The sequence below is a fragment of the Bufo gargarizans genome, chromosome 4, assembly GCF_014858855.1.
Source record: "Bufo gargarizans isolate SCDJY-AF-19 chromosome 4, ASM1485885v1, whole genome shotgun sequence".
Taxonomy (NCBI): domain Eukaryota; kingdom Metazoa; phylum Chordata; class Amphibia; order Anura; family Bufonidae; genus Bufo; species Bufo gargarizans.
The window spans coordinates 522506308-522578396 of NC_058083.1; the positions used below are offsets into that span (position 1 = coordinate 522506308).

The 72089-nt window shown below is 43.7% G+C and overlaps 1 protein-coding gene across 2 annotated transcripts; it reads left to right on the plus strand.

The window, feature by feature from the left end:
• Positions 1 to 5595: 5595 nt before the first annotated feature.
• On the plus strand, positions 5596 to 42768 carry CAPN14 (calpain 14). Of its 2 annotated transcripts, XM_044291781.1 has the most exons (23): positions 5596 to 5753; positions 9898 to 10259; positions 11219 to 11285; positions 11769 to 11887; positions 14226 to 14362; positions 16327 to 16501; positions 16825 to 16890; positions 16988 to 17073; positions 17397 to 17471; positions 20395 to 20555; positions 20654 to 20817; positions 21364 to 21375; positions 22265 to 22470; positions 22604 to 22643; positions 25798 to 25854; positions 26785 to 26842; positions 28655 to 28719; positions 29833 to 29901; positions 30879 to 30957; positions 32829 to 32945; positions 34519 to 34574; positions 36147 to 36414; positions 42396 to 42768. In XM_044291781.1, exons 2-22 carry the CDS (start codon positions 9978 to 9980, stop codon positions 36171 to 36173), a joined length of 2118 nt encoding a protein of 705 aa, XP_044147716.1. In that variant the 5' UTR covers positions 5596 to 5753; positions 9898 to 9977; the 3' UTR covers positions 36174 to 36414; positions 42396 to 42768. The 2 variants fall into 2 exon arrangements, with proteins under 2 accessions (XP_044147716.1, XP_044147717.1); XM_044291782.1 differs by lacking the exon at positions 32829 to 32945.
• Positions 42769 to 72089: the final 29321 nt, after the last annotated feature.

Consider the following 72089-nt stretch of genomic DNA (forward strand, 5'->3'; position numbering starts at 1 on the left):
GCCCAAGGTAGTGAACGGGCCGGAGGGATCGCTAGTCCACACCACTGACACTAAAGGAAAACACCAAGGGGAGGACAGACAATACAGACAAACATATAAACCCAGGTGGGCGACCACAGCAGACCACAAAGGCCCAACAGGGATCCGGAGGGAAACGTTCTGGACCAACAACCAGAGAACGCAGCAACACAGCTCCAGTGGGTCAGTATAGAAGTCCAGGCAGGAAGCTCTATATCTGGCAACCAGAGAAGTGTGAGAGGGGAATATAAGGAGGTTGGGAGTGCTGGACAAGGAACAGCTGAGAGAAGGAGCTACGGATCCCTGAGTGAGCCAAAAAGGGTTGCAAAGCAAACCCAGAAAGCTACCATACGGAAACAGCCCTATCTTACATAGAGCGCGCAGCCGTGGTTCTTGACACCCTCGTGACAGGTGAGACGCTTCAGTGAAGTGGATGTAGTCCAAAAAAACAATTAGTAAGATAAGTACCACTGCACACTCAAGGTTTTCATGGAAATAAAAATTATTTTATTATGAGTGAAATATCCTCCATACAATATGTAGGCAGAACAAGGAAAGAAATGCCTGGTATTAAATGTGACTATAAATCTTGATGTTTCGGTCAAATCCAGACCACAAAAGTCACACAGAGGAGAGATGATAGTTTGAGAAGGATGCCCGTGGCACAACGTGTGGGCGCTGTGGGCGAGGCTGGGCACATGCCTCTAGCCTCCCCCGCAGCGCCCACACGCTGTGCCACGGGCATCCTTCTCAAACTATCATCTCTCCTCTGTGTGAAAACCTTGAGTGTGCAGTGGTGCTTCTCTCACTAATCGAACAGTACTATTCCAATCCTGGTTACATTTAGAGACAGAAATTGTTCTGACCTAGTCTTCTTCACACAGCTGAGGCTTTGTTACAATGTATACAATTTACAGTCCAGCAGTAAAGGACTCTTACCAATGATACAGTAGCTCTTATCATCCCTGATACCTTATAAGAAATCAGTGGCACAGGTTACACATATATGTCCACCCCCGGTAAGTGGTGCGCACACTACATCCCCCACAATGTACTATCTATCTATCTATCTATCTATCTATCTATCTATCTATCTATCTATCTCCTATCTACCTATCTATCTATCTATCTATCTATCTATCTATCTATCTATTATCTATCTATCTATGTATCTATCTATTATCTATCTATCTATCTATCTATCTATCTATCTATCTATCATTGATCTATCTATCTATCTATCTATCTATCTATCTATCTATCTATCTATCTATCTCATATCTATCTCCTATCTATCTATCTATCTATCTATCTATCTCATATCTATCTCTATTATTTATCTATAAATCTTCTTCATAAACAAATATTTTATTCTATGAAATTCACTTTGCCCCCCCCCCCCCCCCCCCCTATGGTTTTTATGAATGTCTGTACAATTGGATAAATTCTGTAGGAACATTGGTGCTTCTGACGATCAGTGCTGGTGCTGCTCGAGTCACCATTAGTGTTCATGCATACAAACATATTTTCTTTCCGTGTCCGTTCCGTTTTTTTTTTTATGCAGACCGTATACGGAACCATTCATTTCAATGGGTCCGCAAAAAAAACAGAATGTGTGCATTCCGTTTCCATATGTCCGTATTTTCGTTCCGCAAAAAAAAATAGAACATGTCCTATTATTGTCCGCATTATGGACCAGGATAGGAATGTTCTATTCCGTTCCGCAAAATACGGAATGCACACGGACGTCATCCGTATTTTTTGCGGACCGCAAAATACATACGGTCGTGTGCATGAGCCCTTAGAACCAGTTTGGTTCAGATCATTTGTCTGCATTGCCCCCTCGGTGGTTCTGTATGACCCATTCTACTACTATTGCCGGCATTTGAAGATCTCAGGGCTGTGTGAAAAATTTGTGGTGAATAAAAAGGGCAACTTGACTGATTAGAAGGGGGTGTGCATACTTTTGGCCATGGGTGGTTTGATTTAACTCTCAGTAATTGGAACTTCCATAAAACCTAGGTTTAGGAAAGACAATTGTCATGAACATAGTGAATAATGTTGCCCTCTAGTGGTGATCTGTTGTAATAGCGAACCAGAAGAATCTGCTTTTCCTTTGATGTAGGTTAGAAAAACATGTCTGTCATTATTCCATATGAATAATAACTTGAAGTGACTATCAACAAATTATGATAATCATAGCCTATAAAAATGATTAGCATAGTGTAAGAGGAGCTGAAAAAGATTTAGCAACCCTGCTTGCTTTTTGTAAATGGTTGTGTAATTCTTAGGAAAAAAGGGTCTGGATATTTAGCAGAAACAGCGACACTCTTGTCCTTAGGTCATGTATGGTATTGCAGCTCATCGCCATTCAACTGGCCACAAGATATAGGCCATGGACAAGTGACGCTGTTTCTAGAAAGAAAAGATCATTCCTCTAATCTTAGGCTGTCTCTTTAAGGAATCCATGCCTCTACAGCTGGTACTGACACATAGGATGTAACTATGGACATGCACATGGAAGAGCCAAAAGTAGACAGCTCCTTTAAGCTTTAAGTGAATGTTCACTCTTGAACCTAATTGTATTTCTTACATCTAAACCAATCAAAAATGAAGTGCTGATGCACAGCTCCAAATCCTCTGCATACGCACAGAGATAAATTAAAAAAAATCTGTCTACCTGCAGCCACCACTAGAGGGAGTGCAGGAGCTTACTGTGTACAGTATGCTGAAAGCACCTGTTCTCCCTCTAGTGGTGGCTGTAGGTAGACAGAATTATAAGTGAGCTCCCTCTAGTGGTGGCTGCAGGTAGACAGAATTATAATTGAGCTCCCTCTAGTGGTGGCTGCAGGTAGACAGAATTATGAGTGAGCGCCCTCTAGTGGTGGCTGCAGGTAGTCAGAATTATGAGTGAGCGCCCTCTAGTGGTGGCTGCAGGTAGACAGAATTATAATTGAGCTCCCTCTAGTGGTGGCTGCAGGTAGAATTATAAGAAGTAGGCTCCTTCTAGTGGTGGCTGCAAGTAGACAGAATTATAAGTGAGCACCCTCTAGTGGTGGCTGCAGGGAGACAGAATTATAAGTGAGCTCCTTCTAGTGGTGGCTGCAAGCAGACAGAATTATAAGTGAGCTCCCTCTAGTGGTGGCTGCAGGTAGACAGAATTATAAGTGAGCTCCCTCTAGTGGTGGCTGCAGGTAGACAGAATTATAAGTGAGCTTCCTCTAGTGGTGGCTGCAGGTAGACAGAATTATAAGTGAGCTCCTTCTAGTGGTGGCTGCAAGTAGACAGAATTATAAGTGAGCTCCCTCTAGTGGTGACTGCAGGTAGACAGAATTATAAGTGAGTTTTCTCTAGTGGTGGCTGCAGGTAGACAGAATTATGAGTGAGCTCCCTCTAGTGGTGGCTGCAGGTAGACAGAATTATGAATGAGCTCCCTCTAGTGGTGGCTGCAGGTAGACAGAATTATAAGTGAGCTCCCTCTAGTGGTGGCTGCAGGTAGACAGAATTATGAGTGAGCTCCCTCTAGTGGTGGGTGCAGGTAGACAGAATTATGAGTGAGCTCCCTCTAGTGGTGGCTGCAGGTAGACAGAATTATAAGTGAGCTCTCTCTAGTGGTGGCTGCAGGTAGACAGAATTATAAGTGAGCTCTCTCTAGTGGTGGCTGCAGGTAGACAGAATTATAAGTGAGTTTTCTCTAGTGGTGGCTGCAGGTAGACATAATTATGAGTGAGCTCCCTCTAGTGGTGGCTTCAGGTAGACAGCATTATGAGTGAGCTCCCTCTAGTGGTGGGTGCAGGTAGACAGACTTATGAGTGAGCTCCCTCTAGTGGTGGCTGCAGGTAGACAGAATTATAAGTGAGTTTTCTCTAGTGGTGGCTGCAGGTAGATAGAATTATAAGTGAGCTCCTTCTAGTGGTGGCTGCAAGTAGACAGAATTATAAGTGAGCTCCTTCTAGTCGTGGCTGCAAGTAGACAGAATTATAAGTGAGCTCCCTCTAGTGGTGGCTGCAGGTAGACAGAATTATAAGTGAGTTTTCTCTAGTGGTGGCTGCAGGTAGACAGAATTATGAGTGAGCTCCCTCTAGTGGTGGCTGCAGGTAGACAGAATTATGAGTGAGCTCCCTCTAGTGATGGCTGCAGGTAGACAGAATTATAAGTGAGCTCCCTCTAGTGGTGGCTGCAGGTAGACAGAATTATGAGTGAGCTCCCTCTAGTGGTGGGTGCAGGTAGACAGAATTATGAGTGAGCTCTCTCTAGTGGTGGCTGCAGGTAGACAGAATTATAAGTGAGCTCTCTCTAGTGGTGGCTGCAGGTAGATAGAATTATAAGTGAGCTCCCTCTAGTGGTGGCTGCAGGTAGACAGAATTATAAGTGAGCTCTCTCTAGTGGTGGCTGCAGGTAGACAGAATTATGAGTGAGCTCCCTCTAGTGGTGGCTGCAGGTAGATAGAATTATAAGTGAGCTCCCTCTAGTGGTGGCTGCAGGTAGATAGAATTATAAGTGATCTCTCTCTAGTGGTGGCTGCAGGTAGACAGAATTATAGTGAGCTCCCTCTGGTGGTGGCTGCAGGTAGACAGAATTATAAGTGAGCTCCCTCTAGTGGTGGCTGCAGGTAGACAGAATTATACGTGAGCTCCCACTAGTGGTGGCTGCAGGTAGATAGAATTATAAGTGAGCTCCCTCTGGTAGTGGCTGCAGGTAATAGAATTATAGTGAGCTCCCTCTAGTGGTGGCTGCAGGTAGACAGAATTATAAGTGAGCTCCCTCTAGTGGTGGCTGCAGGTAGACAGAATTATACGTGAGCTCCCACTAGTGGTGGCTGCAGGTAGATAGAATTATAAGTGAGCTCCCTCTGGTAGTGGCTGCAGGTAGATAGAATTATAGTGAGCTCCCTCTAGTGGTGGCTGCAGGTAGACAGAATTATAAGTGAGCTCCCTCTGGTGGTGGCTGCAGGTAGACAGAATTATAGTGAGCTCCCTCTGGTGGTGGCTGCAGGTAGACAGAATTATAGTGAGCTCCCTCTGGTGGTGGCTGCAGGTAGACAGAATTATAGTGAGCTCCCTCTGGTGGTGGCTGCAGGTAGACAGAATTATAGTGAGCTCCCTCTGGTGGTGGCTGCAGGTAGACAGAATTATAGTGAGCTCCCTCTAGTGGTGCCTGCAGGTAGACCTTGGTAGATTTTCTTATTTGTTTTTGTGTTATCTGTATGCAGGGGATTTGGAGCTGTGTATCAGAAAAAATGGAGCTCTGACCGCTATAAAGGTACATTAATATGAATCAGCACAGTGTTGGACACTTAAGTCTAGAACCAGTGGGATGTTGTACAAGTTCATGCCCATAGACCTGGATCATGGCCACCCTTATGATTTGGTTGTCACCCAGCTTTCCTGCATTTCTAAATGGCAGAATTGTCTAGTCAGGTATGTGTGACTGTATAACACATATACTGTCACCCAGCTTCTCCAGCAGCTACAAGGCAAGGTATGCTCAGTGATCTTGTGAGTACTTTGTGTCCCGCAGGTTGCAACATGCAGAGGACAGGGCGGCCTGTGAGCACCAGGGGGCAGGTGTTATACCGGTGCCTGCATTCTAAGCCGCTGACAGCAGAGGTGGAGCCGCCACACGTCACCGGCCGGGCACCTTATAAGCTGGGATTCAGAAATTGGGAGTCATTTACTGCAAGAGACACAAGGAAATAGTCGGTGTGAGAGGACGAAAGCTGCTACAGAAAACAGGTCTGTCGCCTGCTCTGCTATACGAGAAGTGGCCGATAGCATTATAAGGATAGATTATTGTTATTTTGCCTTTTATAGGGTAATATTATTTTATATTATCTACATAATTTATTATATTAGTTTTATATTTTATTTTATAATTTTATTTATTTATAATCTACTTATAAATCATTTTGATTTATTAATACGTTTTATTTGTTTAGCTTTCTGAAAAATAATTTTATTTTTTTGTATTTTTTAAAATCTTTATTCGCTATTTAATTTCTTAAAATGTTGTTTTCTTCTTCTTGTATAAATTGGTTTTAATAATTTTTTAGTTATTATATTGTCTTCTATAGGGTAATGTTATTTGATCTGTATCTAGGCTGGTACATTATTTACTAGATTATTTTTCTATTATTTTTGGATAATTGTTGTGTAATTGGAAGCAGAGTTGTAACTATAGGGGGTGCAGAAGTGGCAGCCGTACCTAGGCCCGTGTCCCCGAAGAGGCCATTCTGTACGGAGGATGGTGGGGAGGGGGGCTGTTACTGATTCTGCATTGGGGCCAAGGTGCTTGAAGTTACTCCTTTGGCATTAAAATTGATTCTTGGTTACTATCGGTCTTCACTAATGATCGGCGAAGGGTCTCACATACAAACGTTGCTTTACTGCTTGTCTTCAGCCTGCAATGTATTAAAAAAAAATCTATTGCTATTTGGAAACCATCATCAAGTAGGCCAATTGCTGCTGGCAGATTTTGCTATGACTTCATTCTATTATTGGCTTGTGTGAATCCCACCGTCTAAAATGTGCATTTAGTATTGGAGATTTAGACCTCGAGGTAACACCATACATTAGGAGTTCTAAAAAGGGACACATTATGCAAGCAGATCCATCAACAGCAACTTGCTGACGGTTTCCCTATAGAAATAGAAGCTATGTCAGATTAAAACTGGCAGTGAAAACAGCAAGAATACTCCTCTAGAGCATTGCTTCTCAACCTGTGGCTGCAAAACTACAACTTCCAGCAAGCCCTGACAACCTGCAGCCGACAGAGCATGCTGGGAGGTGTAGTTTGGCAATTACTAGAGAGCCAGAGGTTGGAAACCAGTACCGTACAGTAAATGAAGACTGGCGGATATGAAATGGTTTACTGGTGTGAATACATGTTACAATGTATCATGATCTGGAGCCAAAGCCAAAATGATCAACTATGTTCTAATCGTACAAAAAAAATAAAAATCCACAGCCATCTGCTGGCTGAAATGTGGTACTGCATGTGTTCTGTGATATAAGGTGTAGAACTACAAGTCTCAGCATTGCACCAATGAGACCTGGCAATGCATTATGGGAATATTTACCCAGTTTTTGCTGTGATACACTTATTAACCTTTCATTATGAGTCGCTCCAATTATCGGAGACTTTTATAATTGAGCCTCACCTGCTCTCTTGAAATCCTGCCAGAGGGCAGCAGTCCAAGTAGTTCATACACAGTCAGTGTCATTCGGGTGTCATTTAGGAGTTTTATGGGTAATATAGATTTTTTTTTGCATTACTTTGTGATAAATTAGGTGTTTCGCGGCAGAGAGTAGATTAATTTTATACATTTTGGTATTTAGTGCTTACAAAAGACCCTCTGCTTATGTGACCCCCCACTCCATGTACTGACACCCCACGGGGGGCAGCTATTTTTGCGGACTGGCACTATATATTAGTTTCCTATGAAGTAAACAACATGAGATGTGGCCACCTTCTGTGAAAGGGAAAGAAAGTACAGCAACCGGCACGCGATGTTCAGTAAGACTAGAAAAATGCCAGAGTTATGACATCTGCAGATATTTCCAGGTGGAACGTACTGTATTCAGCTTTATGTAAATGCGGATTACTAATACTTCAAAACGGAGACAAGATGAGAGGCAGCGAGGGAGCGGTCACATGGGGACGCTGCATCACCCCAAACATAGCAGTGTGAACGGTGACATACCGCAAAGAGGGTGAAAGCAGGAAGAGACAACAAAGGAGGGAGGGGAAATGAAGACCAGGGAGGAAGCTGTGAGATGGGGGTTTCTTCATAATCGTTTCCATAGGAGCAGTATTATAGTAGTTATATTCTTGTACATAGGAGCAGTATTATAGTAGTTATATTCTTGTACATAGGAGGCAGTATTATAGTAGTTATATTCTTGTACATAGGAACAGTATTATAGTAGTTATACTCTTGTACATAGGAGCAGTATTATAGTAGTTATAGTCTTGTACATAGGAGGCAGTATTATAGTAGTTATATTCTTGTACATAGGGCAGTATTATAGTAGTTATATTCTTGTACATAGGGCAGTATTAGTAGTTATATTCTTGTACATAGGAGCAGTATAGTAGTTATAGTCTTGTACATAGGAGCTATTATAGTAGTTATATTCTTGTACATAGGAACAGTATTATAGTAGTTATATTCTTGTACATAGGAGCAATATTATAGTAGTTATATTCTTGTACATAGGAGGCAGTATTATAGTAGTTATATCCTTGTACATAGGAACAGTATTATAGTAGTTATACTCTTGTACATAGGAGCAGTATTATAGTAGTTATATTCTTGTACATAGGAGGCAGTATTATAGTAGTTATATTCTTGTACATAGGAGCAGTATTATAGTAGTTATATTCTTGCACATAGGGGCAGTATTATAGTAGTTATATTATTGTACATAGGAGCAGTATATAGTAGTTATTCTTGTACATAGGAGCAGTATTATAGTAGTTATATTCTTGTACATAGGGGGCAGTATTATAGTAGTTATATTCTTGTACATAGGAGGCAGTATTATAGTAGTTATATTCTTGTACATAGGAGGCAGTATTATAGTAGGTATATTCTTGTACATAGGAGGCAGTATTATAGTAGTTATATTCTTGTACATAGGAGCAGTATTATAGTAATTATATTCTTGTACATAGGAGGCAGTATTATAGTAGTTATATCCTTGTACATAGGAACAGTATTATAGTAGTTATATTCTTGTACATAGGAGCAGTATTATAGTAGTTATATTCTTGTACATAGGAGCAGTATTATAGTAGTTATATTATTATTCACAGGGAGTAGATTATATTTTCGGACACCTGAAACCATTACTGTATGCTGACAGTTGTAGTTTTGCAGCAGATCGGGACCTACTTTGTCTGTAGGACACGTGAATGCTAATTCAGAAACAGAACATATGATAATTACTTTCAGAACAGATGTATTGTACAATCCTTTCATTACTGTATCCAATATGATGACATACATACGTGTCCCCTCTGACCTGGGTCGGCACATTAATCTGTCATTCTTTGTTATTCTTACTTTCTGCTGGATTAGATGGGTTTGGTATTATGGCTCAGAAGGTTGTGCCACCTCATGTGACTGCGCTGGCACTGTTGTTGTTGCCTGCTACACGTGAGGGAACTCTCTATCTTGTGTAGACCAGTGACTAACCAGGTTACAATCCGCAGCCTGCGCCCGGGGTTCCTGACTCATCCACATGGCACCTGTCTTCAGCAGTCATGCCTGATCTCTAGTGAAACTCATTTTAGGAGGTTCAATGACTCTACACATTTTGATACCTGTGGCAAAAAAAGTTTTATTAAAGTTTTTGGATAATAGCTCCTACTGGAAATGAAGATGGTGCCACCATAGGGGGACCATGTACACATCATTTAAAGGGAAGTTCCATGTGATGTGCACCAATGATTGGTTTATCCCCTTTTAACTAGCAAGATTTAACATTTAGGGATCTCGATAAAGCTGCGTGATAACAGTTCAAATATTTAATTCCACTGCTCCATAATAATTTCCCCTTTCAGTAAAGCTGAGTGACAACCAATAAGATCCGCCATAACATTTCCCTACTGGGTGCCACACAGCTTTTCCAGTAATTTATCCTAGTGACACAGTTATGGATCCTCTCCTGCCCATGCTTCAGATACACTTTTTCATGCCTGGTGTGGGGCCCAAGAGGGCGGAGCATGACAAAAGGATTCAAAGAACACCAAAGACAGAATCCCTGTGTCATGCTCCGCCCCCTCAGACCCTACCCTTGGCATAACTCATCATCCCTTTAATTGCATCCGTTTTGGATCTCATATTTACATATTGCATGTGTTTGTATTTTTCAGTACACGCCTGGGAATCACCATAATCCTTTTGAGTATTGTCTTGGACGACTAATTGGAAGGATCTCCATCGATAGACCTTTATGCCAATCAGGTCAGGGAGGCGCAGAACCTCGACCAAACTCTTCAAGATGCCTCGTCTCTCCTTCATCACTGGGGGGAAGAAGGCAAAGCGGATGGTACGAACAGGGACCTTCAGGAAGCCTCGGAAGCTGCAGAGTCAGGACTACCAGACCTTACTGGAGAACTGTCTGAGGAGGAAGCAGCTGTTTGTGGATGAGACCTTCCCGGCCGAGATCAGCTCCATCGGCAGCGGAGACCTGTTACGAAAAGTGCCGCCGTCCGTGGAATGGAGGAGGCCACACGTGGGTGAAATTTTCTATTACGGTGACACGACTTGAGATTTGGTACAATTGTATCCATTCTAGACAATGGTCTGTAAGATAAACAAACTGAACTCCAGACCGATACATTGTAACAAACTGTCAGGACAAGAGATTCTGATAGAGGATTGTCTAGACTGGATACAATTGTAACAAACCCTCAGCTGCAAGCAGTCTTAGGTCTGTACAATTTTCATTGAATCTCCTCCATATATTCATTGCCATATACGTCCCTAATATCACAAATCACAATCTGTACCTGAATGGAACGTTAAAAATGAAAATAATACATCTTTAATATGTATGTTTATTAAAACAAAGAAGCGAGAAGCTCACCTATGTTACCTAAGGCTAGCAGGTATGACCTAAATCTCCCCCCCTCCCCCATGAGGTCATACCTGCTAGCCTTAGGTAACATAGGTGAGCTCCTTGCTCAGGTCTGATAACATGAGGAATTGCTGTTTAAGCAATTCCTTTTAAAATAATACAAGTGCTGCAAATCTGTGCGGAGCATTTCATCCAACATTGTGCGATGTTATCAATAATAAAGCAATTTACAATATATGAATGGATCTGGGGAGCAATTGCTATCTCAGGAGGATTCAGGGATTGCTAGTCCAGCGATTGTCTTGTTTTTTTTTACATTTTACAGCTCCAGCAACTTTTTTCTCCCGTATGTAATTCAATATTCTGTAAAAATGCTTCAGCTCCACAGGGAATACGCCGGCAGCGACGGCGGCGCATTGTGTAATATTTACGGCTTTCATTTTTTTTTTGCGCTTCGTGCACCTCTGTACTTAATTAAGAGACGGGACTGCCTGTAATTATTGCCGCACGGACGGGACTCACATTATTTATGTCAGACTGTAAAAGTGCGCGGAATATGCAAAAAGATAATGAGAAAAATGAAACACTGAGCTGTAATGTCCTCATCTTCACAGGAGCTGGTGAAGAATCCGCAGTTCCTTGAAAACGCCAGCCGCTTCGATTTGCACCAGGGAATCACAGGTAATGGGACTGTCAGCCTGTAAGGTGTGTCCAGATCGGTGGAGAATGAAGAGCCATCAATTATTATTTGATGGGTTCTACTCCAGTCACATCCAAATCTGCGTTTACAATCCTGCTGAATGCAACATGCTCATTGAGGTCACTGAGGCCAAGAGTGAACAAAAAGGCAGAATTACAAATGCAGCTTTGAATGCGACTGGAGTACAAGGTATAAAGTAAATAAAACAACATTTTGACAATATTACTGTTCCGCGAGGGCAGGGCTGTGCCATAATCTACAAGTGTGTAGTTATCTTACCCTTATTTGCCAGATCTTAATAAACTTGGGATATTGGGAGTATGGCTTTACCTTTGCCCATAGACCTTAGCCCAAATTTGGCCCTTCTCGGGGATAGAATATATTTGGGGTGTGATAATAGCAGATCTGGTGTATCAAGGATTCCTAGAGGGCTGGGTCATCTTTTTACTTTCACTCTCTTGTAGAAAATTGCTGGTTTTTGGCCGCCCTCGCCTCCGTCACTTTCCACAAAAATTTACTCAGCAACGTGGTCCCTCGCAACCAGAGCTTTGACAAGAATTATGCGGGAATCTTCCACTTCCGAGTGAGTATATAGCTGTGCCGATGAATTCTTCGTGTTATGCTTAGTGTAGTTCCTCGGGGGTGGTGCTTACTATAGAATTTAACCATAGGATATATGTGTGTCTCCGGAGGCCCCACATGACACAATGTATCAGTTTTGCCTGGAACGTTACTTTCATAGTTAGCTGTGATCTGAAACAAGCCTGTGCATCGTTGATGAGGCAGTCTAATGTGCAGCAAATACTAAAATAAAAAATGAATTATTTTAAGTTTTCCCTTAGCTGGTTTTTTTCTTTTTATTCTACATCATTTCTCAGGCTTCATAATGGCTCAGTATGGAGAGGCAGTACCCTGTACAGGAGACTCTAAATCTAAAGTAGACTTATAACTTACCATCTTTCTTCTGTCTGTTTGCCCCTCTGATGTCAGCCTTTCAGTTACATGCCTCTGTTGGCTGTGTAGGAAAGTTCTAGAACAGGTCTGTGCAGTGTGAAGAGGCAGTATACTGTACAGAAGATAGTACAGCTAATGAAAGATTATAAGTATTCCAATCTTTCTTGTGTCTGGATGCTCCCTTCATCAAGCCTCTCAGTTACATGTTTCTGTTGGCTGAGTAGGAAAGTTCTAGAACAGGTCTGTGCAGCGTGAAGAGGCAGTATACTGTACAGAAGATAGTACATCTAATGAAAGATTATAAGCATTCCAATCTTTCTTGTGTCTGGATGCTCCCTTCGTCAGGCCTCTCAGTTACATGTTTCTGTTGGCTGAGTAGGAAAGTTCTACAACAGGTCTGTGCAGCGTGAAGAGGCAGTATACTGTACAGAAGATAGTACATCTAATGAAAGATTATAAGCATTCCAATCTTTCTTGTGTCTGGATGCTCCCTTCGTCAGGCCTCTCAGTTACATGTTTCTGTTGGCTGAGTAGGAAAGTTCTAGAACAGGTCTGTGCAGCGTGAAGAGGCAGTATACTGTACAGAAGATAGTACATCTAATGAAAGATTATAAGCATTCCAATTTTTCTTGTGTCTGGATGCTCCCTTCGTCAGACCTCTCAGTTACATGTTTCTGTTGGCTGAGTAAGAAAGTTCTAGAACAGGTCTGTGCAGAGTGAAGAGGCAGTATACTGTACAGAAGATAGTACATCTAATGAAAGATTATAAGCATTCCAATCTTTCTTGTGTCTGGATGCTCCCTTCGTCAGGCCTCTCAGTTACATGTTTCTGTTGGCTGAGTAGGAAAGTTCTAGAACAGGTCTGTGCGGCGTGAAGAGGCAGTATACTGTACAGAAGATAGTACATCTAATGAAAGATTATAAGCATTCCAATCTTTCTTATGTCTGAATGCTCCCTTCGTCAGGCCCCTCGTTTACACGTTTCTGTTGATTGACAAGGAGAGATCTAGAACAAGTCTGTGCAGCATGGAGTGGGAGTACATGGCAAGGCTATAACCTGCAAGCATGTCTTCTGTCTTTATGTTTCTTCTCTTATCTTGCTTGTAATTCTTTAACTCTCTAGTCTGCATGTTTTCTGTTGCTCGAGTAGGAAGGATCTAGATTATAGAACAACCATATGAGGCACGAAGAGGCAGTCTGTTGTATAGCAAATATTAGAACTAAAGCAGTAGCAGAATCATTTGCCCTCTTTCTCTGTATACTTTGCAATCTTTTCATACTTTTTTTTTTTTGGGGGTGTGTGGGGGAGTATAAAACAAGCCTGTGTAAAATGAAGAGGCAGTCTGCCGTAGAACAGACATCTGGTTGTTTGCTAGGTGTTTGTCTCCTGTTTTGCTGCTATTGTTTACTGTGTATTTTATTAAGGCTCCGCATCCCTGCCGATTCTACCAGTGACCGTGCAGAGAGATCATTATAATCTCCTTGTAAAGCTCTGCTTTATGGTCCCGTCAGCTCGCTCTCCTCTCTGCGCAATCGCTTGGCACGCAGTAATGTTAATATTTATTTACTGCTCATCATTACTCTGCGTGTTACTCAGCACGAGCCGCTACCTGTTAACCAGGCGGACTGTAAACTGTAATAAGCGTCCATTATCAGGGCTCTGCTCTGCGGAGGCGCGAGGCTCCGCTCCACTGACCCCCAGCTCTAGTCTTACAAGGTGTCATCCGAATAAATAACGCAAATTGATGAAGGACGCTGATCCCGGCAGATTCCTCCACTGATGGAGTAGCATTTGTTGTCCAGGGGCGCAGATATAAGTGTATAATGATACAAATGCACTTGTCTTTAGCAGACCGAGGTTGATTGAATGAGGCGCTGGATGCCTCAGAGGTGGAATTTATTATATAGGACAATGTCATTATAACAATATAATGGTTGTAATAATGACGTACGGTTATTCTTTCCAGTTCTGGCGCTTCGGGGAGTGGGTGGATGTGGTCGTGGACGATCGCCTGCCCGTGGACAAAGATGGAAAGCTCCTGTTTGTCTCATCCACAAGGAAGAATCTGTTTTGGGGGGCTCTTTTGGAGAAAGCCTATGCCAAGTAAGTATTAAGATATCATTAAGATGTAGCAGAGCCGAGTTTGTCATTGCAGTTCTTTTTTCAGGCTACTCCACCAGCGGGTCACATTACTTTATTCCTTTGTGGACATAATTTAGTGTAGAGCAGAGAAGCAGGTGGACGGTACTCATAATGCACCCCCCCCCCCCCCCAGCGCTTTGAAGGAAGATGGCTGCCGGCGGAACATGTATCCTACGGACAGGGTGTTAGTTTGAAGTTTTTAAAGGTGACATTTGGGTAGCGTAGCGAGTGAAGGGAGAGACTGGAAGGAGAGACATCTCCTCCTAACCAGAGGGAGCCTTTAAGTGACAGATTCAGCTCTGCTACATCTGTACGCCTGCATTAGGCTCATTATAGATTTTCCATTAAATTCCCATTACTATATGGACTGGAGACGCAGTCAGGCTAAGTGAGATTTGATGACCCGTCTACCGTCATTAGTAATAACACGTAGGTGTACATGAATTCCTGTCGTGCCTTTGAGGCTTCATAAACCCGAGAACAAGTTCTACAAGATTTGATGAAGCATTGCAAGAAGATGCCAAAAGATCCTGATGTAGCAGAGCTCTGGATGGGGAACGAGGACACACGTTCATTTTATTTCTGTGCCCTTTGACAATCTCATTCAATGCAGTCGGTCATTGTGTTCATCCAGAGCCTCCTCCTGGTTCATGAATAAAATTCCAAAATGACAGTACAGACTGACACGCAGGCAGAGCCATGAGAATAGGGGGTTGGGAGATTGCAACTTAACAATGTACATGCCTGCTGCGTGCATTTCATTGTCTGTAGACAGCTGGGTGACAACCCTTAGTGGGTATTGATTATAGGCATTTATAATCTTTTAATCTATAACTGGGCACAGACATTAGTCCATGGCAGGCGTCAGCAGCCTCTCCTACCCCAGCTGCTCCATTCACTTCTATAAGAGTTCCAAGAACAGCCGAGCAAGTGTGCCTGTTGGGAGTTGTAGTTTTCCAGCAGCTGGATATGAAATGAAGTGCAAGCAAGACTTTCAGTCAATTTAAGGAGACAGAGACGTTATTAAATGAGAATTACATGAGAACTAGAGACCGAACGCGTAATACCAAACTAGCTGCAGTTCCTCCACTTGTCCACCAGAGGGCAGTGGTGCAATACCGTTCCCCACCTCTACCGCTTTCTTATACTCAAGTCAAAAGTTAGCTGTTTCTGAAGGGTTAAAGTTTTTTGTTTTTTTTTTAGCAACACTTGATGCTGCCACTTAAAGAGGACCTTTCACTACTCTACAAACGAAAAACTAACTATACCTGTGGGCAGAGCGGCGCCCAGGGGTCCCCCTGCACTTACTAGTAAGTCTGGGCGCCGCTCCGTTCGCCCGGTATAGGCTCCGGTGTCTGCGCTCCCTCTGACTGTTTTCTTGTAGGAGGCGTGTCCCTTGCTGCACTGCTGGCCAATCGCAGCGCACAGCTCATAGCCTGGCTATGAGCTGTGCGCTGCGATTGGCCAGCAGTGCAGCAAGGGACACGCCTCCTACAAGAAAACAGTCAGAGGGAGCGCAGGCACCGGAGCCTATACCGGGCGAACGGAGCGGCGCCCAGACTTACTAGTAAGTGCAGGGGGACCCCTGGGCGCCGCTCTGCCCACAGGTATAGTTAGTTTTTCATTTGTAGAGTAGTGAAAGGTCCTCTTTAAGGCTAGTTCTACACTACGACATTTTGTCGCACCAATGTCGCGTGACAATTTTTATAATGGTATTCTATGGTGTCGCACTGCAAAATGCGACATGCTGCGACTGTGACACGACTTTTGCAAAAAATCCATTCGAGATGGATTTTTCTGCGACTGTCGCATCGCATTTTTTTTCCATATTTTGTGTTGTGTTCTGGGCAGTCCAGTCTTCATTGAACCTTGCACTCTGATGACCCCTAGTGGCCAGATTTACTTATGACATTCTTCTCCTGTAGGCTCTGTGGTTCTTATGAAGATTTACGGATCGGACAAGTGTCTGAAGCTCTGGTAGATTTCACCGGCGGAGTCAACTTAACCATCAAATTAGAGCAGGCCCCCGCGGACCTATGGCAGATCATGATGAGAGCAGCGTACAGCGGCTGTCTGATGGGATGCCAGACCCGCTCAGGGGTAAGTTCGGACTGGTCTGCTCTACAAGACATATGTACTTTATCATCTAAATCATCAAATATTATACAGTATAACGGAGCCTGACTAATATTCATGACGGCTGACCGATACACACGATATACAGGAGACATGACTGAGACCGGACCCAGGTCCGCAATGACCGCTTCACAGTCACAGCGCCTGTTCAGTTCTGGAAATACATTTTATTTTGGTTTCAGAACTATTTTTTGAGTCTTTTTTCCCCCCTTTTTACATATTATATAATTGTATCACTGACTGGAGGATGGCGGTTATAATAATCTCTGTCCTATCTTATATTTTAGCCTGAAAGGGTCCTGGAGAACGGGTTAGTTGCCGGACACGCGTACACTGTGACCGCCATCAGATCGGTAAGATCCGCTATTATAAATGCCGCCCTCTCTCCACCGTAAAGTAACGTTCTCTTTGTGGCATAAATGAGTAAATTCTTCCATCACTTCTCTCCAGGTGACCTGCAAATCCGGAACAGAAAACCTAGTCAGGCTGAGAAACCCATGGGGAAAGATTGAATGGAAAGGGAATTGGAGTGACAGGTAAGTGGAGAAAGCGATCTATATTACAAGTCCTGACTGCCCTCTAGTGGACAGATGTGACACTACAGGGTGACAAAAGTACAAATTGAAGTGATTGAGTTTTTATTTTTTTATACATTTATATTGAGATTGAATAATGCCAGATGGCCCAGATTTCAGACATTACCTTCTAGAGCTGAAATCCTAAAATCATTTTCTGTGCTGTGTGTTTTTTTTTATGCAAGGGCTGCATTTTTAATGCTTATCCCTGCTGTAATCTGTGTGATAGATCTAGGTGTTTGACGGTTATTTCTGTGCATTTATTTGATTTTCTTTTTAACCAGTTCCTCAAAATGGGACCAACTCAGCCTCAAGGAAAGACTACTGCTGCGGAAGACCAGAGAGGATGGAGAATTCTGGTATGAAAAGAGAATGACTTAAAGGCAATGTTCAGTTAGCACTGTTCTGATACTGAGCTTTAAATCCATAGTTCAGACATAGTTACAAGAGGAAATTCTGACTTCCTGTAGACACCACTAGAGGGAGTTATTTGAAAATTAAAGGGGCAGTAACATTTTAAAATATTCAAGTTTTAATGGTACAACTAAAAAAACACATGAAACCCCTTACAAACAGACAGACACGCGTGGGACCCCACTAACACGTGAGCCGCCGAATAGGCGGATTGCGGCAGATGAGGCCCCTCGGGCTGACCCTTATTAACGTAAAGTGAGCCCCAAGGGTCAAGGGGAATCACACTTGGTGGTGAGAATAAACAAATTGTCCTGAGTTCCGGGATAGGGACACCAGGACAATGCCTAATAATGGTAAGAAAACAGTGGGTGGATCTTACCGGAACCAAGTTGATAGGCGCGTTTATTCGGCAAGTTCAGGAGGTCACCGGAAATGATGGTCCTTTCTCAGCGCCTTAAGTGGTGTCCTTTGGGATAGGGTTGTCTTGGACAGGGTCATGTGTTTGTGGAGTACTGCAGGGAGTAGATCTATCCCTGTTGCACCCTACTTGGCCTAATATGACCCTGATAACCTAACACGGGATCCGTGCCCCGCAAGGGGTGGTCCCGTCCGGAACCTCGCCCTGGTCTAAGGTCCCTATAAGACCCTGCCGGGGTGATGAAGAGGACACCTAGTGAAGTGAAAAATGAGAAACGTGGGTACCAAGAGTAAGGTATGTTCACCTGTCCCTACGCGTTTCTTCGGTGGAACATACTGTAAGGTAATTATAATAAACCCCTCGAATCATCAGGGGACGGGGGTTTAGTACAAGTGGTAGTTGTCCCTGGTAGCACGGTGGCAAGGTTATTGCTGGGCGTGATAGAAAGGGCAAACTGAGTTAAACCACTGGTGGTACATGGTGTATTAACACTAGGGTTAGTCTCAACTGCATCTAGTATGAGGATAATGATAGGCAGTTGCGATGAAAAAAGCGCAGACTTGCTCTAACCACTAGTTGATGTGCGGTGAGGTAACTATATACCCAAAATGCGTGTGGCAAAAAGGGGTCCAGGTATACATGCAGCCTGGGGTGCGTATGGCAAACATCCGGCTGGGCCCGCATCAAACAGTTAGTGTGAGGTCGGGTCTGTGGCGTCTGGCCACTAGAGGGAGCTCAGGAGCTTAATACATACAGATACATGCAGCCACCACTAGAGGGAGCTCAGGAGATTACTGCATACAGATATATACAGCTATAACTAGAGGGAGCTCAGGAGATTACTACATACAGATGTATACAGCCATCACTAGAGGGAGCTCAGGAGATTACTACATACAGATATATACATTCCCCACTAGAGGGAGCACAGGAGCTTACTGCATACAGATATATACAACCACCACTAGAGGGAGCTCAGGATATTATTGCATACAGATATATACAGCCACCACTAGAGGGAGCTCAGGAGATTACTGCATACAGATATATACAGCCACCACTAGAGGGAGCTCAGGAGATTACTGCATACAGATATATGCAGCCACCACTAGTGGGAGCTCAGGAGATTACTGCATACAGATATATACAGCCACCACTAGAGAGAGCTCAGGAGATTACTACATACAGATATATGCAGCCACCACTAGAGGGAGCTCAGGAGATTACTGAATACAGATATATGCAGCCACCACTAGAGGGAGCTCAGGAGATTACTGCATACAGATATATACAGCCACCACTAGACGGAGCTCAGGAGAATACTGCATACAGATATATACAGCCACCACTAGAGGGAGCTCAAGAGATTACTGCATACAGATATATACAGCCACCACTAGAAGAGCTCAGGAGGTTACTGCATACATATATACAGCCACAACTAGAGGGAGCTCAGGAGATTACTGAATACAGATATATGCAGCCACCACTAGAGGGAGCTCAGGAGATTACTGCATACAGATATATACAGCCACCACTAGAGGAGCTCAGGAGGTTACTGCATACATATATACAGCCACCACTAGAGGGAGCTCAGGAGCTTACTGCATACAGATATACACAGTCAACTCTAGAGGGAGCTCCGAAGCTTACTGCTTGCAGATATATACAGCCACCACTAGAGGGAGCTCAGGAGATTACAGCATACAGAAATATACAGCCACCACTAGAAGGAGCTCAGGCGCTTACTGCATACAGATATATACAGCCACCACTAGAGGGAGCTCAGGAGATTACTGCATACAGATATATACAGCCACCACTAGAGGGAACTCAGGAGATTACTGAATACAGATATATACAGCCACCACTAGAGGGAGCTCAGGAGATTACTGAATACAGATATATACAGCCACCACTAGAGGGAGCTCAGGAGACTACTGCATACAGATAAATACAGACACCACTAGAGGGAGCTCAGGAGAATACTGAATATAGATATATACAGCCACCATTAGAGGGAGCTCAGGAGATAACTGCTTACAGATATATACAGCCACCACTAGAGGGAGCTCAGGAGATTGCTGCATACAGATATATACAGCCACCACTATAGGAAGCTGAGAAGATTACTGCATACAGATATATACAGCCACCACTAGAGGGAGCTCAGGAGCTGATTACATACAGATATATACAGCCACCACTAGAGGGAGCTCAGGAGATTACTGCATACAGATATATACAGCCACCACTAGAGGGAGCTCAGCAGATTACTGCATACAGATATATACAACCACCACTAGAGGGAGCTCAGGTGCTTACTGCATACTGTCTTATTATTGAGTTCAGTGGATACACTGTATACTGTAACATTTCAATGTTGTCATATTGGACTATTATGCCCCTAAAACGATTCACATTGACCCTCTTTTTGGCTTTTGGCACAGGATGTCTATTGAAGATTTTGAGGCTCATTTCGTAGAGTTGGTCATCTGCAAGCTGACCCCTGACCTGATGAGTCACGAGAACGGCAAAGAGTGGACATTATCAATGCAAATAGGGAAATGGGTGGAGGGCCGGACGGCGGGCGGCAGAATGACCTATACAGGTATTGTCCGGCTTCACCCCGACTGCCCCCGAGGCAGCACTGGCCTCTGACCTGTCACCAGTTACTGATACATTGTATCCTTATATATTTATATGCAGAATCCTACTGGAAAAACCCCCAGTACCGGCTGAAGATCCTCTTAGGAGATGAGATGGAGAAATACACAAATGCCTGCAATGTTCTGGTGTCCCTTCTTCAAAAGCAGAACCACAAACACAGAAACCAGTCCCCCCCGCTCTACATCGGGATCTCCATCTTCAAGGTGAGGGCACCATGGGCTTTTCATCCTTTTGCATATTTTCACTTTTGTGTCTTATGCTCCAGTCACACCCAGAGCTGCTTTCAAAATGCTCCTGACTGCCCATCAGCTCCGAGCTCATAGAACCAGCTTCTATCTGCTCTCATAATTGATTCTGTTGCATTTTGGGAGATGTAGTTTTCGGTATCAGATCACTGATCATTGCCTGGTGCAAATGTCACAGCTCTGGTACCGAACCTAAGCAGAACATGCTCCGCTGGGTGGGAAGATGGTAAAAGGGCAGCTGCAGAATTATGAATGCAGCTTTGGATCTGACTGGAGTAAGACAGTGTAATTTGCAAAAATGATTTGGGGTATGAGGCATAGACTTTATATAAAACATGACCCCAGTTTTTAGAAGATGCAATGAGCTGCTATACAGTCTGACAGCCAGCGGGGGCAGTGCTGGGGTGCATATCCCTCCACACAGTCCTGATTTCACTGTGAGCATTGCATTCTGGAAGATGTAACTTTTCTATATCTGAATGCATTCTTCTTTCTCTCTTCCAGGTGCCACTTGAGGTGAGTTGCAACAATGTTTCCACTGGAACTGTTCGTTGATACAATGTAGCACAAGGAATCCATTCCCGACAATGGACTGTAAATTCTGCCTCCGTTATTACGCCGCCCCTGCAAGACTGACGTCAGAATCGTAAATTTAAATTGGCAAAACAATTGATGGTCTTGACCTGCGATTATTAACTAAGTGTCGCGCCGGTCGGAACGCTTCGTCATAATTCAACAATAATAATTTTAATCTGTAATTGCGGGTTTGGCTAAAAGTAGAAGGAAGAGCAAGGAGGGAGGGGGGGCGGGGGGGGGGGGGACGGGGGGGGGGGGGGGGGGACAATGAATGGAACAATAGAAATCACTAGAAGCCGGGAGGTCAAATGCAGGTTTTATTGAACGGGGAGATTAATGCTGCAGGTTGTAGAAGCCGCCATCGCTTCCAGGGATCTGAAGGATAATAAATCCTGATATTGACTGGAACCTGCGGACATGTATTTATTTATCGGACAAATCGCGGTCAGGGAGATTGTGGGGAAAAGAGAATATAAAGCTGAAAGTGTGAAATTATATTATTATTAGATATGAGATAGAGATAGATAAGAGATAGATAGATAGATAGATAGGAGATAGATAGATAGATAGATATGAGATAGATAGATAGATAGATAGATAGGAGATAGATAGATATTAGATAGATAGATATGAGATAGATAGATAGATAGATAGATAGATAATAGATAGATAGATAGATATGAGATAGATAATAGATAGATAGATAGATAGGAGATAGATAGATAGATAGGAGATAGATAGATAGATATGAGATAAATATGAGATGAGACATTGATGATTTGCACAGATGTATGACCGTGTACACACTGTATATCTCTCCTCTGCTCAGTATCAGGGTATAAGGACTCGGCTTCCACAAGAATTCTTTCTACTCAACCGTCCAGTCAACAACAAGTGCGTGTTCATCAATGAGCGGGAGGTGACCCAAGACTTCCACCTGCCCCCCGGCTCCTACGTCATTGTCCCCTCCACGGCGGAGCCCGGACAAGAGTGCGAGTTCATCCTTCGTGTTTTCTCCAGAAATCATCTACTAGAGTACGTGACCATGGAACCTTAACTTTTTCTTTTTCACTACAACTCCCAACATTTCTTTTCCTGATAAGTCTCAGATTAATGACAGATCAGTCACCCACAATGTATTTATCTTATTTATATCTACTTATTTCAGGGTTCAAGGAGAAAGTTCAAATACAGTTCTGTGCTGCAAGGTAAGGAAACTATGACTATACTGGGACATATTAGAGTATAGTACCACTTATATTATACTACATAGGGGGCAGTATTATAGTAGTTATATTCTTGTACACAGGAGGCAGTATTATAGCAGTTATATTCTTGTACATAGGAGCAGTATTATAGTAGTTATATTCTTGTACATAGGAGGCAGTATTATAGTAGTTATATTCTTGTACATAGGAGCAGTATTATAGTAGTTATATTCTTGTACATAGGAGCAGTATTATAGTAGTTATATTCTTGTACATAGGAGCAGTATTATAGTAGTTATATTCTTGTACATAGGAGGCAGTATTATAGTAGTTATATTCTTGTACATAGGAGCAGTATTATAGTAGTTATATTCTTGCACATAGGAGCAGTATTATAGTAGTTATATTCTTGTACATAGGGGGCAGTATTATAGTAGTTATATTCTTGCACATAGGAGCAGTATTATAGTAGTTATATTCTTGTACATAGGAGCAGTATTATAGTAGTTATATTCTTGTACATAGGAGCAGTATTATAGTAGTTATATTCCTGTACATAGGGGGCAGTATTATAGTAGTTATATTCTTGTACATAGGAGCAGTATTATAGTAGTTATATTCTTGCACATAGGAGCAGTATTATAGTAGTTATATTCTTGTACATAGGAGCAGTATTATAGTAGTTATATTCTTGTACATAGGAGCAGTATTATAGTAGTTATATAACTGTACATAGGAGCAGTATTATAGTAGTTATATTCTTGTACATAGGAGCAGTATTATAGTAGTTATATTCCTGTACATAGGGGGCAGTATTATAGTAGTTATATTCTTGTACATAGGAGCAGTATTATAGTAGTTATATTCTTGCACATAGGAGCAGTATTATAGTAGTTATATTCTTGTACATAGGAGCAGTATTATAGTAGTTATATTCTTGTACATAGGGGGCAGTATTATAGTAGTTATATTCTTATATATAGGAGCAGTATTATAGCAGTTATATTCTTGTACATAGGAGCAGTATTATAGTAGTTATATTATTGTACATAGGAGGCAGTATTATAGCAGTTATATTCTTGTACATAGGAGCAGTATTATAGTAGTTATATTATTGTACATAGGAGCAGTATTATAGTAGTTATATTCTTGTACATAGGAGCAGTATTATAGTAGTTATATTCTTGTACATAGGAGCAGTATTATAGTAGTTATATTCTTGTACATAGGAGCAGTATTATAGTAGTTATATTATTGTACATAGGAGCAGTATTATAGTAGTTATATTCTTGTACATAGGGGGCAGTATTATAGTAGTTATATTCTTGTATATAGGAGCAGTATTATAGTAGTTATATTCTTGTAGATAGGAGACAGTATTATAGTAGTTATATTCTTGTACATAGGAGCAGTATTATAGTAGATATATTCTTGTAGATAGGAGACAGTATTATAGTAGTTATATTCTTATATATAGGAGCAGTATTATAGTAGTTATATTCTTATACATAGGAGCAGTATTATAGTAGTTATATTCTTGTACATAGGAGCAGTATTATAGTAGTTATATTCTTGTATATAGGAGCAGTATTATAGTAGTTATATTCTTGTACATAGGAGCAGTATTATAGTAGTTATATTCTTGTACATAGGAGCAGTATTATAGTAGTTATATTCTTGTACATAGGAGGCAGTATTATAGTAGTTATATTCTTCTACATAGGAGCAGTATTATAGTAGTTATATTCTTGTACATAGGAGCAGTATTATAGTAGTTATATTCTTGTATATAGGAGGCAGTATTATAGTAGTTCTATTCTTGTACATAGGAGCAGTAATATAGTAGTTATATTCTTGTACATAGCGGCAGTATTATAGTAGTTATATTCTTGTACATAGGAGCAGTATTATAGTAGTTATATTCTTGTACATAGGAACAGTATTATAGTAGTTATATTCTTGTACATAGGAGGAAGTATTATAGTAGTTATATTCTTGTACATAGAAGCAGTATTATAGTAGTTATATTCTTGTACATAGGGGCAGCATTATAGTAGTTATATTCTTGTACATAGGAGCAGTATTATAGTAGTTATATTCTTGTACATAGGAGCAGTATTATAGTAGTTATATTCTTGTACATAGGAGGCAGTATTATAGTAGTTATATTCTTGTACATAGGAGGCAGTATTATAGTAGTTATATTGTTGTACATCGGAGCAGTATTATAGTAGTTATATTCTTGTACATAGGAGCAGTATTATAGTAGTTATATTCTTGTACATAGGAGCAGTATTATAGTAGTTATATTCTTGTACATAGGAGCAGTATTATAGTAATTATATTCTTGTACATAGGAGCAGTATTATAGTAGTTATATTCTTGTACATAGGAGGCAGTATTATAGTAGTTATATTCTTGTACATAGGAGCAGTATTATAGTAGTTATATTCTTGTACATAGGAGGCAGTATTATAGTAGTTATATTCTTGTACATAGAAGCAGTATTATAGTAGTTATATTCTTGTACATAGGGGGCAGTATTATAGTAGTTATATTCTTGTACATAGGAGCAGTATTATAGTAGTTATATTCTTGTACATAGGAGCAGTATTATAGTAGTTATATTCTTGTACATAGGAGGCAGTATTATAGTAGTTATATTCTTGTACATAGGAGCAGTATTATAGTAGTTATATTCTTGTACATAGGAGGCAGTATTATAGTAGTTATATTCTTGTACATAGAAGCAGTATTATAGTAGTTATATTCTTGTACATAGGAGCAGTATTATAGTAGTTATATTCCTCTACATAGGAGCAGTATTATAGTAGTTATATTCTTGTACATAGGAGCAGTATTATAGTAGATATATTCTTGTACATAGGAGCAGTATTATAGTAGTTATATTCTTGTACATAGGAGGCAGTATTATAGTAGTTATATTCTTGTACATAGAAGCAGTATTATAGTAGTTATATTCTTGTACATAGGAGCAGTATTATAGTAGTTATATTCTTGTACATAGAAGCAGTATTATAGTAGTTATATTCTTGTACATAGGAGCAGTATTATAGTACTTATATTCTTGTACATAGGAGGCAGTGTTACAGTGTGTTTTGTAATATAACAATTATTATATTTTTTCCATCAGAAAATTGCTGATAAACAGGATGATCTAGACAATTTCATCATCAAATATTTTGAAAAGGTAACCACTTTATTAATAGCAACTGCATTATGTTGTAAAGACAATGTCCTGCAGATTTCATTTCTGTTCACATAAAGATTTAAATGAATATTTTCTTTTTTAATTAAGTGATTCCAGAATTCAATACCAATTTTTGTAACCTACATAGGTCCAAACGTTCTACTCCGTTATTACACAGTTTATCTAGGCTTATTTTTTCTTAGATACCGCTGTCTGACGATATCACTAGAGGGCTATAAAGAGCTTACTGTTTTATATTTGGATTTAATATATAAATGTATGCAGTAAACTCCCTCTTGTGGTGGCTACAGGCACCACGTCTGTGCAGGGGATTTGGAGCTTTGTATCAGAAAAGCAGAACTTATATTATAAAATTAAATTCTGCATAAATGGAGACACATAGTAATGATGGCAACACGAATAACAACAGACCCAGCAACAGCAGCTTGCTGATAGTTTCCATGTACAAAGCATATTTTTGCGCTCTAGAAACTTGTGAAATACACAATGAAAATACATAAGAGCGCGGCTGGATCCTTAAACTACGGCCCCCCAGCTGTTGTAGAACTACAACTCCCTCAATGCCCTGCTGTAGACTGATATCTGTAGGCTGTTCAGGCATGCTGGGCGTTGTAGTTTTGGAACAGTTTGAGATTGCCTGCCTTAGGATATTGACTTTTCATCAGTGCATCTCCAACACAGAGGCATAGGAGGGGCCCCTGGAGTGAAGGGCCGTCTCCAGATGTGTTATATCCCAATTTCAGTGGGTGATGAGGACCTGCATAGGGATGTACTGAGTGCAATAAAAGGGGATGGTGTCAAGTAGCTCCTCAAAGGGTCTAATTTTTAACTTTGCTTTTCCCCCCATCTTTTATGAACCCCAGTGCTTATAGAGCAGTACACTTATCAATTCTATCTATTATGTTGCAGTATCCGGAAATCCAAGTCTCCCAGCTGCAGATGTTGCTGAATAAAGCATCGTGGTCAAGTAAGTCCCAAGTCCTGACAATGCCCATAGACACAATCAGGGGGCTTAAAGGGGGTTCTAACTTCTACATAAATTATGCTTAAAGGGGTTTTCCTGTGAACACCATTTATTCCTTATCCCACAGGATAGTGATTGGCGAGGGTCTGACTGCTGGGGACCCCACCAATCACGAGAATGAGAATGCGCTTGAGTGGTCACACATGTCCTGATATTTTGCCACAATGTATCAGTGCAGGTTAGGCTTCCTTCACATCTGCTCTGTGCAAAAAAAAACCTATAAAAAACAAAACAAAAACGGATCTGTCACAGGATGGGGGGACACATTGTGTCCATAATTTTTTTAGACAAAGCAGCTGCTGCACAACATCTGCGATGTGAACAAAGCCTAAAACGATCAGTCTGGAGTTTGGAATGTTTGTCTAGACTGATACAATTGTAGCAATACTTCATTAGGGTAAGCATCTGTTTCTAGCCTTAAAGGGGTTATCCTTTGAATAATGTAAAACATGAAAATCACATAGTACATGACGACCTCTTTCTAACAAAGCTAGAACCAGCCCTGTACCTCACATGGATCCAGAGATCTCCCCTTCATTTCTCCAATTGTTCTGCTAGATTTATTTCCAGCTGTCAGCTTAGGGGGTGTGTCTGTTCTCAGAGGCGTGTCTTTTCTCAGAGGTGTGTCTTTTCTCAGAGTCGTGTCTTTTCTCAGGGATGTATCTTTCCTCAGGGGCAGGTCCTTTCTCAGAGGTGTGTCTTTTCTCAGGGGCGTGTCTTTTCTCAGGGGTGTGTCTTTTCTCAGGGCGTGTCTTTTCTCAGAGGTGTGTTCATTATCAGGCGTGTCTTTTCTCAGAGGCATGTCTTTTCTCAGGGGTGTGTCTTTTCTCAAGGGTGTGTCTTTTCTCAGAGGTGTGTCTTTTCTCAGGGCGTGTCTTTTCTCAGACGCGTGTCTTTTCTCAGAGGCGTGTCTTTTTTCAGAGGCGTGTCTTTTTTCAGAGGCGTGTCTTTTCTCAGGGCGTGTCTTTTCTCAGGGCGTGTCTTTTCTCAGAGGTGTGTTCTTTATCAGAGGCGTGTCTTTTCTCAGAGGCATGTCTTTTCTCAGAGGTGTGTCTTTTCTCAGGGCGTGTCTTTTCTCAGAGGTGTGTTCTTTATCAGAGGCGTGTCTTTTCTCAGAGGCATGTCTTTTCTCAGGGGTGTGTCTTTTCTCAGAGGTGTGTCTTTCCTCGGGGCGTGTCTTTTCTCAGAGGTGTGTTCTTTATCAGAGGCGTGTCTTTTCTCATAGGCATGTCTTTTCTCAGGGGCGTGTCTTTTCTCAGAGGCAGGTCCTTTCTCAGAGGCAGGTCCTTTCTCCTCCAGCTGGCAGCAGTTAAAGAACGGAACTGAGCATGTGCGGCCACCTCTGTGAACAGGAACCCAGAAATTAGTAAAAGAGCAAACAGGAGGTGGCGCTATACAGATAGATTTCAGTGAATAGCTCAGTAGCTATAATAATTCTTTCATTACATCTAATTACAAAAGTATTCAGACCAAGGCGCTGGTTTGAAAAATGTAGCATATTTTTTGTGGAACAACCCCAAAATTGGATGCATTTTACAGTGAGTCGTTGCGTTTTTGCGAAGTCAAAAGCATTTGTTTCACCGGCAGGAGGCGCCATGCATGGCAAAACCGCAGCTATTTCTGGTAAAAAGTACACGGCGCTAATTGGCCATTTGGCATTTTAATCAGCAGGCTGCATTAACCCTTGAGGTGACAGAAGTTTCCGACAGTGTGCGGTCTGTATGATAACGCCGCTTGTTTCCCTCTCTCTCGCAGGTCTCCGGCACGCTCCAGTCAAGTTCAGCTTAGACGCCTGTAAAGTCATTATGGCTCAGTTGGACGTATCCTTCCCGCACTGCAAAAAATATGTTGATTTGTGAACTTCTTCCAATGCCCGGGGGCCCTCTCAGCCATTACACTGAATCACAGGCGCTTTTACTTCCAGCAAATTGCGCACAGCTTTTCATTACGGCCACGGTATCGTCTCCACAGTAGAGACCCATAAAACCTTCTCTGTTTTAACCCATAAGTGGCTGCAGTGGTATTAGCTATTGATTATGCACAATTGTTCAGAGAACGCAGGCACAGCGCGCCACAGAGATTACCACTAATCTACCAGTGGGGATCTAGTGACCCCTACAGGATGCATGTAGTATGACAGCTTAATCACGTACTGATTCCCCACTCGTTGCTTGCTGTCATTGAACAGTACTATTCCTGGCTTCATATAGAGGCAGGAATTGTTCTGACTTTGCCTTTCTCACACAGCTGAGGGTTTGTTACAATGTATACAATGTACAAAGCAGCAGTACAGATCTCTCTTCTATGATAGCGCTTAACCTGCCTTGTAAAAATAAACGGTGTCCCCGGTAAGTGGTACACACGCTGCACCCCCCACAATCTGCTAAGACAAAAAAAACATACAATGCAACAGCATTCTGCAAACCAAATAAAGTACAATAATGCCAAAGTAATAGGAAGTATTCCGGTGCTAATGCTACGCCATTTTGGCACCATAATAGGCATAATATAATGTGGGCTCGGCATGCATGTGGAACCTGCATTCCCTGAGGAGGCCGGTATGGCACCAGTTAATGTGGGATTTAGTTTTAGGTTCCCGTCTTACAGAGATCGCCTTGACATGCGGCAGATGGGCCCAAATAATTTTGTACAAAATGATTTGCCAAGCATCTCTAACCTCTAAGCGCAGCATCTGCTCCAGAATACTTCCTATTACTGTGGCGGTATTGTACTTTCTCTGGTTTGCGGAGCTCTGCGCTGCTGCATTGTGTATTTTTTTGCATCCCCCACAATGTTCCACACTGCAGTATGCTGCGGAGCGACACGAATCAGAGGGTCCGCTGTAGAAGAATATTGAATGCTGCTCTGGATGTGATATGACGTGAATTTACTCTTTTTATATATATTGTTATACGCCTTAACTCACAGCGCAGGTAAGTGCCTCCGGGACTCTGAACATGATCGAGTTCTACAATCTATGGCAGCGACTTATCTCTTACCAGGTAAGAAGATCTATTATCTATCTCATATCTATCTATCTCATATCTATCTATCTCATATCTATCTATCTATCTATCTATCTATCTCATATCTATCTATCTATCTCCTATCTATCTATCTATCTCCTATCTATCTATCTATCTATCTATCTCCTATCTATCTATCTATCTATCTATCTATCTATCTATCTCATATCTATCTATCTATTATCTATCTATCTCATATCTATCTATCTATCTATCTATCTCCTATCTATCTATCTATCTATCTATCTATCTATCTATCTATCTATCTATCTATCTCATATCTATCTATCTATTATCTATCTATCTCATATCTATCTATCTATCTATCTATCTATTATCTATCTATTATCTATCTATCTCCTATCTATCTATCTATCTATCTATCTATCTATCTATCTATCTATCTCATATCTATCTATCTATCTATCTATCTATTATCTATCTATTATCTATCTATCTCCTATCTATCTATCTATCTATCTATCTATCTATCTATCTATCTATCTCATATCTATCTATCTATCTATCTATCTATCTATCTATCTCATATCTATCTATCTATCTATCTATCTATCTATCTATCTATCTATCTATCTCCTATCTATCTATCTATCTCCTATCTATCTATCTATCTCCTATCTATCTATCTATCTATCTATCTATCTATCTATCTAGTCACTGGACTGATAGAATGCTATTACATAACACTGACACATTAGGAGAGACGAGCGGCGCCCCCTGTCATCTATGTGTAATTACTGCGCCCTCCACATTCAGGATTTGCCCTTGTATTACACACAACCATTGAAAGGTCAATTCCCGCTAATCTGCCCGGGCGCATTGTATAATGTTCTGTTTGCTCGGACTGAAATTGAGATTTATGCGAGCGGCGCGCAGACTGCAACGTTTCTCCTCTAAGGAAGCCTAACCTTGTAATCTCATTGCTTCCACAGGAGATTTTCCAGAGGAGAGACATTGATAAATCGGGATATCTGGAACTGAATGACCTGCGGGCCGCCGTGCAAGAGAAAGGTAAAGCATGGAAAATCTCACCTTCACCAGCTGGAAAGTCAGGCAAGAGCTAGAACTGCCTCCTATCTGCTATTTTTGTGATGACGTAGCAGAGCTGAGTTTGACATTTAGAAACCTATTGGCATTGTGATCATGTAAAAGTTAACCTGCAGCCCTATGTAAACGGGAAGAGTTAGGGAACTGCTTGTATAGGTGCTCTGGAAAGAAGTGTCTCATCTCTACTGCATCTTTTATGATGTAGTTGAGTTGGGTTTGTCATTTGAAGACGTGAATGGGTACAGTGGTAACGTAAACGTTTACATGAAGAGGAAGAGTTCGGGGGCACTGGAAAGGAATATGTAATCTTACCTGTACTACATCTATAATGATGGAGTTTGATATTTAGCGCTTTAGAACTGTAAGTTTTCTCCCTTACAATAATGCAGAGTGTTTACCTGTAGTCCCATGTAAAAGGAGTTATGAAACAGCTTGTAAAGGGGCTCTGGAAGGAAAACTTACTCATTTCTGCTACATATGTTATGTAGAGGAGGTGGGTTTGCCATTTAAAACCCTGAATCCCATGTGTATTTTAATACTGTAAAGCATTACCATCAGTCCTATGTAAAAAGGGAAGATTTACAGAAATAATTCTGCTTCTAAAAAGCAGAACTATCTTATAGGTGCTGTATCTTTAATGATGTAGCAGAGCCAAATTGTTATTCAACCCTTTGGAACAGCAGTCTTTGTGTATTGTGATACTGTAGAATGTCACCTGCAGTCCTATGTAACACACTCAGCTTTGCTGCATCTGTATCTGCAGCCTGTGGGTTGAGGGCACTGAAAGGTGGTGCCATCTCCTGGCAGAACCCATACAGCATTAATCAGGCCCAGTCCAGATAAGAGAAGCGCAGGGAGATAGAGACAGGTGTGACGCTCTCTAATATGTTTACTCACCGTGTGCTCTCTGTCTCTCTCTCTTGTATCCATCTGCCCTTGACCCTTTCTCTTTCTTGCACTCTCCCTTTCTTCCTATGTCTCAATCTCTCCTCTGATATCTTTTCCCTTTCTTGCACTCTCCTCCTTCTCTTAAATGCCCCTCTCTCTTTTCTCCATTCTCCTGCTCTCTCCTCGACTCTCTCTCATCTCCTCTCTATCACATGCTTTCCTCTCGACGCTCTTACCTTCAATCTGCCTTCTCTCACTCTCGCCCACCCTTAATTCTCTGCTGTCTCTCCTATCTCTTCCCTTGACTCGCTCTCCTCTTCACTCTTCTCTCTCTTAACTGTCTCCCTTTCGGACTCTCTCTTCTTGACACCTTTCTATTTATTCTCTCGACTCTTCCTTTTTTGACTCTCTTCTTAACTCTTCTCTCTCTACCTTTGAATCTCTTCTTTCTTGACTCTTTCTCTTGACTTATAATCTCCGTTCCTCTGGATTCATACTTCTCTTGACACCTCTCTCTTCCTTGTTGACTCTCTCTCTTCTTGACTGTTTACCTTTTTGACTGTCTCTTCTCTCTTCCCTTCCCTTCCCTTCGCTATCTCACCTCTTGACTCTCTCTCCTCTTAACTCTTACCTTGATTCTCTCTCATGTTCACTCTTCTCTTCCTTACTTTACTCTCTACATTATTGACTCTCTCCCCTTGACTCCTCTCTTTTCCCCTAATTCTTATTTTCTCTCTTTTACTTGACTCCTGTACTGACTCCCTCCCATTGACTGTCTTCCTTTTGACTCTCTCCCCCCTTTACCACTCTCCATCTGATTCCCCTTCCCCTGGCTCACCCTTCCCTTTTACTCTTAATCCTCGTTACCCTCTTTCTTCTTGACTCTCCCTTTGACTGTCTCCCTTTGACTGTCCCTCTTTCTGACGCTCTCTATTGAATGGCTGTAGGAATCACATTAAGTCGTCAGATCTACAACCTCATGGCGCTGCGATACGGCAACTCATCTCTGAAAATCGATTTTGAGAATTTCGTGTGCCTCATGCTGAGGATGGAGATCAATGGAGGTACGTCACAGCGCCGAATGTGGATGATTGTGTGTGGCGGCCGCTGTATATATACATGTCCCATTCATCTCCTACAGCGGTTATCACCCAGCTTTCCTAGGCTCCTGCATGGCCAATCCACCCGGGTTTGTGGTGCTACATCCTTTGCTGCAAAGGTTAGGATTTCAGGACCCTAAAAAGCTGTGTGACCAGTAATGGTGGACATTTTGGTTGTCACCATTGAATTGAAACATTTATAATAATTTGTATTTTTTTAATTTTTACTCATTAACCCTTTCTGGTTATTGTTTAGGAAGAGGCTCCGTTCATGCGGACCCTCTAAACCTTTGTATTTTTTCTCTTAAAGAGACAGTTGCCTAATCCAATCTCTTCCCAGTGTTCAGTTCTAGGTACAGGAGGTCTCATAGAGGGTGGAAAGGAGTCAATTGGGAGTCAGAGTACTTCCACTAATGCCTACTGTGCTCCTCCTCCCTCTAGCAGCGCCTCCTCGGCTCCGCCGTACAATGTCCCTGCCACCGGCTCCACCAACCTCATCTGGTCCTGGTTCAACCCGTCCCTTCCCCATATTATACCATCGTCACCGCCAGTCAGCGGTACAGGTAGGACGTGGGGAAGGGACGTCATTATACAGTTGGTGCATGGTACATATGGACACTAGGGGGCAGGCATTCCCAAGAGAGGCGTGAACAGCAATAATTGGTCATTGACTGCACACCGATGTAGCAGAGCTGAATGTGTGGTTTAACACATGATAATGATTTCCGCTAAATGACTAACTCAGCTCTGCTACATCTGACATCTGTTATACTAGAATCTTAGAAGTAGCGTTCGCTAAAGCCTAAGAAGAAATTGCTCCCCTTTGGTCATGCCAGCCCTCTTCTGCTCATAGTGAATATATATAGATAGATATAGATATGTCTATATATACACTTGCATACATGTATATATATGTATACATACATACATGTGCATATTCCCCGATGACACATCATTTAAAGGGCACTTAACCAAAATAATACAAGATGTCATATATAAAATAAACGAGCTTCCAACATTCACAAATATAGAAGAAAAGGTTTGATCACGAGTACGACACAACCGTCGAGCGTGGCTGATAACATAGAACAGCAGCTTTTATGTAGGGCTGGAAGCTTTTACAACTATATCTGTGAATGGCAGCCGTCGCTTTCTTGTACTTTGATTCCGTGCCCCTTTAAGTGCCAGCATACTGTAACACACGGGATTTTGATGCACATCCTCTATTGCAGTATTTCCCAACCAGTGTGCCTCCAGCTGTTGCAAAACTACACCTCCCAGCATGCCCGCACAGCCAAAGGCTGTCCGGGCATGCTGGGAGTTGTAGTTTTGCAACAGCTGGAGGCACACTGGTTGGGAAACACTGCTCTATTGCTACTGTTCAGACGCTGCGGCTGCTCATTAATCTGCATGCTTCGGATAATGAGGACGATACATTGTAATAACGTGTTCTGTGTTTACTATAACAAATGCTACATTGAAAGGTCTTGTATCATTTGTATTAATCTCTGAGCCCTTCTTTCTCTCCTACTTCCAGAGGTCTTTCAGAACTTGAGCAAAGATGGAAAAGGAATCTATTTAAATGAAGCAGAGGTAAGATCACAATCACACACTTTCATGTCTTAGAAGGAAGGATAATTTTAAGGGCAACTGATCTGAACAATACTGCCCCTATGTACAAGAATATAACTACTATAATACTACCCCCTATGTGCAAGAATATAACTACTATAATACTGCACCTATGTACAAGAATATAACTACTATAATACTGCTCCTATGTACAAGAATATAACTACTATAATACTGCTCCTATGTACAGGAATATAACTACTATAATACTGCTCCTATGTACAAGAATATAACTACTATAATACTGCTCCTATGTACAAGACTATAACTACTATAATACTGCCTCCTATGTACAAGAATATAACTACTATAATACTGCCTCCTATGTACAAGAATATAACTACTATAATACTGCTCCTATGTACAAGACTATAACTACTATAATACTGCTCCTATGTACAAGAATATAACTACTATAATACTGCTCCTATGTACAGGAATATAACTACTATAATACTGCTCCTATGTACAGGAATATAACTACTATAATACTGCCTCCTATGTACAAGAATATAACTACTATAATACTGCTCCTATGTACAGGAATATAACTACTATAATACTGCTCCTATGTACAAGAATATAACTACTATAATACTGCTCCTATATACAAGAATATAACTACTATAATACTGCTCCTATGTACAAGAATATAACTACTATAATACTGCTCCTATGTACAGGAATATAACTACTATAATACTGCTCCTATATACAAGAATATAACTACTATAATACTGCTTCTATGTACAAGAATATTACTACTATAATACTGCTCCTATGTACAAGAATATAACTACTATAATACTGCTCCTATGTACAAGAATATAACTACTATAATACTGCCTCCTATGTATAAGAATATAACTACTATAATACTGCCTCCTATATACAAGAATATAACTACTATAATACTGCTCCTATGTACAGGAATATAACTACTATAATACTGCTCCTATGTACAATAATATAATTACAGTTGTGACAGTCTGTAGATTGCTCTGGATACATTCTTGTATTTGAGCACAGGTTTGTTGGTAAATTTACACAATTCTGGGCGTTGTCACTGACTCCTCATTCGGGCAGCAAACCCTTAATTAGGTCTCATTCTGACTAATCACCACGTAACATAATTGCACATTTTAGATAAATTCCGTCCTTTGGACCCGGGGAATGCCTGTAATTTGTGCCTCCACCGGTGACAGCCTCTTTGCTCTGGTTTTAATGTACAGTTCCAAAGAGCAGCAGATTATGATGATTAGTTTATAATTAAGTTCAGTATGAAAAGTTGTCGGATCACACCGCCATCATCGCTTCATGTGTCTCCAGCTTTATCCTCATCAGTTCAGTATAAAATGCAGGGTTCTGTGGAAGTGCAGGAAATACATGGTAATTACACTTTACAAAATGAACGCAGCGTAAAGTGTAATTACCATGCATTTCCTGCAGGTGTCACTATTCTTGATTTGATTAGTAGTCAGTGACAATTCCTTATAATTGCCAGATGCCTAATACTGCCCTTGTCATCTGCAGTGGATGATGCTGACTCTCTACGCCTGATGTCGAAAAAAAAAACAACCCAGGATCTTTTTAAGGATATTTGCACTGAAATTATATAATCAATTTTAAATAGATTTTTACTATTTATTTTTATTCAACAATCAAGATCGATTTATACTGAAGTCCGAAGACATTTCTAAAGCACAAGTTCGATTTTTTTTTTGCTTATCATTTTTTTTAAATACATATATATATATATATTTTATTCATCTGTGACCGAGCACTCCCAGTAAATATTAAGGTAAGGATGCTACAATATGTGAACAGTATTTTGAGATTTTATTTGTAGTCATTTTTTTCTGTTTATTTTAACCAGCAGGGGTCATTGTTGCTAATACTTTGTATGCTTTTAGAAAATAGAACAGTGACATCTAAAGGGTGGAAAGGGAACTGCATGATAAAAAAATATAACAACCCTCCAACCCATATGATGAATATTTACCAAAGTGGGTTAGTTTTACAGGAGTGTTCAGAAATTCAATTGAATTGATTAGAAGGTGCCATCCAAAACTCCAGAGCATTATTCCTGTACTGTGATATCACTGTGCACATTATCCTGTTCTGTGACATCACTGTGCGCATTATCCCTGTTCTGTGACATCACTGTGCGCATTATCCCTGTTCTGTGACATCACTGTGCACATTATCCGTGTTCTGTGACATCACTGTGCACATTATCCTTGTGATATCACTGTGCACATTATACTGTTCTGTGATATCACTGTGCGCATTATCCTGTTCTGTGATATCACTGTGTGCATTATCCTGTTCTGTGATATCACTGTGTGCATTATCCTGTTCTGTGATATCACTGTGTGCATTATCCTGTTCTGTGATATCACTGTGTGCATTATCCTGTTCTGTGACGTCACTGTGCACATTATCCTGTTCTGTGACATCACTGTGTTTATTATCCCTGTACTGTGACATCACTGTGCGCATTATCCCTGTACTGTGACATCACTGCATGATAAAAAAATATAACAACCCTCCAACCCATATGATGAATATTTACCAAAGTGGGTTAGTTTTACAGGAGTGTTCAGAAATTCAATTGAATTGATTAGAAGGTGCCATCCAAAACTCCAGAGCATTATTCCTGTACTGTGATATCACTGTGCGCATTATCCTTGTTCTGTGACATCACTGTGCACATTATCCGTGTTCTGTGACATCACTGTGCGCATTATCCTTGTTCTGTGACATCACTGTGCGCATTATCCTTGTTCTGTGACATCACTGTGCACATTATCCGTGTTCTGTGACATCACTGTGCGCATTATCCTTGTTCTGTGATATCACTGTGCACATTATCCGTGTTCTGTGACATCACTGTGCACATTATCCGTGTTCTGTGACATCACTGTGCACATTATCCCTGTACTGTGATATCACTGTGCACATTATCCCTGTACTGTGATATCACTGTGCACATTATCCTGTTCTGTGATATCACTGTGCGCATTATCCCTGTTCTGTGACATCACTGTGCGCATTATCCCTGTTCTGTGACATCACTGTGCACATTATCCCTGTACTGTGATATCACTGTGCACATTATCCTGTTCTGTGACATCACTGTGCACATTATCCCTGTACTGTGATATCACTGTGCACATTATCCTGTTCTGTGACATCACTGTGCACATTATCCCTGTACTGTGATATCACTGTGCACATTATCCTGTTCTGTGATATCACTGTGTTTATTATCCCTGTACTGTGATATCACTGTGCACATTATCCTGTTCTGTGACATCACTGTGTGCATTATCCCTGTTCTGTGACATCACTGTGTGCATTATCCCTGTTCTGTGACATCACTGTGTGCATTATCCCTGTTCTGTGACATCACTGTGTTTATTATCCCTGTACTGTGATATCACTGTGCACATCATCCTGTTCTGTGACATCACTGTGCGCATTATCCCTGTTCTGTGACATCACTGTGCACATTATCCCTGTACTGTGATATCACTGTGCACATTATCCCTGTACTGTGATATCACTGTGCACATTATCCTGTTCTGTGACATCACTGTGCGCATTATCCCTGTTCTGTGACATCACTGTGTTTATTATCCCTGTACTGTGACATCACTGTGCGCATTATCCCTGTACTGTGACATCACTGTGTTTATTATCTCTGTACTGTGACATCACTGTGTTTATTATCCCTGTACTGTGACATCACTGTGCGCATTATCCCTGTTCTGTGACATCACTGTGCACATTATCCCTGTACTGTGATATCACTGTGCACATTATCCCTGTACTGTGATATCACTGTGCACATTATCCTGTTCTGTGACATCACTGTGCGCATTATCCCTGTTCTGTGACATCACTGTGTTTATTATCCCTGTACTGTGACATCACTGTGCGCATTATCCCTGTACTGTGACATCACTGTGTTTATTATCCCTGTACTGTGACATCACTGTGCGCATTATCCCTGTACTGTGACATCACTGTGCCCATTATCCCTGTTCTGTGACATCACTGTGCCCATTATCCCTGTTCTGTGACATCACTGTGTGCATCGTCTCTGTGCATTAGGGAAACCAAAATAATCATCAATTTTTCCATATTCTGAGCTTGCAGCTTGAGGTTCCATTCACACGTCCGTATGAATGGGTCTTCATCCGTTTCGCAACATTGCGCACACCATGTTCTGTCCGCATCTGTAGTTCCTTTACGAGGCCCCACAAAAAAAAGATAGAACATGTCCTATTCTTGTCCGCAGTCACAGACAAAAATAGGCATTTTCTATCACAGGGCCGGTCATGTGCCGTCCGCACAATGTGGAACGCACATGGCCGGTGTTCGTGTTTTGTGGACTTGTGAATGGAGCCTAACTTGGTTATGGTGGAGTGGGGCCCCATTACAAGTTTTGCTATGGGCCTCGTGGTTACCTCTTAGCCCCTGCCGCTATGTTCCCCCATAATTTCTTAGGGGAGAAAATGCTGACTGTTCCCCTTTAAGATGATGTTAAGTCTTCATTTAAACAGGAAATGCCCGGATACAACCTGGTATTATATCGGCCGCTCTTTAGTAGTCAGCCCCGAAAAGCTATCGAGCCATAATAGACTGCGGAGCCCTCAGTGCGCTGAACGTGCGTGGGCAGACTGCTGCCGTTTAGCGAGCCGCGCACCGCACTTTCCATTATATCCTACAATTAGCCTGACAACGGTTCCGCTAATAACATCTGACTTGTTTACTGTTAATCAGCGCGGCGACGGCGTCGTGTTTTCTATCAACAGTTCTTTCAGCCTCTACCTGGGTGGGATCAGCGCATTAGCCGTGGACCCGGCTGATAACATCTCGGTTATTACAGGGGACGAACGTGGCTCATCAGTCTGTAAATGTCAGGGCTCTGCGCCGTGGACGGGGAATCAGGGGACGCGCGTCCATTTACATCAAAGCTTTATTAACTTGTGTCTCTGTAATGAGCATTGTGCCGGGAGAGCAGTCCCCGCGCCGAGGAGGTTACAGATGCCAGGCTGCCACCATTTTAGGGGTCTTACTATCTTTCCATTGTTGTATATTTGGGTAGTTATATTGTGATGCTTACAACTAGGGGGCGCTAACCTCAGATATACCGCACATAGCGATCCATAGACGTTATTGTTACATAAGTACATACTCATATGAGAACAGAGCTGCACTGCAAGAACCTAATCTCCCAACTAAACCACAGATATGCAATTTACACTCCTGACACTTGGGGTACAGGATAGTGACACTGACACTTGGGGTACAGGATAGTGACACTGACACTTGGGGTACAGGATAGTGACACTGACACTTGGGGTACAGGATAGTGACACTGACACTTGGGGTACAGGATAGTGACACTGACACTTGGGGTGCAGGATAGTGACACTGACACTTGGGGTACAGGATAGTGACACTGACACTTGGGGTACAGGATAGTGACACTGACACTTGGGGTACAGGATAGTGACACTGACACTTGGGGTACAGGATAGTGACACTGACACTTGGGGTACGGGATAATGACACTGACACTTGGGTACAGGATGATGACACTGACACTTGGGGTACAGGATAGTGACACTGACACTTGGGGTACAGGATGATGACACTGACACTTGGGGTACAGGATGATGACACTGACACTCGGGGTACAGGATAGTGACACTGACACTCGGGGTACAGGATAGTGACACTGACATCTGGGGTACAGGATAATGACACTGACACCTGGGGTACAGGATAATGACACTGACACTTGGGGTACAGGATGATGACACTGACACTTGGGGTACAGGATAATGACAGTGACACTTGGGGTACAGGATGATGACACTGACACTTGGGGTACAGGATAATGACACTGACACTTGGGGTACAGGATAGTGACACTGACACTTGGGGTACAGGATAATGACAGTGACACTTGGGGTACAGGATAGTGACACTGACACTTGGGGTACAGGATGATGACACTGACACTTGGGGTACAGGATAATGACAGTGACACTCGGGGTACAGGATAATGACAGTGACACTCGGGGTACAGGATACTGACACTGACACTTGGGGTACAGGATGATGACACTGGCACATGGGGTACAGGATAATGACGCTGACACTTGGGGTACAGGATAGTGACACTGACACTCGGGGTACAGGATAATGACACTGAAACCTGGGGTACAGGATAATGACACTGACACTTGGGGTACAGGATAGTGACACTCACACTTGGGGTACAGGATAGTGACACTGACACTTGGGGTACAGGATAGTGACACTGACACTCGGGGTACAGGATAGTGACACTGACACTTGGGGTACAGGATAATGACACTGACACTTGGGGTACAGGATAATGACGCTGACACTTGGGGTACAGGATAGTGACACTGACACTCGGGGTACAGGATAATGACACGCTAACACTTGGGGTACAGGATAATGACACTGACACTTGGGGTACAGGATAATGACGCTGACACTTGGGGTACAGGATAGTGACACTGACATCTGGGGTACAGGATAATGACACTGACACCTGGGGTACAGGATAGTGACACTGACACTTGGGGTACAGGATGATGACACTGACACTTGGGGTACAGGATGATGACACTGACACTTGGGGTACAGGATAGTGACACTGACATCTGGGGTACAGGATAATGACACTGACACCTGGGGTACAGGATAGTTACACTGACACTTGGGGTACAGGATGATGACACTGACACTTGGGGTACAGGATAATGACAGTGACACTCGGGGTACAGGATAATGACAGTGACACTCGGGGTACAGGATACTGACACTGACACTTGGGGTACAGGATGATGACACTGGCACATGGGGTACAGGATAGTGACGCTGACACTTGGGGTACAGGATAATGACACTGACACTTGGGGTACAGGATAGTGACACTGACACTCGGGGTACAGGATAATGACACTGACACTCGGGGTACAGGATAGTGACACTGACACTTGGGGTACAGGATAGTGACACTGACACTTGGGGTACAGGATAGTGACACTGACACTTGGGGTACAGGATAATGACGCTGACACTTGGGGTACAGGATAGTGACACTGACACTCGGGGTACAGGATAATGACACTGACACTTGGGGTACAGGATAATGACACTGACACTTGGGGTACAGGATAGTGACACTGACACTCGGGGTACAGGATAATGACACGCTAACACTTGGGGTACAGGATGATGACACTGACACTTGGGGTACAGGATGATGATACTGACACTAGGGGTACAGGATAGTGACGCTGACACTTGGGGTACAGGATAGTGACGCTGACACTTGGGGTACAGGATAGTGACACTGACACTAGGGGTACAGGATAGTGACACTGACACTTGGGGTACAGGATAGTGACACTGACACTTGGGGTACAGGATAGTGACACTGACACTAGGGGTACAGGATAGTGACACTGACACTTGGGGTACAGGATAAAGACACTGACACTCGGGGTACAGGACATAACACATTGACAGCTGGGGAGGGGTGAATAAAAATAAAAAACATCCCATGAAACAAAAAAACTCTAGGAAACTGTTTGTCGGGCATTTTATAACCTCCTGTTGGGCAGCATGTAACATCTGGAAAGGTGTTTATGTCTAAAAAAAGAAAAAAAAGGAAAAGTGTGGAACTACCTGTAAATTTTACATCTGTGATTTGTTTTTCGTGTACAGGGGGATTGGAAGCGATACTCTCTGATACTCGGGAGATGCTCTGCTGATGCCTACAGCTGCTACGAATCATGATGATATTCATATTATCCGGTTATACATGAAGATTCCTCTATAATCTGCCTTCCAATACTCCGGCCATTCCCATAATCTGGCACCACACTGCCCGATGGAATTACATATAGCGGTGGATTATTACACTGACTACAGATGAGCCTATAAGAACTGTGAATGTAGATGAAGATGCTGCTGGTTAGTGTCTGCGCCTCCATGTAGCCATTTTTATGCCTATTTATTTTTTATTGTTACATTGTATTAGATCCTGTTATTTATTTATTTATTTAAAAGATTCATTATTTATTCCTTAAATTTTCTATGTATTTTATATTCAGTGCTTTTTTTTACTTTATTGTATAAATGATGATTATTGAGTGATTTATGATTTTTTAAATAAATATTTACAAAAAAAACCTGAGTTTTGTCGAAGTCTCATCACTACATACTCTGCTGTTCTGCCTTATTTGCCCATTTATACTACTGACCTCCATTCCATTAGCTTCTTCATACTATGCAAGGACAGATCAAGGGCCCCCACAGGATCAGCACACTCCTCTCCTGAAATACTCTGTGCTGCTAGGGATCGTGCTACTCCTACTATGTAACTCTCAGCCTGTGACCTCCCAGTTGTCTCCATTCCCTTCCTCACATCATGACCCTACTCTGTGCTGCTGTGGTTTTGCTCCTTCCTCTCTGTGACTCTGGCAAGATCAGCACATTCCCTTCCTGAAATGCTCTGTGCTGCTTTCACTGTTCTCAGTCTATGATCTCCCCCTGTTTCCTTCCTCCCCTGGTTACCCTGCCCCTGTCACATAGACCTGTCTTTACTAGCCTCATTATATGAAAGGACAAGTCACTGCTCACACAAAATTAGCACACTCCTCTCCTGAAATACTCTGTGCTGCTGAGGATTCTGCTCCTATCACTATGTAACTCTCAGTCTGTGACCTCCCACTTGTCTCCTCACATCATAGTACTGCCCCAGTCCCATCCTGCTCTGTCCTCAGTAAAATCACATTTGTGGACATGCCTTGCCTCCCACTCCTCTCCTGAAATACTCTGTGATGCTGAGGAATCTGCTGCTACCACTATATAACTCTCAGTCTGTGACTCACCTCCTGTCTCCTCGAATCCTGACACTGCCCCTGTCACATGCAGCACTGTCCACACTAGCACCAGCACACGAATGGACAGTTTTGCTCTCCCACTCCTGTCCTGAAATACTCTGCGCTGCAGAAAACCCTGAGCCTCCCACTATGTAAGTCTCTATGACCTCTCACTTTTCCCTTTTTGCCCTCCTCACATCATCACCCTGTCCTCATTAACACCATCACATGAATGGACAGGTCACTACCTCCCACAAGGTCAGCACACTCCTCTCCCGCTGCCGTCATTAAATTCTGTTTGGCTAAAAAGCGTTCTAACCCCCGTTAACCCCTTAGTGACCAACAATACACATTTTTTTATAGCAGTCACTAAGCGCCCCTAGACTGGGTGGCCCTATCTAGGTGCTGCACAGGTCTCCCATGAAGCGGAGTGCGTGGGCTCAGCTCTCACATGAAAGCCGGGCTCCTGCTGTAATGTCCCAAACAGGCAAAAGCACTGATGCTGACAATTTAACCCCTTAGATGCTGCAGTCAACTGCAATCACGGCATCTTAGTGGTTAAAGAAGGAGAAAATCCCTCATGTCTCCCATCGGCAGCCCGCAAAATGAAATAGTGGAGTGCCAATGTCTGTGCACAGCAGCCTAGGGCCTAATGAAGATGTCAGTATAGCACTGACAGAAAAAATACATGTATTGCGTAAGTCTAGCGGACCAGACCGCAGGGGCAGTATGTGAGTGCTCGGTGGGCTGATGGGGGTAATCACGGTTTTGCAGCTCCCTGGGTCGTGTACAGTGATGAGGAAGACAGCACTAAATCCTCCGGGGCACTCTCTATTGCAGGGAACACCATTCAGATGGAAGTTGAGGTGCCCTTGATGGTAATGGGTACTCTTAGGGTGCTTTGGTGGCTGGGTCCCTGTGTTCGTGATGCCAGCATCGTAAGGTGCAATTAGGAGATGATGTGGAATAAGGAGACCAAGTTTCTTAACAAACTCCCAGCATTTTACTGAAGCTGATCCAATGGTCATCAATGTATGCAAAAGTCATTTACAGCAAGGCAGCTTTTACAGTGATTCAGATCAGTTCCCAGAAGTTGCATAAGTGGCAGTTTTCTATGACAATCAATCTTTCTCCCTTGTTTCTCCAGGCTGGAGGGATGGACGATCTCTGCTGTACTGTATAATCATATACCTCTGTATCCTCTCTAGGAATGCTATATTCTGACAGAGGGCCTTTCTGTCCTTGGTTATGGTGGGCAGCTTGTAGCTTAGAATCTCTCCACCTAATGCAAAGGAGACTGGAGCCTGATAAACGACAGTTACCTTCCTTTGCCAATATTCTCACTCCCTCTCTGAGTTGCCTGGTTCTTCTGTAATCTTTCCCTTCTATGGCTGGTACATGGAACTAACTCTGCAGTTTGTGTAACTCTCCAAGATGGCTGCTGAGGTGCAGTTTTTCCTCAGACATCACACACTCTGACCTCCTTCTCCTCTATACTGTGTGCAGGACGGAGTCAGCCCTGGGAGGCTTGTTAGAACCTCCCTATGCAACTTTATTGGAACTCATATACAAGCACAATTTGCATGAAACTCAATCACAGTATTAGGGCTCATGCTCACGAACGTATTTTCTTTCCATTTCCGTTCCATTTTTTTGCGGACCGTATACAGAACCATTCACTTCAATGAGGCTGTAGAAAATACAGAAGTTACTCCGGGTGCATTCCGTTTCTGTTTGTCCGCATGGCCGTTCCACAAAAAAGTAGTGCATGTCCTATTATTGTCCGCAAATTACGGTCCGAGGCCCCATTCAAGCCAATGGGTCCGCAAAAAACACAGGAACGCACACAGAACACATCCGCATGTCATCTGTATTTTGCGGATCCATACTGTACAAAATGCTATGCCCAGCCCATATTGCTCATGTCTTTGGTGATTAATAAATTACTGTTTCCATTTCCAATCCGCAAAAAACGGATCAATTACGGAAACCATACGGATATATTTTGTGCAATAACGGAACGGAAGAGGACTTAGATCAGAGGAAAAAAAACTCAGATACAGAACGGATCCGTGAAAAACGGACCGCAAAACAACAAGGGTCGTGTGCATGAGCCCTTAAGCACTGCGTTTCAGGACACTGCATAAGCAATTGCAATGCATTATAGAAGCGATAAAAAGACTACGTATTAAGCAGGAACTGTCCCCACAAACTGCAGTGCAATCTGAAAGCACCATGTCATAGAGCAGAACAAACTGATATAGAGTTTTGTGGGAAAAGCTTTAATAAGGCTCCATTTACACGTCCGTAGTGCATTGCAGATCCACAATACACCCGGCCGGCACCCCCATAGAACTGCCTATTCTTGTCCACAATTGCGGAGAATAGGACATACAGGGTTGTGCTGACTGAACCCCCCAAATTGTTTTCTTTGTAGTATATATTGGAGGCGTGGCGATCTCCATGCAGTCATGCACACCTGACCAGTTAGTCTGCCCTGGAGGCTGGTTTTAAAGTCAGTGTAAAACTGAGTCTGCTTTTATAGCGCCTACCAGTAGCCATTTGGCTCCAGGAGAAGTATATAGTGGGCCCAGCATGCATGTTGGTACTTGCATCCCTGGATTTGATGGAAGCTGTTATGGCACCGGACGGGGTTAAAAGCAGAGTGTGCTTGGCGTGCATGCTGTACCTACACTCCCTGGACTTTGTGTGGCTGTCATGGCCCATAACAGGTAGGAACTAGTGTTAGGGACCACTCATGAAGGCGACCTTGACGTGGTGAGTGGCTTATTACACTTTGGCCAAAATGTACACCAATGCCTTATTCAACATCCGGCATAAAGGCAGGGCAGAGTGCGATTGCATTTGTGTTTTTGCAAGAATAGGACATGTTTTATTTTTTTCCGGAGCCGCGGACCAGAAGATCGGGGGCACGCTCCGAAAGTACGGATGCAGACAGCACACTGTGTGCTGTCCACATCCATTCCTGCCCCATAGAGAATGAATGGGTCCGCACCCGTTCCGCAGAATTGCGGAACAGGTGCGGACACATTCACGGACGCACTGTGACATCACTGTTTAATATCCCTGTACTATGACATCACTGTGTTTATTATCCCTGTACTGTGACATCACTGTGTTTATTATCCCTGTACTGTGACATCACTGTGTTTATTATCCCTGTACTGTGACATCACTGTGTTTATTATCTCTGTGCTGTGACATCACTGTGTTTATTATCCCTGTACTGTGACATCACTGTGTTATTATCTCTGTACTGTGACATCACTGTGTTTATTATCCCTGTGCTGTGACATCACTGTGTTTATTATCCCTGTACTGTGACATCACTGTGTTTATTATCCCTGTACTGTGACATCATTGTGTTTATTATCCCTGTACTGTGACATCACTGTGTTTATTATCCTGTACTGTGACATCACTGTGTTTATTATCCCTGTACTGTAACATCACTGTATTTATTATCCCTGTACTGTGACATCACTGTGTTTATTATCTCTGTACTGTGACATCACTGTGTTTATTATCTCTGTGCTGTGACATCACTGTGTTTATTATCCCTGTACTGTGACATCACAGTATTTATTATCCCTGCACTGTGACATCGCTGTGTATATGATCTCTGTACTTTGACATCACTGTGTGTATTATCTCTGTACTGTGACATCACTGTGTGCATTATCCCTGTACTGTGACATCACTGTGTGTATTATTTTTGTACTGTGACATCTTTGTGTTTATTATCTCTGTACTGTGACATTACTGTGTTTATTATCCCTGTACTGTGACATCACTGTGTGTATTATCTTTGTACTGTGACATCACTGTGTTTATTATCCCTGTACTGTGACATCACTGTGTTTATTATCCCTGTACTGTGACATCACTGTGTTTATTATCCCTGTACTGTGACATCACTGTGTTTATTATCTCTGTACTGTGACATCACTGTGTTTATTATCCTGTGCTGTGACATCACTGTGTTTATTATCTCTGTAGCTGTGACATCACTGTGTTTATTATCCCTGTGCTGTGACATCACTGTGTTATTATCCCTGTACTGTGACATCACTGTGTTTATTATCCCTGTACTGTGACATCACTGTGTTTATTATCCCTGTACTGTGACATCACTGTGTTTATTATCCCTGTACTGTGACATCACTGTGTTTATTATCCCTATACTGTGACATCACTGTATTTATTATCCCTGCACTGTGACATCACTGTGTTTATTATCTCTGTACTGTGACATCACTGTGTTTATTATCTCTGTACTGTGACATCACTGTGTTATTATCTCTGTACTGTGACATCACTGTGTTTATTATCTCTGTACTGTGACATCACTGTGTTTATTATCTCTGTACTGTGACATCACTGTGTTTATTATCTCTGTACTGTGACATCACTGTGTTTATTATCTCTGTACTGTGACATCGCTGTGTTTATTATCTCTGTACTGTGACATCACTGTGTCTATTATCTCTGTACTGTGACATCACTGTGTTTATTATCTCTATACTGTGACATCACTGTGTTTATTATCTCTGTACTGTGACATCACTGTGTGTATTATCCCTGTACTGTGACATCACTGTGTTTATATCTCTGTACTGTGACATCACTGTGTTTATTATCCCTGTACTGTGACATCACTGTGTTTATTATCTCTGTACTGTGACATCGCTGTGTGTATTATCCCTGTACTGTGACATCACTGTGTGCATTATCCCTGTACTGTGACATCACTGTGTTTATTATCTCTGTACTGTGACATCACTGTGTTTATTATCCCTGTACTGTGACATCACTGTGTTTATTATCTCTATACTGTGACATCACTGTGTTTATTATCCCTGTACTGTGACATCACTGTGTTTATTATCTCTATACTGTGACATCACTGTGTTTATTATCCTGTAGTGTGACATCGCTATGAGCATAAAAAAGCCATAATTGAGCTTTTTGACTTATTTGCCACAAAATGAAAGAAATAAAAAGCAATCAGAAAGTGGTACGCACCCCAAAATGCAATACCAATGAAAAGTCCTAGTCATCCCACAGAAATCAAGCCCTCACACAGCTCTGTAGAACCAAAAAAGTAAAAAGTTATAGCTATTGGAAGGCGACAATATAAAAATTAAAAAAAATATATATATCACTTGGTCACTAAGGCCCAAAACAGGCTTGTGACTAAGGGGTTAAATATAGACGAACAGATACAAAACAAATCAATCTACTTGAAGGCCTGGGACCTTTAATTCTAGCTCTGAATTGCCTCGATTCGGTTGTGACGGCTTTCTCTATTCCGAGAGCAGGGTGATGGCGGCACAGAGTTAATGCAAGCTCTGTGTGAGCGGTAATGAGGCCTGAAGGAGCCCGTGGAGCCTGTGAGAGCCTCGTGGGCTGAAGTGCTCATGGTTCCCATTGTGCGGTGGTGAATGAGCAGCGTCTGAGGATCTTCTGGTCGTGCAGGATAACACTCTGACGATTCACCGGCTGAATATTACAAACTGCTCATATTGCAGGGTGACGCGTCTCGCTCGCCATTTTTCCAGATGGCTTTATGGCGCCACTTCCTATCTCCTCCTTTGTGGACTGTGCAGCGGATGCGGCAGTTTGTAAATGGAAAGATAGAAGTCTATTGTGATGGGGATCGGGCGTCATCTTAACGGGGGTGTCCGAATCTTTAAAACCGATGACCTGTCCTCAGGAAAGATGATTTGAGGAGACCACGGAGCTCTGGTGAACGCTGCGCAGCGACGTCACGTTCATCAGTCACGTGGCCTAAATGCTGCTCAATCTCATTCAAATGAATGGGGCCGATCTGCAATACCAAGCACAGCCACTATCCAATGAACGGCGCTGTGCTTGGTAAGCTATATGAGGGCTGTGGGGCTCACCGGCGGGCAGCGGCCTCTTCAAACAGCTGACCGGCGGGGGTGGCTGTGTCACGTGTTGCAGCTCAGCTCCTTTCAAGCCCCTGAACATTATATGAAAGTTGGGAAAAACTTCCTTTCTGACCATATTACAGAATTTTTAAGCCCAAGTCACCCTATGACGACACTTCTGGTAGTCAGGCCACCAAGAATGTGGACCGTGACGTGGATGGAGATTTGGACTTGCAGAAGATCCCTATGAGAGCTCTAGCTGCCATAGCAAGAGATATAAAGAGACAGATCCTAATGCTAGAAATCTCTGAGCAGGGACAGAAAAGCAGAATAGCCCCCATTGTCACCAGCGCCATCTCTGCAGTCCCCTTAGGACCTGGCTTCTTTTCTGAAGGACTTCCATAAGAAATAATGACGGCCTTGTGCTGCCTGACATACAACTCCATTATCTTCTGTGGGAACATCAGTCTCTGTGACAGGGAGATATCAACATAAACTACATGTGGAGGTGACTCTGACCTCACCAGCCGTCCGCGACGCCCCCCAAGGGAATAACGGAAATGTCTCATATATGGACTTATATCTAATTCCAGAGCAAAACATAGTCAACCTCTGATAGATAGATAGATAGATAGATAATAGATAGGAGATAGAGAGATATTTTTTTGACAGATAGATAGAGTTAAAGGGGCGGGGAACTGTGGAAGTCAAAGTTAAGCAGGTGGGGTGCTGTGGCGTTGTGGAGGTCAATATTAAGGGGCGAGATGCTATGGATGTCACATTTTAAGAGGGCAGGGTGCTGTGAAAGTCTTATATCAAGGGAACAGGGCCCTGTGGAGGTCACTGTTTAGGGTGCGGAATGCTGTGGAGGTCACTGTTTAGGGTGCGGAATGCTGTGGAGGTCACTGTTTAGGGTGCGGAATGCTGTGGAGGTCACTGTTAAGGGGGCAGGCCGCTATGGGAGGTGGGTCACTGTTAAGGGGGCAGGCTGCTGTGTAGGTCAAAGTTAAGGGGTGGGGCACTGTGACGGTCACTGTTAACGGGTAGATGGCTGTGGAGGTCAGTGTTAAGGGGCGGGATACTGTGGAAGTCAATGTTAAGTGGGTGGGGTGCTGAACAAGTCACTGTTAAGGGGACGGGCGCTGTGGAGGTCGCAGTTAAGGTGGCGGGGTACTGTGGAGGTCAATGTTAAGGGGACGGGCATTGTAAATTACTTAAGGGGGCGGGCCACTGTGGAGGTCAGTGTTAAGGGAAGGGGCACTGTGGAGGTTAAAGTCAAGGGGGTGGGGTGCTGACGAGGTCACTGTTAAGGGGACGGGTGCTTTCGAGGTCACAGTTAAGGTGGCGGGGGACTGTAGAGGTCAATGTTAAGGGGGTGGGCTGCTGTGGAGGTCACTATTAAAGGTTGGGCCACTGTGCAGGTCGCTGTTAAGGGGGCAGGGTGATGTAGAGGTTACTTTTAAGGGGGCAGGGCATTATGAGGTGACTTAAGGGAGCGGGCCACTGCGGAGGTCAACTTTAGGGGGCGAGCCATTGTGTACGTCAGTGTAAAGGGGGCAGGGCACTATGGAGGTCACAGGTAAAGGGGCAGCATACTTTGGAGGTCACTGTTAAGGGGGAGAGCCTCTGTGGAAATCACTGTTAAGGGGGTGGGCTGCTGTGAAGGTCAAAGCTAAGGGGGTGGGCTGCTGTGGAGGTCAAAGCTAAGGGGGTGGGCTGCTGTGAAGGTCAAAGCTAAGGGGGAGGGCTGCTGTGAAGGTCAAAGCTAAGGGGGAGGGCTGCTGTGGAGGTCAAAGCTAAGGGGGAGGGCTGCTGTGGAGGTCAAAGCTAAGGGGGAGGGCTGCTGTGGAGGTCAAAGCTAAAGGGGTGGGCTGCTGTGGAGGTCAAAGCTAAAGGGGTGGGCTGCTGTGGAGGTCAAAGCTAAGGGGGAGGGCTGCTGTGGAGGTCAAAGCTAAAGGGGTGGGCTGCTGTGGAGGTCAAAGCTAAGGGGGTGGGCTGCTGTGGAGGTCAAAACTAAGGGGGTGGGCTGCTGTGAAGGTCAAAGCTAAGGGGGTGGGCTGCTGTGAAGGTCAAATCTAAGGGGGAGGGCTGCTGTGAAGGTCAAAGCAAAGGGGGAGGGCTGCTGTGGAGGTCAAAGCTAAGGTGGTGGGCTGCTGTGAAGGTCAAAGCTAAGGGGATGGGCTGCTGTGAAGGTCAAAGCTAAGGGGGAGGGCTGCTGTGGAGGTCAAAGCTAAAGGGGTGGGCTGCTGTGGAGGTCAAAGCTAAGGGGTTGGGCTACTGTGGAGGTCAAAGCTAAGGGGGTGGGCTGCTGTGAAGGTCAAAGCTAAGGGGGTGGGCTGCTGTGAAGGTCAAAGCTAAGGGGGTGGGCTGCTGTGAAGGTCAAAGCTAAGAAGGAGGGCTGCTGTGAAGGTCAAAGCTAAGGGGGAGGGCTGCTGTGGAGGTCAAAGCTAAGGGGGTGGGCTGCTGTGGAGGTCAAAGCTAAGGGGGTGGGCTGCTGTGGAGGTCAAAGCTAAGGAGGTGGGCTGCTGTGGAGGTCAAAGCTAAGGGGGTGGGCTGCTGTGAAGGTCAAAGCTAAAGGGGTGGGCTGCTGTGGAGGTCAAAGCTAAGGGGGAGGGCTGCTGTGGAGGTCAAAGCTAAGGGGGTGGGCTGCTGTGGAGGTCAAAGCTAAGGGGGTGGGCTGCTGTGAAGGTCAAAGCTAAGGGGGAGGGCTGCTGTGGAGGTCAAAGCTAAAGGGGTGGGCTGCTGTAGAGGTCAAAGCTAAGGGGGTGGGCTGCTGTGGAGGTCAAAGCTAAGGGGGTGGGCTGCTGTGGAGGTCAAAGCTAAGGGGGTGGGCTGCTGTGAAGATCAAAGCTAAGGGGGTGGGCTGCTGTGAAGGTCAAAGCTAAGGGCGAGGGCTGCTGTGAAGGTCAAAGCTAAGGGGGAGGGCTGCTGTGGAGGTCAAAGCTAAGGGGGTGGGCTGCTGTGAAGGTCAAAGCTAAGGGGATGGGCTGCTGTGGAGGTCAAAGCTAAGGGCGAGGGCTGCTGTGAAGGTCAAAGCTAAGGGGGTGGGCTGCTGTGGAGGTCAAAGCTAAGTGGGTGGGCTGCTGTGAAGGTCAAAGCTAAGGGGGTGGGCTGCTGTGAAGGTCAAAGCTAAGGGGGTGGGCTGCTGTGAAGGTCAAAGCTAAGGGGGTGGGCTGCTGTGAAGGTCAAAGCTAAGAAGGAGGGCTGCTGTGAAGGTCAAAGCTAAGGGGGAGGGCTGCTGTGGAGGTCAAAGCTAAGGGGGTGGGCTGCTGTGAAGGTCAAAGCTAAGGGGGTGGGCTGCTGTGAAGGTCAATGTTAAGTTGCAGGGCGCTGTGGAGGTTCAGGCAAAGGTGGAGGGCTGTGAAGGTCACAGTTGACAAGATGGGACACTGTGGAGGTCACTGTTAAAGGGGTGGGCTTCTGGGGGAGGTCACTATTAAGGGGGAGGGCTGCTGTAGAGGTCACTGTTATGGGGAACACTGTGGATAACTTTTAACTTCACACCCAAACATGAAATGAAATACTCTATATATACCCGTGCGAAGCCGCGTCGTCCTGCTAGTACAGTATATACGGCCCCCATCAATGTCGCTGTAGTTAATGCTCTGGACGTTGAGTTGATGTTTTACAATGAAATTCTGTCAGAAATGCATTGTGTCAGCGCCATCAATTTTTATACCTGGCTGAGCCCCCTCCGTGCCCGGGTTACCATGGTAACCATCCCCTCACCTTTAACTTGTAAATATTACACAATGCACTGGCAGAATAGGCAACAGCTGTGGTCAGGAGAAGCGACCCATTGTCTGCGGCGATGACTCACATCAGGATTTCTACTTCCAATTTAATTCAGCTAAAAGCTTCAAATTATCAAACAGGTTTATAATAGTTTGATAAATTATCAGACACATCGGATGCCGCCTGCCGCAAGCAGCTTGAATGGGAATGAACCGCTGTGAGCTGCAGTACCAGGCACAGCCACAACCAAATATATGGCGCTGTACCTGGTAGGCAATGCAGGGAGCACTTCATACAGCTGAATGGTGGCGTGTCGGGAGCTGTGCCCGCTGCATCAACTATGAGTGCCAGCGATGTTACGCAATCGGTACCTGATAATGCCAATAATTTAACCCCTTAGATGCTGCAGTCATTGCTGACCTTGGCATATAAGAGGTTAGAGAGAGGAAGGGGGCTATTAGACCGTGCATTATGTCTGATTTACTGTAACTGACATAATACACTGCAATACAGAAGTATTACAGTGTATTATATGGGCAGTCAGATTGCAGTGTAAAAAATATATTTACATAAAAATATCAAAAATAACGTGATTAGTAGCTCCACATCCATAACAAGCCATATAATAAAATGATGATATTTTATCCTATATGGTGACGAATGAAAAAACATTAAAAAAAATAATCCAAAAGAGCTGTTTTTTGTTTATTACACCTCCCAAAAAGAGCAAAAAAATTGGATTCTATGTATCTCAAAATGGCACCACTGAAAACTGCATCTCCTGCTGCAAACACCAAGCCCTCACTCAAACAGTTCTGTCGACATAATCATAAAATTTTGATGGGTTTTCAAATGCAGAGGCACATAGCATAAAATATAAAAAAACAAAAACAAAACTCAACACAATGGTGGAATTGCTGTGTTTGATTTCACGCCGGTGCCCCTAAAACATCTTAAGCATTATACAATAGATGTACCCCACAAGAGTGCTGTTGAAAATACACACAAAAAAAAATCATACGTTTATGTCAAGACAACATTTACAATGTTATGGTTTGTGAAATGCGAAGATGAAAAAATATATTAAAAAAATTGCCATGTTCTGAAGTCCACAACACAGAATGGCCTCCATTAAGTTAAAAATAATTTGGATGGATTACAATGAATTGTATCCGCACATTGGACAGAAATCCTCGCCCTCACTGATCGCTCTCCATGGTGCGGAAATCCAACAATATTTAGACATTTACCAAGGAATTTAAATTTAGCTCCAAAAATTTGGAAAAGGGATCTCATGTGAACATGTCACTCCCAGTAATACATGCTGGATCTGTGTGTCCAGGATGCTGCTGCCTTCCCCCTGCAGACTGTCATGTGTCAACTTTTCTCTCTATCTACAGCCAGTGTGAGCTGCAGAGAGTGGATGTTTTCCACCTCTCCAGACTCTGATCTGCCATGTACAACCTCCACTGTCTCAAATAATGAAAGCAGGGAAGGGGAGAGCAGAGAGAGCAGTCAGAAACACATTCAGTAGCACTAGCAGCTAGGTGAGGACTTATACACACTCTGCAAACACAAAATGCTAAGACATTTTAATGAAGACTCTTTAGAAAGCAAGTCAGGGATAAAAAAAAAAGAGTGCAAGAGGTGGCCATAGCCTTTAAGACTTCCCTTTAATTTCTTGACTTCATCTCCAAAACGTAGTCATTACCTTGAGGCAATATTGTCTCTTTGTTTAAGACACCTTGTAGGTACTTACCTGTCTCCAGTCCCATAGGACTGGCTACTGTTTCTACCTTTGGTACTCCTGACATGACAGAGAGAATGCCCTAACTTCATGTTCCTGACATAGACCTTCACCTCCTGAATGAGGAACATATTTCCCACCTTCGCCTGCCCCAATTCTGATATCACCTACAGCTTTAGTATCTTGCTCCATCCATGGCCTGGCCCACCATCTCAACACATCTATTTCCTAGAGTGTTTTTTCCCCAGGAACCCCTAATAGAGAACTACAACACGTCAAGAGTGGAGCCACCTTTAAAAATGCTCTTAGTTGTGTCTATACACTAATAGGGGTGCCATTTATGTAGTAGTAATAATATCCTCTAGCCTGGATACAAGATGAGGTACAGCCTCTAGTCTGGATACAAGATGAGATACAGCCTCTAGCCTGGATACAAGATGAGGTACAGCCTCTAGCCTGGATACAAGATGAGGTATAGCCTCTAGCCTGGATACAAGATGAGGTACAGCCTCTAGCCTGGATACAAGATGAGGTATAGCCTCTAGCCCAGCGGTTCTCAACCTAGGGGTCGCGACCCCTTTGGGGGTCGATCGGCCCTTTCCGAGGGGTCGTCTGAGGCTTCCTATTGTGGGTCGCCCGCACAATGGCAGCGGCCCCTTATCCTCGCGCACAGGAAGTGATGTCCTATCACTGCCTGTGCTTGAAGGAGCCTGACGTCTGGACGGGTAAGTCGGGCCGCCTGTCTGCTGAGGTCCGAGTTTTTTCGTTAATGACACCGCCGCTGAGCACCACTGCCACCAATGATTTAATTGAGCCTGGCTAATTTTATTTTAATTATTTGGCTGAGCAAGGCTTAATTTATTTGGGGGGCCCTGAGCACCATTGATTTATTTATTTGGGGGAAACCTGATGCACCACTGATTTATTTATTTGGGGGGGGGGGGGAACTGAAGCACCGCTGATTTATTTATTTGGGGGTACCCTGGGCACCGCTGATTTATTTATTTGGGGGAGACCTGAAGCCCAGCTGATTTATTTATTTGGGGGACCCTGAGCACTTCTGATTTATTTATTTGGGGGGGACTTGAAGCACCACTGATTTATTTATTTGAGGGGTACCCTGAGCACCACTGATTTATTTTTTTTTTTTTGGGGGGGGGGGGGGGGGGGTACTGTGAGCACCACTGATTTTTTTTTTTTTTTTTTTTGGGGGGGGGGGGGGGGGGGGCTTACTGTGAGCACCACTGAGTTATTTTTTTGAGGGGTACTGTGCGCACCACTGATTTATTTTTTAGGGGGTATTTGTTGTTTATTATTTATTTTAAAGTTATTTATTTGGTTTATAAAAATACATCCTGCATATCAGATATTTACATTACAATTCATAACATTAGCACAATTAGTTATGACGTAGCAAGGAAAAAAATTTAATGGTTGGGGGTCACCACAACATGAGGAACTGTATTAAGGGGTCACGGCTTTAGAAAGGTTGAGAACCACTGCTCTAGCCTGATACAAGATGAGGTATAGCCTTTAGCCTTGATACAAGATGAGATATAAGTTCTATCCTGGATACAAGATGAGATATGGCCTCTATCCTGGATACAAGAGGAGATATGGCCTCTAGCCTGATACAAGAGGATATATGGCCTCTAGCCTGATACAAGATGTGGTATAGCCTCTATCCTGGATACAAAATGAGATACAGCCTCTAGCCTGGAACACAAGATGAAATTCGACCTCTAGCCTTGACACAAGATTAGATATGGCCTTTGGTCTGGATACAAGGTGAGATACAAGATGAGATCTGCTTCAAGCCAGGATATAAGATAAGATGCGGCCTCTAGCCTGGAAACAAGGTGAGATACGGCCTCTAACCTGGATACAAGATGACATACAGCCTCTAGTCTGGATGCAAGATGAGATATGGTCTCAAGCCTGGATGCAAGATAAGATATGTCCTCTAACCTGATACAAGATGAGGTACAGCCTCTAGTTTGGATACAAGATGAGATATGGCCTCTAGCCTGGATGCAAGAGGAGATACGGCTTCTAACCTGGATACAAGATGAGATATGGCCTCTAGCCTGGATACAAAATACATAACCACCTGGATACATAACCACCAACCTGCCACAGCCTTGCTGACTGGATCCCTGTGCAAACAGGAATCCAGAACCGTAAGCTGCACAAAATCAAAAGGAAGGTCCCAACAGAACATCACATACAACATCACACACAAGAAGACATAAACATAATGACAATAATGGTTATGACCACAGGGGTGGCTCTCACTGGCAGGTGGAAAACACAGGAGGCTGCTCCAGCAAAGCATGGCTGAAGCAACCTCCAGACCTGAGAAAACAGTGAGACTTTATAGGCCAAGAAGCCACACCCCACAGTCGGACACACCCAGTGACACACACACACACTGGGAAGGGAATTAACCCTTCCACCACCAGGGAAGGGAAGACAGCAACTTAAAGGGGAATACAGGCAAATAAACCCCGTGCACACCAGACATGGGAAGTGCACACCAAACACACAAGTTGCCAGATGCAACCGCACGCACCACACAGCAAGCAGCCACGAAACAACTCAGGCTGCAATGCTGCCACATAAAAACTGTTGCCAGCAGCAACCACAGGTGAGGCAAAAACCAAGGCCCTCACCTGTGATTGACAACGAAACCAAAACCGCTGACAACCGCATGCGGTGCAGGAGTCACGGTCATAGGCATGGCCGTGACAGAGATATGGCCCCTAGCCTGATACAAGATGAGGTATAGCCCTCTAGCCTGGACACAAGATGAGATACGACCTCTTGCCTTGATACAAGATTAGATATGGCCTCTAGTCTGGATACAATGTGAGATACAAGATAAGATCCACTTAAAGCCAGGATACAAGGTGAGATACGGCCTCTAGCCTGGATACAAGATGACATACAGCCTCTAGTCTGGATGCAAGATGAGATATGGTCTCTAGCCTGGATACAAGATAAGATGTGGCCTCTAGCCTGATACAAGATGAGGTACAGCATCTAGCTTGGATACAAGATGAGATATGGCCTCTAGCCTGGATGCAAGAGGAGATATGGCTTCTAACCTGGATACAAGATGAGATATGGCCTCTAGCCTGGATACAAGATGAGATATGGTCTCTAGTCTGGATACAAGATGAGGTATAGCCTGTAGCCTGGATACAAGAGGAGATATGGCCTCTATCCTGATACAAGATGAGATATGGCCTCTAGCCTCATACAAGATGAGGTATAGCCTCTAGCCTGGATACAAGATGAGATACGGCCTCTAGCCTGATACAAGATGAGGTATAGCCTCTATCCTGGATACAAGATGAGATACGGTCTCTAGCCTGATACAAGATGAGATACGGTCTCTAGCCTGATACAAGATGAGGTATAGCTTCTAGCCTGGACACAAAACTGCAGGATCTACCTGTGTATCAAATTATATTCTATACTGGTGGTCTGTCTGGAGCCTTTTCAACATATGCATGCCTTCACGTTTCCAACGTCTCCTAACATCTTAGTCAGAACGGCCTAGATGACGGGCAATTCATCAAAACGACCATTCTGCTTCTCTCAGTCCAGTGACGAGCCCCCTCTCAAAGTCTATCAACTCATAGAGCAGTCAACGATCTCTTACCCAAAGGTACACTACCCATAAGTGGCCTCTGAGAGTCTTATTATAGGGCAGTGGGGAAGCATTTCTGCGCTTTCTTGCGGCAAGACCCAGTATCTTATCAGACCAAAGCTGTGATCATTTACATATCTGAGACATAACTGCAGGCCGAGTTTTGCAGCAATCCGACTTTTTTATCTGGGTGCGGGATTTATTTATTTTTTGTGAGTGAGTGTACATTTGTATCACAGATACAGAAGTGGCATATATTTGTACGGCAAAACACGTATATAGAAAACTATGCAGATCGTAAACACATTCCAAACTTTTTATTAGCTAAGACTGGACCGGGAACAGGTGGTGAACTAATTTCTTCATATACTATGTATGTAAATTTATGTAAATGTATATAAATATGCAAAGCATGCCTCATTGCAGCACTTCTAGAACCCGGCTCAGTGGGGGAGAGTCTTAAAATCACTATATTAGGAAATGAGAGAAGATCTTATGCTCCACTAGATAATAAAAAGCTTAAAGGGAAGGATCACCTGTACACGTCGACATATCAGGATGTATCATGCATGAGAGGAGGCTGGAAGAAGGCTCACAATAAGCTAGATACAACATTTCCTGTTGCTCTTTATATTAAAGGATTGGGATAATCTCGAGGGACAACTTGAAGATATGCTTCAGTGAGCTTGAGGTTTGATTACTTGTCACTATGTAGCCTTGAATCTTAATAGGTCGAAAATTCTGTCCTGATTTCTTTCTTAATATTTATTAATATCACATTTTTTAATCCTTTCACCCCCCGAGGTTTTTTATTCTTTTTTTGCGTTTTCGTTTTGCGCTCCCTGCCTTCCCTTTTTATTTGTCTGTTCGCATAGCCATATGATTTCTGTGGGACAAGTATTACTTTCCAACGCCACCATTTAATATTGCATATGATGTAGTAAGAAGTGGGAAAAAAATTCCAAATGGGATGAAATTGCAAAAAAAGAAAAAGCAATTCCACCACAGTTTTATGTTTTTTTTTATTTATGACGTTTGATGTATGATAAAACTGACCAGTTACTTCTATTCTACAGGTAGGTACGAATCCGGTAATACCTTATATGTATAGTTTTTCTTGCTGTTTTGATAGTGATAAAAAAACTAAAAAGTTGAAAAAAATCTGTTTTATTTTTTGTTGCCCTATTTTGACCACTATAACTTTTTATTTATTTATTATGAGTATGTATGGGGGGCTCATTTTTTGCAGGGCGATCTGAACTTTTGATTGATACCATTCTGGGGTGTTTATGACTTTTTGATCACTTTTTATTAATTTATTTGTAGAAAATGAAGCGACCAAAAACGGCTAATCGTCCATTTGGACGCTTTTTTCCGTTTTGCTGTTTGCCGTATGGGGAATATATTTTAATTTTTTTTATACTATGGGCGTTTTCGCCCATTGCGACACCCATGATGTGTATTTTTTTAATTTTTTTAGTTCTTTTATTTTTATTTTGGGAAAAGGGGGGTGATTTTTTTTTTTTTTTTTTTTAACACTTTTTTTTTTATAGTTCCCATAGGGAACTATAACATGCAATCATTAGATTGCTATTCTCATAGACTCCAAAGCACTTGCATTGGAGTCTATGAGAAAATTGCTTGTTTCCTATGGAGCCCTATTACAGGCATGGGCTCCATAGGAAATGCTATGAGGCAGCCTCCTGTCATTCACAAAGACAGGGGCTGCTGCACACAAGCTCCGACTTCTCCGATTGCTGCACAGGGGAGCCGGAGCACCACCGGAAGCGAGCGCTTTCGGTTTTCAGCGCGCTCGGATGCCGTGGTCAGGATTGACCATGGCATCTGAGGGGTTAAATGTCCGCAATCGGCATTACTGCCGGTTGCGGACATGAGCGGTGGGTGTCTGCTATAAGAAGCAGACAGCCACCCGCGGCTATGGCGCCCGCAGTTGTCACTACCAGAGCTTTGAGACGTTCTCAAAGCTCTGTGTCTCCACCCCTGTGATGATGTCACTTAGGGTTGGAGGTTTTCTCACTGTTCTGTTTCTCCGCCCCTGTGATGAGGTCTTACTCTCAGCTGTCTCTCCTGCGTTTGATTTCTCTGCCTTTAAATCACCCCTCCTCCTATTGCAGGGCGTGGATTATATTTCTCCTTTCAGTTGTAGCTCTGCCTTGAGTATCTTCACTCCTTTAGCTACTAGTTCTCTGGACCTGTGTTCTGCTGCTGCAAGCACTCCGGATATTGCCAGCGGTCCTTGGATCCGTCTTCTCTACGGCTGCAGCTCCATCAGCTAAGTGTGCAGACTTTGTTATGTACCTGGTGATTTCCTGACTGGATCTGAGGTGGCCCCGGTTCCCTCCTTATTCTGTGCAGGGCATCGGAGGCCGTGCCCCTTCCACTATTGTAGGGGTTACAGGGCTCATCAGTCTAAGGTACGCGGGCATGCCTCGTTCCACCATTTGGATCCGGGCATGTGCTTTAGCAGCATAGGGAGAGTGTTGAGGGTCTGACAGGGGTCACCCTTTCTCTTCCCTAGTTTGGGTCCGGTCAGTAGCTCTTTTTACTGTGTATACTCTTGTTACCCTTAAACAGCCGTGACATTATAATCCACCAAAACCGTCCTTGTTGACATGGATCCGCTTTCTGACCTGGTTGACCGCATGCAGGGTCTTTCTTTGGAAGTAGCGGAGCTCCGTCAATCTCTGACTCAGCTACAAGCATTGGGCTCTGCTCCGGCTCATGGAGTCTGTTGCGAGCCAAAGGTCTCACTTCCGGAAACGTTCTCCGGGGGCAGTGAGAATTTTGTTCGCTTCAGAGAGGCATGTAAACTCCATTTTTGTTTGTGTCCCCACTCCTCTGGTAATGAGGAACAGAGGGTGAGGATTGTCATCTCCCTGCTCAGAGGTAATGCTCAGACTTGGGCTTTTTTCGCTGCCATCAGGGGATCCTTCCCTGCGATCCGTGGAGAGGTTTTTTGTGGCCCTGGGGCAGATATATGATGACCCGGATCGTGTTGCTCTGGCAGAATCGAACTTACGTGTTCTATGCCAGAACAAACTGTCTGCGGAGCTTTATTGTTCGGAATTTCGGAGATGGGCAGCTGATTCAGGCTGGAATGATGCTGCACTCCGAAGTCAGTTCTCTCATGGTCTCTCAGAGGGTTTGAAAGATGCCTTTGCTTTCCATGAGAGACCAACATCCTTAGAGTCTGCCATGTCATTGGCGGTACGCCTTGACAGGCGTCTAAGGGAAAGAAACAAGACCTCTCCGTCCAGCCATTGTCAGTCTAGGGGCAATGGTGCGGACTCATTCAGTATGCAGGGGTCTCATCCTGTCTCGCTCCCCTCTGAGGAGGAGCCCATGCAGCTAGGCCGACTTGCCCCTGATAAAAGAGGATTTAGTCCTCAGAATATGGTGTGTTTTTGTTGTGGGGGCATAGGTCATTTGGCAAATGTTTGTCCGTCTAGGAGATTCCTGAACTGTACTAAGAGCGATAATAAGAGAAAAACCTCAAGAGGTAGATCATCAAGTTCTGCTTCATCTGCTACTTTGGGCAAAGTTGATGTGGGAATTGATGCTTTTCCTCTGACCTGCAGTTCCCGTTTTCTCCTGTCTGCCAGGGTGGCGCTAGAGAGCAAGGTCATTCCTTGTGAGATTTTTGTCGATAGTGGAGCGGCCGTCAATCTTATTGACACTCAATTTGTAGCTTTGCATGGGTTTCAGGTTTGTACATTAGAAAAGGATATACCTGTTTTTGCTATTGACTCTGCCCCACTCTCGCAGAGATCTCTGAAAGGCATTGTTCACAATATCCGGCTAGCTGTAGGTGACACTCATGTGGAGGAGATATCTTGTTTTGTCCTTAACGGATTGCCTTCTCCTCTAGTTTTGGGGCTACCCTGGCTCACTAGACATAACCCCACTATTGATTGGCAAGGAAGGCAAATAAATGAGTGGAGTGACTTTTGTAGAGAGAATTGTCTCACAGCCACTCTTGCTGAGGTGTCTACTAAAACTCTGCCATCATTTCTCTCTGATTTCTCGGATGTGTTTTCCGAGAGCGGTGTTCAGGAGCTGCCTCCTCACCGGGAGTTTGACTGTCCCATTAACCTCATTCCCGGCGCCAAGCTGCCAAAGGCACGCCTCTACAATCTCTCACAACCGGAGAGACTCGCAATGCGAACCTATATCTCTGAGAGTCTCGAGAAGGGGCATATTCGTCCCTCAAAGTCGCCTGTTGCCGCGGGTTTTTTTTTTGTTAAAAAAAAAGATGGCTCTCTGAGACCTTGCTTAGATTTTAGGGAGCTGAACCGTATCACGATTCGCGATCCCTATCCCCTTCCTCTGATCCCGGACCTCTTCAACCAAATTGTTGGGGCCAAGGTGTTTTCCAAATTGGATCTGAGAGGCGCGTACAACCTGGTCAGGGTCAGAGAGGGGGATGAATGGAAAACGGCCTTTAATACCCCTAACGGGCATTTCGAGAATCTCGTTATGCCTTTCGGCCTGATGAATGCTCCGGCCGTCTTTCAGCATTTTGTTAATAGTATTTTCTATCATTTAATGGGGAAATTTGTATTGGTGTATCTTGATGATATTTTGATTTTTTCCCCTGATGTTCAGACTCATCAGGATCATCTTTTTCAGGTCCTGCAGATACTGCGGGAAAATAAACTGTATGCCAAGCTGGAGAAATGTCTTTTTATGGTATCAGAGGTTCAATTTCTGGGTTTTCTCCTCTCTGCTTCTGGTTTTCGCATGGATCCGGAGAAGGTCCGTGCTGTGCTGGAGTGGGAGCTTCCTGAAAATCAGAAGGCATTGATGCGCTTTCTGGGTTTTGCTAACTACTACAGAAAGTTCATTTTGAATTATTCCTCTATTGTCAAACCCCTTACTGACATGACAAAAAAGGGGACGGATTTTTCCTCTTGGTCGGAGGAGGCGCTTGCAGCCTTTTCTAAGATTAAAGAGAGTTTTGCGTCTGCTCCCATCTTGCTGCATCCCGATGTTTCCTTACCTTTTATTGTTGAGGTGGATGCTTCCGAGGTGGGTGTGGGTGCAGTTTTGTCCCAGGGCCCCTCTCCTGCCAAATGGCGACCTTGTGCCTTTTTCTCTAGAAAACTCTCCCCGGCAGAGAGAAACTATGATGTGGGAGATAGGGAGTTGTTGGCCATCAAGTTGGCTTTCGAGGAATGGCGCCATTGGTTGGAGGGGGCCAGGCACCCTATCACCGTTTTTACCGACCATAAGAATCTGGCGTACCTGGAGTCGGCCAGGCGTATGAATCCGAGACAGGCCAGATGGTCTCTGTTCTTCTCCAGATTTAATTTTGTTGTTACTTTCCGCCCTGGGATCAAGAATGTGAAGGCTGATGCTCTCTCTCGCTGTTTTCCGGGAGGAGGAAACTCCGAGGACCCGGGTCCCATTTTGGCGGAGGGGGTAGTTGTTTCTGCTCTATATTCCGATTTGGAGGCCGAGGTCCAGGCTGCCCAGTCTGAGGCACCTGCCCGTTGTCCCTCCGGGAAGTTGTTCGTGCCTCCTGAGCTACGTCACAAACTCTTTAAGGAACATCATGATACAGTTCTTGCTGGTCACCCCGGGAGTAGAGCCACGGTAGATCTCATTGCTCGGAGATTTTGGTGGCCGGCTCTTCGTAAGTCTGTGGAGGGTTTTGTGGCGGCTTGTGAGACGTGCGCTCGCGCTAAGGTCCCTCGTTCACGACCTTCAGGTTCCCTTCTCCCGTTACCCATACCTTCCCGTCCTTGGACACACCTGTCCATGGACTTTATCACGGATCTTCCTCGTTCCTCGGGGAAGTCGGTGATCCTGGTGGTCGTGGACCGTTTTAGCAAGATGGCTCATTTCGTTCCTTTCCCTGGTTTACCCAATGCTAAAACGTTGGCGCAAGCTTTTGTCGATCATATTGTTAAATTGCACGGCATTCCCTCTGAGATTGTTTCCGATAGAGGCACGCAGTTTGTGTCCAGGTTCTGGAAGGCTTTCTGTTCTCGCCTGGGGGTTCGGCTGTCCTTCTCTTCTGCTTTTCACCCGCAGTCGAATGGTCAGACTGAGCGCCTCAATCAGAATCTGGAGACATATTTGCGCTGTTTTGTGGCAGAGAACCAGGAGGATTGGTGTTCATTTCTCCCTCTTGCTGAGTTTGCTTTGAACAACCGTCGTCAGGAATCTTCTGATAAGTCACCATTTTTTGGTGCATATGGGTTCCATCCGCAGTTTGGGACATTCTCGGGAGGGGCTCTTTCTGGTTTACCTGAGGAGGAGAGATTTTCCTCGTCTTTGTCTACCATTTGGCAAAAGATTCAGAGTAATCTCAGAAAGATGAGTGAGAAGTATAAGCGTGTGGCTGATAAGAGACGTGTGCCTGGTCCGGACCTGAATGTGGGTGATCTGGTGTGGTTGTCTACAAGAAATATTAAACTGAAGGTTCCCTCCTGGAAATTGGGCCCCAAGTTTATTGGGCCTTATAAAATTTTGTCAGTCATCAATCCTGTTGCCTTCCGCCTTGATCTTCCACGGGTTTGGAAGATACATAATGTTTTTCACAGATCTCTCTTAAAACCATTTGTCCAGCCCACGGTACCCTCCTCTTTGCCTCCTCCTCCGATTTTGGTTGATGGCAATCTGGAGTTTGAGGTTTCCAGAATTGTGGACTCTCGCATTGTCCGCGGTTCTCTTCAGTACCTCGTTCATTGGAAGGGTTATGGTCCTGAGGAGAGGATGTGGGTTCCGATGTCGGACATTAAAGCCACTCGCCTTATCAGGGCATTTCATAGGGCTCATCCTGGGAAGGTGGGTCCTGGGTGTCCGGAGTCCACCCGTAGAAGGGGGGGTACTGTCACTACCAGAGCTTTGAGACGTTCTCAAAGCTCTGTGTCTCCACCCCTGTGATGATGTCACTTAGGGTTGGAGGTTTTCTCACTGTTCTGTTTCTCCGCCCCTGTGATGAGGTCTTACTCTCAGCTGTCTCTCCTGCGTTTGATTTCTCTGCCTTTAAATCACCCCTCCTCCTATTGCAGGGCGTGGATTATATTTCTCCTTTCAGTTGTAGCTCTGCCTTGAGTATCTTCACTCCTTTAGCTACTAGTTCTCTGGACCTGTGTTCTGCTGCTGCAAGCACTCCGGATATTGCCAGCGGTCCTTGGATCCGTCTTCTCTACGGCTGCAGCTCCATCAGCTAAGTGTGCAGACTTTGTTATGTACCTGGTGATTTCCTGACTGGATCTGAGGTGGCCCCGGTTCCCTCCTTATTCTGTGCAGGGCATCGGAGGCCGTGCCCCTTCCACTATTGTAGGGGTTACAGGGCTCATCAGTCTAAGGTACGCGGGCATGCCTCGTTCCACCATTTGGATCCGGGCATGTGCTTTAGCAGCATAGGGAGAGTGTTGAGGGTCTGACAGGGGTCACCCTTTCTCTTCCCTAGTTTGGGTCCGGTCAGTAGCTCTTTTTACTGTGTATACTCTTGTTACCCTTAAACAGCCGTGACAGCAGTGCTCAGGAGCGGGCGCCATCTTTAAAGAACCGGCCAGCGCCGTACTATTACGGCGCTGGTCGGGAAGGGGGTAATATTTCTTTATTGTGGCATGATTTTAATAAGACAGAGCTCTTCTGAATCATAGAGTTAAATTATTAAATTCTGTCTGCTTGCAGCCACCACAAGGGGGAGCTCCGGAGCTTACATCAGTAACCTCAATAATAAGTAGACTCCTGAGCTCCCTCTATTGGTGGCTGCAGTTAGTTAGAAATGTATAAAGAGGTTCTCCAGCATGCAGAATAAAGTTTCCATTATATGGACTATCTTGAATTTGTGTCGCACTGGAACTGTCACGTGAATCGGCTTTCTTCAGAAATCCTACATCTGCTGACAGCACGTTCTTCAGTTGAATACCAGGTTTCTGGTCCGGTCTTTGTATGGGGAAAAAAAATTGCACACCAGGATGGAGGGGATGCTGTGCATTGGGTCAGAACAATTCATCTCCTGGCGCCTGCGCAGATAAGGTGGAGTCCGGTGTTTGTGCATGCACCAGGGAGAGGAATAGTTCTGGCCCTGTCCACAGAATCTGTTCCGTCTTGGGCTGAAGATCAGAACAGAAACCTGGTTTTCAGACTGTAGAACGTGACGTCTGTGGATGTAGGTTCCAGAGTGATCAATGAGCCTTGAGTAATTACACTGGAAACTTAAGGTGGGATGATGGGTTCAGCGGGATCCCAGAAATCTCCTTTAATTCCGTCTATGCAGAGGATTTGGAGCTCTGTGTCAGAAAAACTAAGCTCCAACCATGATAAAGATTTATTATGAAATCAATCAGCACAGAATGTAGGACGATATGGGGGTAATAGGTGCAGCGTAACACTTTTCAACATTCTGAATGGCCTATTAAGTTGCCTGTCGGTTTGGCAATGATGCTTTGGCGCACTGATTGCACGGTGACGTCCCCTAGGAGGACTAAAGCGTATGTTAATCAAAGGTTAATAAAGTTTATAAAAAATGTTCTATTTTGCAAAAGATAAAAACAAAACAAAGAAATTATATTGGCCAGATCATAAAAATGTAAGGCTACTTTCACACTAGGGTTAATATTTTCCATCATAGGATCATAATACCGGAAAAAAACGCTTCCGTTTTGTCCCCATTCATTGTCAATGGGGACAAAACGTAACTGAACAGAATGGAGTGGTTCTCCGAAATGCATTTAGTTCCGTTCTCATACCGGAGAGCAAACCGCAGCATCCGTCGTGGGATGCGGAACAAAACGGATCCGTCATGACCCACAATGCAAGTCAATGGGGATGGATACGTTTTCTCTGACACAATAGACGGATCCCATTGACTTTCAATGGTGTTCATGACGGATCCGTCTTGGCCATGTTGAAGATAATACAAGCGGATCTGTTCATAGTGGATCCAGATGGCTGTATTATCAGTAACGGAAGCGTTTTCGCTGAACCCTGCCGGATCCAGCAAAAACGCTAGTGTGAAAGTGACCTAAACCGCAAAAAAAAAAAGACATAGATGCTATTTTTTCATTGACACTCAAAAATAATAAAGTTAATGAATCATTTATTAATGAAAGCAAAAACAAACACAATGTAACAGAATTCTGCAAACACAAATAACAAAGTAAATACAATAGTGCCATACTCACTATAGAGAGCATACTAGTGCTATACTATCATCACTATATAAATGTGAGATTCTTGGCAAATACATTTTGTAGAAAATTATTTGTGCCTGTCCGCCAACGACAAGGCGATCTCTTTAGGACAGAAACCTACACTGAATACTACCTCCACTGGTGCCATACCGGCCTCCATTAAATTCAGGGAATGCAGGATACACATGCATGCCGAGCCCACGCTGTATTATACCGGCCTCCATTAAATTCAGGGTTCCACATGCATGCCGAGCCCACGCTGTATTTCACCTCCTTTCGTGTCATTTATTCATACCCCAAATATTTATATTAAAAAATATTACTTGTCCTATGGATCTCAGAAGGAAGGGATGCAAGAAATTAAATGCGACCAAGACTGGTTATAACAGCAAAGGGTGAGAGCTGCTTGGAGTGTAACACAATGTATCACCGGATTGGTTCGCACACTGTAACATTGTGATTAGTCACCAATCAGGGTGGCACCTTCATTGAGGAGCGTTCCCCTCCTCTGTCCCTTCATCTGTATTTGTGTCTGTGTGATAGAAGCGGAATGTAAATTACCATAATATTCTTCTAAGCGCAGATTGATGTCGGTTCATTTCCGGAGACATGCCATCTATTTTAATACATATTTTAACAGTGCTTTTTATTTCCCACTGATCGTGTTAATTGAATTTTATGTAAATTCATTCTGAATGCTTATTTATACTAATGAGGATTTTTTTTTTCCCGTCTGCCTAACGCTGCGAGCAGAGTACTGACATATACTGCAGGGGGTGCGATCCATGGACTGACTCTTCGTGTTCCAAAAGACGTCAGTTTTCTGGTTGCAGACTGGATCACACTCATGTATCTAAGCCTATCATATGTGATACTGTCTGCTCAGCTCGTGGGGTCTAAAGGCTAAGCCCTTGTATGCAGGATCCTTACTTGAAGCGGCTGGGCCCCATCACAACTTTTTGAATGGTGCCCCTCTGTATCCTGAACAACCTCCCTGCAATACACCCTTCCGCAGCTATTCAACCCCCTCCCCCAACTAAGTCATGTAAAAAGAAAATAAGATGCTTACTAGCGCTGGAGCGGAGGAAGAGTCAAGAGTTTACAGTATGCAACCCAGGCCCTGTATGCCCCATTAGTGCCCCCACGCAGTAGTAATGCCCAGTTAGTGCCCTTACACAGTAGTAATGCCCCTTTACAATGCCCACGCAGCACTAATGCCCTGTTAGTGCCCCCAGACAGTATAATGTCCCCTTAGTGCCCTCACACAGTAGTAATGCCCCCTTACTGCCCTCACACAGTACTAATGCCACGTTAGTGCATCCAGATAGTAGAATGTCCTCACACAGTAGGTATGCCTCCTTTAGTGCTCCCATGCACTACTTATGCACCATTAATGCCCCCACACAGTAGTTATGCCCCCTTAGTGCCCCCCACACAATAGTTATGCCTCCTTTGTGCCCCCATGCAGTACGTATGCTCCATTAGTGCCCTGCACAGTAGAATGCCCACTTAGTGCCCCCACACAGTAGTAATGCCCCCTGAGTGCTCTCCCACACAGTTGTTTTGTCCCCTTAATGCCCACATGCAGTACGTATGCTCCATGAGTGCCCCCCACACAGTAGAATTCCCACTTAGTGCCCACACACAGCAGTTATGCCCCCTTAGTGTCCCTACACAGTAGAATACCCCCTTAGTGCCCCCACACAGTAGTAATGCCCCCTGAGTGCCCTCCCACACAGTAGTTTTGTCCCCTTAGTTCCCCCATGCAGTACGTATGCTCCATTAGTGCCCCCACACAGTAGTTATGGCCCCTTAGTGCCCACACACAATAGTCATGACCCCTTTGTGTCCCTACACAGTAGAATACCCCCTTACTGCCCCCACACAGTAGTTATGCTCCATTAGTGCCCCTACACAGTAGTAATGACCATTAAGTGCCCACACACAGTAGAGTACCCCCTTAATGCCCCCACACAGTAGTTATACCCTCTAGTGCCCCCTTACAGTAGTTATGCCCCTGTATGCTCCCCCGTGCAGCAGGCTCGATGCACCTGCTGGGCTGTGCAGGAGAGCGCACAGGCCGGGGACTGGTCACGGGATGGTCCTTGGCCTGGGCACTCTCCTTCTCAGCCCAGCAGGCACAATGATGTCACTACATAGCACCTGCTACTGGGCAGAGCAGAGGCCGGGGAATGAGGCCCAGGATCAAATGGATGACAGACATGGCAGATGGACTTGGGTGGCCCAAGCCTGGCTACTGTGTCTGTCATCCATTACAGCTTGGACCTTGCCTCCCAGTATACACACACAATGGTTACTGGTTACTGTGTGTACTGACGGGCAGTTCCGCCCCTGTTTGTATCTAAGCCTATCATATGTGATACAGCTGTGCATCCAAGTTTATCATGCCTGACGCTGTCTGCTGACCCTTTGCATCTAAGATCATATATCTGCTCGGCTGCTGTATCTAAGCTCATGTGTGATACTGTCTGCTCAGCTTGTGTTTCTTAGCATTATCTTATGTGAACAAGCTGAGCCTTTGCATTTTAACATTATGTGCGATACTGTCTCCTGTGTTGCTGTATCTAAGCTTATCAAGTCTGATAATTTCTTTTAAGCTGCTGTATCTAAGTCTGACAAGTGTGATACCAGAATCCCTAAACGTATGTGATACTGTCTTCTCATCCTGTTTATTTCAGCCTATCATGTGTGATACTGTCTGCTAAGCTTGTGTATCTAAGTATATTATGCAGGATCAGCCTGGCCGCCAAACTAATAGGAGACCCTGTGCTGGGCCCCGGCTCTGACACACGTGAACTTTTGTCAAATTTTCTATTAGGGGAAAGTGACATCTTTCTCACCGTCCTGCAGCCTGGTCACATTTCACCAAAAAACATAGTAAAAAGGGGGAGGAGGGGGATGCAGATGCAGCATCTCTTCCTCACTGTTTGAGCATGCGTGCTGTGGGTGGGAAGAAGCAAGAGGGTGACATCTGATTGGCCCAGAGCAGATCAACATAAGCCAGCCCACTCGCCACGCCCCCAGACAAGCCACGCCCTCCCAGGCCACACCTCAACCCGACTGCATAAATAAAATGCCGATGGAAAGAATTCACAGATGTTGCTAACTATGGAACGCATCCAATGTCTCATTTGCTTCTTGTCATGGGGATGATTTTCTAAAGACACAATTACGGAGGAGATGCGGTAAATGAGACGTCCAGCGAACGCAGATGAGAGTATTTACCACTGTGGATGTCTTCTCCTGTGACAGGATAATTGATGCTGCAGAAGAAACCACAAAGAAACAACCCTAATCACAAGAAAATGGAAACGAGTTTCTTCCATTGTCGCTGTCAAAAATATGATGAGTGTCATCCGTGCGGAAATGTCTGCAAACAGAGGATTGTTTAGTGTCAGACGTGGATAACGAGAGATAGAAATAAAAGCTCCACTTATGTAGCCAAGATGATGAAAGGGCTGGAAAACTGCTTGACAAGCAATTCCCAAATATAATGCAATGACAGTATTAATCCTTAAAGGGATATTTTAAGACATGTTATTACTTTCTTAATAAAAATTTGCATAATTTCCTTGTGTCTAAATTCATTGTAGTTTTCAAGATCTCACCAGTTGTCAGTAGGAAACTTTGCTTATTTGTAGCAGAAAAATATCCTAGTAATTACTTATCCTGTACTGATCCTAAAATACATCCTGTATTATACTCCAGAGCTGCACTCACTATTCTGCTGGTGCAGTCACTGTGTACATACATTACATTACTTATCCTGTACTGATCCTAAAATACATCCTGTATTATACTCCAGAGCTGCACTCACTATTCTGCTGGTGCAGTCACTGTGTACATACATTACTTATCCTGTACTGATCCTGAGTTATATCCTGTATTATACTCCAGAGCTGCACTCACTATTCTGCTGGTGCAGTCACTGTGTACATACATTACTTATCCTGTACTGATCCTGAGTTACATCCTGTATTATACTCCAGGGCTGCACTCACTATTCTGCTGGGGCAGTCACTGTGTACATACATTACATTACTTATCCTGTACTGATCCTGAGTTACATCCTGTATTATACTCCAGAGCTGCACTCACTATTCTGCTGGTGCAGTCACTGTGTACATACATTACTTATCCTGTACTGATCCTGAGTTACATCCTGTATTATACTCCAGAGCTGCACTTACTATTTTGCTGGTGCAGTCACTGTGTACATACATTACTTATCCTGTACTGATCCTGAGTTACATCCTGTATTATACTCCAGAGCTGCACTCACTAT

What these genes read in the sequence shown, in the direction of transcription:
- CAPN14 (XM_044291781.1), top strand. Translation starts at nt 9,978, where the DNA reads ATGCCAATCAGGTCAGGGAGGCGCAGAACCTCGACCAAACTCTTCAAG. An exon ending in GAATAAAGCATCGTGGTCAA is followed by an intron (nt 26,843 to 28,654) that starts GTAAGTCCCAAG and finishes TCTCTCTCGCAG; the next exon opens with GTCTCCGGCACGCTCCAGTC. An exon ending in GGCCGCCGTGCAAGAGAAAG is followed by an intron (nt 30,958 to 32,828) that starts GTAAAGCATGGA and finishes GAATGGCTGTAG; the next exon opens with GAATCACATTAAGTCGTCAG.